A 70,403-nucleotide genomic window follows, 5' to 3' on the forward strand; every position below is an offset into this window, starting at 1 on the left:
TCTTAATTCCTTACCTGTGTGCTAATTAGATATCACCTTGTTTTCACATTAAACAGACTTCCACATGAGAAAGCAGCAAGGATGCAGTGGCGTTAATGTTTCCTGGTGTCAACCTGTATTATTTCAGTAGACATTGAAATGAGGATACATCTTGCTGCCTTTCCAATGAAGCAAGTTTAATTTAGTAATAGGTGAAAAACCATCCCTACAAAGGTGTTAATCAGAGACTTGGCTTTGTGGACACTTTTCAGAGAACAAATTTGTTAGCATAAAAATAAAGCCAGAAAATGAAGAGCTGTTGAATCACGCAATTTGATTTTTTTGCCAGCATATTTCTTTTTCTCTGCAACCCACTGCTAAATTGTGCTTCCTAGCTGTTTTTATAAAATCACTGAATCAAATCTAACTCTGATTACATCAGAGAAGGCCAGGTACCCTACACCATAACAGGGGGTATGAAATTTGACTTGTCTACTTAAAGATCACCAAAATCTGATAACAAGGTCAATTACGTCCCTGGGTGGGATTGAACCACCAACCTTTTGGTTAATAGCCGTACACACTAACTGATTGCGCCACAGAGACACTTTTCAAAAGTACATACTGACAAATGCTAATAAGCATTCATCTAAAACGTTTCCTAGAAAAACTTAAAAAAGTCAATAATCTGGAGCGTTTTTGTAAGATGTTTCTTCTATCAACCAACGAAGAAACACATTGGTACTTTCCCATGATGAATGAGTGATTCAGGATCTCTTGCACTTACATGTGCAGCAGAGTACAGCAATGGAAGCATGCTGGGCCCATAACCCAGAGGTAGGCAGATTGAAACTATCCTCTGCTATATGCATTTTTTTTTTGTTAATTAAAGTAATCCAAAACTGGGATTGATATTTTGGCTCTTTTATTTTTACTTAAAGTACAATAACTTTTACCATTTTAATTTGTTTTAATAGTATATTGACAGTATTGTTTTCTTTCAAAAATCCACTTCATTTTCTTTACCCTATTATTAAAATGGTAATTGACAAAAACAAACTACATTGTCACCAGAAGAGCAATACAAAATGTACAAGTGATATATTAAAATCATCTTTCCAGCTTGAATTTCAATGATGCATTGGGTCAACAAATTTGTGAGAAACATCTTCACCCTTAAATAAAGATTTTCTTAATTCCTTACCTGTGTGCTAATTAGATATCACCTTGTTTTCACATTAAACAGACTTCCACATGAGAAAGCAGCAAGGAAGCAGTGGCGTTAATGTTTCCTGGTATCAACTTGTATTATTTCAGTAGACATTGAAATGAGGATGCATCTTGCTGCCTTTCCAATGAAGCAAGTTTAATTTAGTAATAGGTGAAAAACCATCCTTACAAAGGTGTTAATCAGAGACTTGGCTTTGTGGACACTTTTCAGAGAACAAATTTGTTAGCATAAAAATAAAGCCAGAAAATGAAGAGCTGTTTAATCACTGGATTGGATTTTTCTGCCAGCATATTTTTTTTCTCTGCAACCCACTGCTAAATTGTGCTTCCTAGCTGTTTTTTTATAAAATCACTGAATAAAATCTAACTCTGATTACATCAGAGAAGGCCATGTACCCTACACCATAAGAGGGGGTTTGAAATTTTGACTTGTCTACTTAAATATCACCAAAATCTGATCACAAGTTTAATTACGTCCCTAGGTGGGATTGAACCACCAACCTTTCGGTTAATAGCCAAACACACTAACCGATTGCGCCACAGAGACACTTTGCAAAAAGTGCATACTGACAAAGGCTAATAAGCATACATCTAGAACGTTTCCTAGAAAAACATTAAAAAATCAATAATCTGGAGAGTTTTTGTAAGATGTTTCTTCTATCAACCAACGAAGAAACACATTGGTACTTTCCCATGATGAGTGAGTGCTTCAGGATCTCTTGCACTTACATGTGCAGCAGAGTACAGCAATGGAAGCATGCTGGGCCCATAACCCAGAGGTAGGCAGATTGAAACTATCCTCTGCTATATGCATTTTTTTTGTTAATTAAAGTAATCCAAAACTGGGATTGATATTTTGGCTCTTTTATTTTTACTTAAAGTACAATAACTTTTACCATTTTAATTTGTTTTAATAGTATATTGACAGTATTGTTTTCTTTCAAAAATCCACTTAATTTTCTTTACCCTATTATTAAAATGGTAATTGACAAAAACAAACTACATTGTCACCAGAAGAGCAATACAAAATGTACAAGTGATATATTAAAATCATCTTTCCAGCTTGAATTTCAATGATGCATTGGGGAAACGATTTTGTGAGAAACATCTTCACCCTTAAATAAAGATTTCTTAATTCCTTACCTGTGTGATAATTAGATATCACCTTGTTTTCGCATTAAACAGACTTCCACATGAGAAAGCAGCAAGGATGCAGTGGCGTTAATGTTTCCTGGTGTCAACTTGTATTATTTCAGTAGACATTGAAATGAGGATGCATCTTGCTGCCTTTCCAATGAAGCAAGTTTAATTTAGTAATAGGTGAAAAACCATCCTTACAAAGGTGTTAATCAGAGACTTGGCTTTGTGGACACTTTTCAGAGAACAAATTTGTTAGCATAAAAATAAAGCCAGAAAATGAAGAGCTGTTTAATCACTCAATTGAATTTTTCTGCCAGCATATTTTTTTTCTCTGCAAACCACTGCTAAATTGTGCTTCCTAGCTGTTTTTATAAAATCAATGAATCAAATCTAACTCTGATTACATCAGAGAAGGCCAGGTACCCTACACCATAAGAGGGGGTTTGAAATTTTGACTTGTCAATTTAAAGATCACCAAAATCTGATAACAAGATCAATTACATCCCTGGGTGGGATTTAACCACCAACCTTTTAGTTAATAGCCGTACACACTAACTGATTGTGCCACAGAGACACTTTGCGAAAGTGCATACTGACAAAGGCTAATAAGCATTCATCTAAAACGTTTCCTAGAAAAACTTTAAAAAGTCAATAATCTGGAGAGTTTTTGTAAGATGTTTCTTCCATCAACCAACGAAGAAACACATTGGTACTTTCCCATGATGAGTGAGTGCTTCAGGATCTCTTGCACTTACATGTGCAGCAGAGTACAGCAATGGAAGCATGCTGGGCTCATAACCCAGAGGTAGGCAGATTGAAACTATCCTCTGCTGTATGCTTTTTTTTTTAATTAAAGTAATCCAAAACTGGGATTGATATTTTGGCTCTTTTATTTTTACTTAAAGTACAATAACTTTTACCATTTTAATTTGTTTTAATAGTATATTGACAGTATTGTTTTCTTTCAAAAATACACTTAATTTTCTTTACCCTATTATTAAAATGGTAATTGACAAAAACAAACTACATTGTCACCAGAAGAGCAATACAAAATGTACAAGTGATATATTAAAATCATCTTTCCAGCTTGAATTTCAATGATGCATTGGGGCAACGATTTTGTGAGAAACATCTTCACCCTTAAATAAAGATTTTCTTAATTCCTTACCTGTGTGCTAATTAGATATCACCTTGTTTTCGCATTAAACAGACTTCCACATGAGAAAGCAGCAAGGATGCAGTGGCGTTAATGTTTCCTGGTGTCAACTTGTATTATTTCAGTAGACATTGAAATGAGGATGCATCTTGCTGCCTTTCCAATGAAGCAAGTTTAATTTAGTAATCGATGAAAAACCATCCCTACAAAGGTGTTAATCAGAGACTTGGCTTTGTGGACACTTTTCAGAGAACAAATTTGTTAGCATAAAAATAAAGCCAGAAAATGAAGAGCTGTTTAATCACTCAATTGGATTTGTTTTGCCAGCATATTTTTTTTCTCTGCAACCCACTGCTAAATTGTGCTTCCTAGCTGTTTTTTATAAAATCACTGAATCAAATCTAACTCTGATTACATCAAAGAAGGCCAGGTACCCTACACAATAAGAGGGGGTTTGAAATTTTGACTTGTCTACTTAAATATCACCAAAATCTGATCACAAGGTCAATTACGTTCCTGGGTGGGATTGAACCACCAACCTTTTGGTTATTAGCCTTACACACTAACCAATTGCACCACAGAGACACATTGCAAGAAGTACATACTGACAAAGGCTAATAAGCATTCATCAAGAACGTTTCCTAGAAAAACTTTAAAAAGTCAATAATCTGGAGAGTTTTTGTAAGATGTTTCTTCCATCAACCAACAAAGAAACACATTGGTACTTTCCCATGATAAGTGAGTGCTTCAGGATCTCTTGCACTTACATGTGCAGCAGAGTACTGCAATGGAAGCATGCTGGGCCCATAACCCAGAGATAGGCAGATTGAAACTATCCTCTGCTATATGCATTTTTTTTTTGTTAATTAAAGTAATCCAAAACTGGGATTGATATTTTGTCTCTTTTATTTTTACTTAAAGTACAATAACTTTTACCATTTTAATTTGTTTTAATAGTATATTGACAGTATTGTTTTCTTTCAAAAATCCACTTCATTTTCTTTACCCTATTATTAAAATGGTAATTGACAAAAACAAACTACATTGTCACCAGAAGAGCAATACAAAATGTACAAGTGATATATTAAATTCATCTTTCCAGCATGAATTTCAATGATGCATTGGGTCAACAATTTTGTGAGAAACATCTTCACCCTTAAATAAAGATTTTCTTAATTCCTTACCTGTGTGCTAATTAGATATCACCTTGTTTTCACATTAAACAGACTTCCACATGAGAAAGCAGCAAGGATGCAGTGGCGTTAATGTTTCCTGGTGTCAACTTGTATTATTTCAGTAGACATTGAAATGAGGATGCATCTTGCTGCCTTTCCAATGAAGCAAGTTTAATTTAGTAATAGGTGAAAAACCATCCTTACAAAGGTGTTAATCAGAGACTTGGCTTTGTGGACACTTTTCAGAGAACAAATTTGTTAGCATAAAAATAAAGCCAGAAAATGAAGAGCTGTTTAATCACTCAATTGGATTTTTCTGCCAGCATATTTTTTTTCTCTGCAACCCACTGCTAAATTGTGCTTCCTAGCTGTTTTTATAAAATCACTGAATCAAATCAAACTCTGATTACATCAGAGAAGGCCAGGTACCCTACACAATAAGAGGGGGTTTGAAATTTTGACTTGTCTACTTAAATATCACCAAAATCTGACCACAAGGTCAATTACGTCCCTGGGTGGGATTGAACCACCAACCTTTTGGTTAATAGCCGAACACACTAACCGATTGCGCCACAGAGACACTTTGTGAAAAGTTCATACTGACAAAGGCTAATAAGCATACATCTAGAACGTTTCCTAGAAAAACATTAAAAAATCAATAATCTGGAGAGTTTTTGTAAGATGTTTCTTCCATCAACCAACAAATAAACACATTGGTACTTTCCCATGATGAGTGAGTGCTTCAGGATCTCTTGCACTTACATGTGCAGCAGAGTACTGCAATGGAAGCATGCTGGACCCATAACCCAGAGGTAGGCAGATTGAAACTATTCTTTGCTATATGCATTTTTTTTTGTTAATTTAAGTAATCAAAACTGGGATTGATATTTTTGCTCTTTTATTTTTACTTAAAGTACAATAACTTTTACCATTTTAATTTGTTTTAATAGTATATTGACAGTATAGTTTTCTTTCAAAAATCCACTTAATTTTCTTTACCCTATTATTAAAATGGTAATTGACAAAAAAAACTACATTGTCACCAGAAGAGCAATACAAAATGTACAAGTGATATATTAAAATCATCTTTCCAGCTTGAATTTCAATGATGCATTGGGGCAACAATTTTGTGAGAAACATCTTCACCCTTAAATAAAGATTTTCGTAATTCCTTACCTGTGTGCTAATTAGATATCACCTTGTTTTCACATTAAACAGACTTCCACATGAGAAAGCAGCAAGGATGCAGTGGCGTTAATGTTTCCTGGTTTCAACCTGTATTATTTCAGTAGACATTGAAATGAGGATGCATCTTGCTGCCTTTCCAATGAAGCAAGTTTAATTTAGTAATAGGTGAAAAACCATCCCTACAAAGGTGTTAATCAGAGACTTGGCTTTGTGGACATTTTTCAGAGAACAAATTTGTTAGCATAAAAATAAAGCCAGAAAATGAAGAGCTGTTTAATCACGCAATTTGATTTTTTTGCCAGCATATTTCTTTTTCTCTGCAACCCACTGCTAAATTGTGCTTCCTAGATGTTTTTATAAAATCACTGAATCAAATCTAACTCTGATTACATCTGAGAAGGCCAGGTACCCTACACAATAACAGGGGGTATGAAATTTGACTTGTCTACTTAAAGATCACCAAAATCTGATAACAAGGTCAATTACGTCCCTGGGTGGGATTGAACCACCAACCTTTTGGTTAATAGCCGTACACACTAACTGATTGCGCCACAGATACACTTTGCAAAAGTACATACTGACAAATGCTAATAAGCATTCATCTAAAACGTTTCCTAGAAAAACTTAAAAAAGTCAATAATCTGGAGAGTTTTTGTAAGATGTTTCTTCTATCAACCAACGAAGAAACACATTGGTACTTTCCCATGATGAGTGAGTGCTTCAGGATCTCTTGCACTTACATGTGCAGCAGAGTACAGCAATGGAAGCATGCTGGGCCCATAACCCAGAGGTAGGCAGATTGAAACTATCCTCTGCTATATGCATTTTTTTTTGTTAATTAAAGTAATCCAAAACTGGGATTGATATTTTGGCTCTTTTATTTTTACTTAAAGTACAATAACTTTTACCATTTTAATTTGTTTTAATAGTATATTGACAGTATTGTTTTCTTTCAAAAATCCACTTCATTTTCTTTACCCTATTATTAAAATGGTAATTGACAAAAACAAACTACATTGTCACCAGAAGAGCAATACAAAATGTACAAGTGATATATTAAATTCATCTTTCCAGCATGAATTTCAATGATGCATTGGGTCAACAATTTTGTGAGAAACATCTTCACCCTTAAATAAAGATTTTCTTAATTCCTTACCCGTGTGCTAATTAGATATCACCTTGTTTTCACATTAAACAGACTTCCACATGAGAAAGCAGCAAGGATGCAGTGGCGTTAATGTTTCCTGGTGTCAACTTGTATTATTTCAGTAGACATTGAAATGAGGATGCATCTTGCTGCCTTTCCAATGAAGCAAGTTTAATTTAGTAATAGGTGAAAAACCATCCTTACAAAGGTGTTAATCAGAGACTTGGCTTTGTGCACACTTTTCAGAGAACAAATTTGTTAGCATAAAAATAAAGCCAGAAAATGAAGAGCTGTTTAATCACTCAATTGGATTTTTCTGCCAGCATATTTTTTTTCTCTGCAACCCACTGCTAAATTGTGCTTCCTAGCTGTTTTTTATAAAATCACTGAATCAAATCTAACTCTGATTACATCAGAGAAGGCCAGGTACCCTACACAATAAGAGGGGGTTTGAAATTTGACTTGTCTACTTAAATATCACCAAAATCTGACCACAAGGTCAATTACGTCCCTTGGTGGGATTGAACCACCAACCTTTTGGTTAATAGCCGAACACACTAACCGATTGCGCCACAGAGACACTTTGCGAAAAGTACATACTGACAAAGGCTAATAAGCATACATCTAGAACGTTTCCTAGAAAAACATTAAAAAATCAATAATCTGGAGAGTTTTTGTAAGATGTTTCTTCCATCAACCAACAAATAAACACATTGGTACTTTCCCATGATGAGTGAGTGCTTCAGGATCTCTTGCACTTACATGTGCAGCAGAGTACTGCAATGGAAGCATGCTGGACCCATAACCCAGAGGTAGGCAGATTGAAACTATTCTTTGCTATATGCATTTTTTTTTGTTAATTTAAGTAATCAAAACTGGGATTGATATTTTTGCTCTTTTATTTTTACTTAAAGTACAATAACTTTTACCATTTTAATTTGTTTTAATAGTATATTGACAGTATTGTTTTCTTTCAAAAATCCACTTCATTTTCTTTACCCTATTATTAAAATGGTAATTGACAAAAAAAACTACATTGTCACCAGAAGAGCAATACAAAATGTACAAGTGATATATTAAAATCATCTTTCCAGCTTGAATTTCAATGATGCATTGGGGCAACAATTTTGTGAGAAACATCTTCACCCTTAAATAAAGATTTTCGTAATTCCTTACCTGTGTGCTAATTAGATATCACCTTGTTTTCACATTAAACAGACTTCCACATGAGAAAGCAGCAAGGATGCAGTGGCGTTAATGTTTCCTGGTTTCAACCTGTATTATTTCAGTAGACATTGAAATGAGGATGCATCTTGCTGCCTTTCCAATGAAGCAAGTTTAATTTAGTAATAGGTGAAAAACCATCCATACAAAGGTGTTAATCAGAGACTTGGCTTTGTGGACACTTTTCAGAGAACAAATTTGTTAGCATAAAAATAAAGCCAGAAAATGAAGAGCTGTTTAATCACGCAATTTGATTTTTTTGCCAGCATATTTCTTTTTCTCTGCAACCCACTGCTAAATTGTGCTTCCTAGCTGTTTTTATAAAATCAATGAATCAAATCTAACTCTGATTACATCAGAGAAGGCCAGGTACCCTACACCATAAGAGGGGGTTTGAAATTTTGACTTGTCTACTGAAAGATCACCAAAATCTGATAACAAGATCAATTACATCTCTGGGTGGGATTGAACCACCAACCTTTTAGTTAATAGCCGTACACACTAACTGATTGCGCCACAGAGACACTTTGCGAAAGTGCGTACTGACAAAGGCTAATAAACATTCATCTAAAACGTTTCCTAGAAAAACTTTAAAAAGTCAATAATCTGGAGAGTTTTTGTAAGATGTTTCTTCCATCAACCAACGAAGAAACACATTGGTACTTTCCCATGATGAGTGAGTGCTTCAGGATCTCTTGCACTTACATGTGCAGCAGAGTACAGCAATGGAAGCATGCTGGGCTCATAACCCAGAGGTAGGCAGATTGAAACTATCCTCTGCTGTATGCTTTTTTTTTTTAATTTAAGTAATCCAAAACTGGGATTGATATTTTGGCTCTTTTATTTTTACTTAAAGTACAATAACTTTTACCATTTTAATTTGTTTTAATAGTATATTGACAGTATTGTTTTCTTTCAAAAATCCACTTAATTTTCTTTACCCTATTATTAAAATGGTAATTGACAAAAACAAACTACATTGTCACCAGAAGAGCAATACAAAATGTACAAGTGATATATTAAAATCATCTTTCCAGCTTGAATTTCAATGATGCATTGGGGCAACGATTTTGTGAGAAACATCTTCACCCTTAAATAAAGATTTTCTTAATTCCTTACCTGTGTGCTAATTAGATATCACCTTGTTTTCGCATTAAACAGACTTCCACATGAGAAAGCAGTAAGGATGCAGTGGCGTTAATGTTTCCTGGTGTCAACCTGTATTATTTCAGTAGACATTGAAATGAGGATGCATCTTGCTGCCTTTCCAATGAAGCAAGTTTAATTTAGTAATAGGTGAAAAACCATCCCTACAAAGGTGTTAATCAGAGACTTGGCTTTGTGGACACTTTTCAGAGAACAAATTTGTTAGCATAAAAATAAACCAGAAAATGAAGAGCTGTTTAATCACTCAATTGGATTTTTTTGCCAGCATATTTTTTTCTCTGCAACCCACTGCTAAATTGTGCTTCCTAGCTGTTTTTTATAAAATCACTGAATCAAATCTAACTCTGATAACATCAGAGAAGGCCAGGTACCCTACACAATAAGAGGGGGTTTGAAATTTTGACTTGTCTACTTAAAGATCACCAAAATCTGAACACAAGGTCAATTACGTCCCTGGGTGGGATTGAACCACCAACCTTTTGGTTAATAGCCTTACACACTAACCAATTGCGCCACAGAGACACTTTGCAAAAGTACATACTGACAAAATCTAATAAGCATTCATCTAGAACGTTTCCTAGAAAAACTTTAAAAAGTCAATAATCTGGAGAGTTTTTGTAAGATGTTTCTTCCATCAACCAATGAAGAAACACATTGGTACTTTCCCATGATGAGTGAGTGCTTCAGGATCTTTTGCACTTACATGTGCAGCAGAGTACTGCAATGGAAGCATGCTGGGCCCATAACCCAGAGGTAGGCAGATTGAAACTATCCTTTGCTTAATGCATTTTTTTTGTTAATTAAAGTAATCCAAAACTGGGATTGATATTTTGGCTCTTTTATTTTTACTTAAAGTACAATAACTTTTACCATTTTAATTTGTTTTGATAGTATATTGACAGTATTGTTTTCTTTCAAAAATCCACTTAATTTTCTTTACCCTATTATTAAAATGGTAATTGACAAAAACAAACTACATTGTCACCAGAAGAGCAATACAAAATGTACAAGTGATATATTAAAATCATCTTTCCAGCTTGAATTTCAATGATGCATTAGGGCAACGATTTTGTGAGAAACATCTTCACCCTTAAATAAAGATTTTCTTAATTCCTTACCTGTGTGATAATTAGATATCACCTTGTTTTCGCATTAAACAGACTTCCACATGAGAAAGCAGCAAGGATGCAGTGGCGTTAATGTTTCCTGGTGTCAACTTGTATTATTTCAGTAGACATTGAAATGAGGATGCATCTTGCTGCCTTTCCAATGAAGCAAGTTTAATTTAGTAATAGGTGAAAAACCATCCTTACAAAGGTGTTAATCAGAGACTTGGCTTTGTGGACACTTTTCAGAGAACAAATTTGTTAGCATAAAAATAAAGCCAGAAAATGAAGAGCTGTTTAATCACTCAATTGGATTTTTCTGCCAGCATATTTTTTTTCTCTGCAAACCACTGCTAAATTGTGCTTCCTAGCTGTTTTTATAAAATCAATGAATCAAATCTAACTCTGATTACATCAGAGAAGGCCAGGTACCCTACACAATAAGATGGGGTTTGAAATTTTGACTTGTCTACTTAAATATCACCAAAATCTGATCACAAGGTCAATTACGTCCCTGGGTGGGATTGAACCACCAACCTTTTGGTTAATAGCCTTACACACTAACCAATTGCGCCACAGAGACACTTTGCAAAAGTACATACTGACAAAGGCTAATAAGCAATCATCTAGAACGTTTCCTAGAAAAACTTTAAAAAGTCAATAATCTGGAGAGTTTTTGTAAGATGTTTCTTCCATCAACCAATGAAGAAACACATTGGTACTTTCCCATGATGAGTGAGTGCTTCAGGATCTCTTGCACTTACATGTGCAGCAGAGTACTGCAATGGAAGCATGCTGGGCTCATAACCCAGAGGTAGGCAGATTGAAATTATCCTTTGCTATATGCATTTTTTTTGTTAATTAAAGTAATCCAAAACTGGGATTGATATTTTTGCTCTTTTATTTTTACTTAAAGTACAATAACTTTTACCATTTTAATTTGTTTTAATAGTATATTGACAGTATTGTTTTCTTTCAAAAATCCACTTAATTTTCTTTACCCTATTATTAAAATGGTAATTGACAAAAACAAACTACATTGTCACCAGAAGAGCAATACAAAATGTACAAGTGATATATTAAAATCATCTTTCCAGGTTGAATTTCAATGATGCATTGGGGCAACGATTTTGTGAGAAACATCTTCACCCTTAAATAAAGATTTTCTTAATTCCTTACCTGTGTGCTAATTAGATATCACCTTGTTTTCACATTAAACAGACTTCCACATGAGAAAGCAGCAAGGATGCAGTGGCGTTAATGTTTCCTGGTGTCAACCTGTATTATTTCAGTAGACATTGAAATGAGGATGCATCTTGCTGCCTTTCCAATGAAGCAAGTTTAATTTAGTAATAGGTGAAAAACCATCCTTACAAAGGTGTTAATCAGAGACTTGGCTTTGTGGACACTTTTCAGAGAACAAATTTGTTAGCATAAAAATAAAGCCAGAAAATGAAGATCTGTTTAATCACTCAATTGGATTTTTCTGCCAGCATATTTTTTTTCTCTGCAAACCACTGCTAAATTGTGCTTCCTAGCTGTTTTTATAAAATCAATGAATCAAATCTAACTCTGATTACATCAGAGAAGGCCAGGTACCCTACACAATAAGATGGGGTTTGAAATTTTGACTTGTCTACTTAAATATCACCAAAATCTGATCACAAGGTCAATTACGTCCCTGGGTGGGATTGAAACACCAACCTTTTGGTTAATAGCCTTACACACTAACCAATTGCGCCACAGAGACACTTTGCAAAAGTACATACTGACAAAGGCTAATAAGCATTCATCTAGAACGTTTCCTAGAAAAACTTTAAAAAGTCAATAATCTGGAGAGTTTTTGTAAGATGTTTCTTCCATCAACCAATGAAGAAACACATTGGTACTTTCCCATGATGAGTGAGTGCTTCAGGATCTCTTGCACTTACATGTGCAGCAGAGTACTGCAATAGAAGCATGCTGGGCCCATAACCCAGAGGTAGGCAGATTGAAACTATCCTTTGCTATATGCATTTTTTTTGTTAATTAAAGTAATCCAAAACTGGGATTGATATTTTGGCTCTTTTATTTTTACTTAAAGTACAATAACTTTTACCATTTTAATTTGTTTTGATAGTATATTGACAGTATTGTTTTCTTTCAAAAATCCACTTAATTTTCTTTACCCTATTATTAAAATGGTAATTGACAAAAACAAACTACATTGTCACCAGAAGAGCAATACAAAATGTACAAGTGATATATTAAAATCATCTTTCCAGCTTGAATTTCAATGATGCATTGGGGCAACGATTTTGTGAGAAACATCTTCACCCTTAAATAAAGATTTTCTTAATTCCTTACCTGTGTGCTAATTAGATATCACCTTGTTTTCACATTAAACAGACTTCCACATGAGAAAGCAGCAAGGATGCAGTGGCGTTAATGTTTCCTGGTGTCAACCTGTATTATATCAGTAGACATTGAAATGAGGATGCATCTTGCTGCCTTTCCAATGAAGCAAGTTTAATTTAGTAATAGGTGAAAAACCATCCCTACAAAGGTGTTAATCAGAGACTTGGCTTTGTGGACACTTTTCAGAGAACAAATTTGTTAGCATAAAAATAAAGCCAGAAAATGAAGAGCTGTTTAATCACTCAATTGTATTTTTTTGCCAGCATATTTTTTTTATCTGCAACCCACTGCTAAATTGTGCTTCCTAGCTGTTTTTTATAAAATCACTGAATCAAATCTAACTCTGATTACATCAGAGAAGGCCAGGTACCCTACACAATAAGAGGGGGTTTGAAATTTTGACTTGTCTACTTAAATATCACCAAAATCTGATCACAAGGTCAATTACATTCCTGGGTGGGATTGAACCACCAACCTTTTGTTAATAGCCTTACACACTAACCAATTGCGCCACAGAGACACTTTGCAAAAGTACATACTGACAAAGGCTAATAAGCATTCATCTAGAACGTTTCCTAGAAAAACTTTAAAAAGTCAATAATCTGGAGAGTTTTTTAAGATGTTTCTTCCATCAACCAACGAAGAAACACATTGGTACTTTCCCATGATGAGTGAGTGCTTCAGGATCTCTTGCACTTACATGTGCAGCAGAGTACTGCAATGGAAGCATGCTGGGCTCATAACCCAGAGGTAGGCAGATTGAAATTATCCTTTGCTATATGCATTTTTTTTTGTTAATTAAAGTAATCCAAAACTGGGATTGATATTTTTGCTCTTTTATTTTTACTTAAAGTACAATAACTTTTACCATTTTAATTTGTTTTAATAGTATATTGACAGTATTGTTTTCTTTCAAAAATCCACTTAATTTTCTTTACCCTATTATTAAAATGGTAATTGACAAAAACAAACTACATTGTCACCAGAAGAGCAATACAAAATGTACAAGTGATATATTAAAATCATCTTTCCAGCTTGAATTTCAGTGATGCATTGGGGCAACGATTTTGTGAGAAACATCTTCACCCTTAAATAAAGATTTTCTTAATTCCTTACCTGTGTGCTAATTAGATATCACCTTGTTTTCACATTAAACAGACTTCCACATGAGAAAGCAGCAAGGATGCAGTGGCGTTAATGTTTCCTGGTGTCAACTTGTATTATTTCAGTAGACATTGAAATGAGGATGCATCTTGCTGCCTTTCCAATGAAGCAAGTTTAATTTAGTAATACGTGAAAAACCATCCCTACAAAGGTGTTAATCAGAGACTTGGCTTTGTGGACACTTTTCAGAGAACAAATTTGTTAGCATAAAAATAAAGCCAGAAATGAAGAGCTGTTTAATCACTCAATTGGATTTTTTTGCCAGCATATTTCTTTTTCTCTGCAACCCACTGCTAAATTGTGCTTCCTAGCTGTTTTTATAAAATCACTGAATCAAATCTAACTCTGATTACATCAGAGAAGGCTAGGTACCCTACACAATAAGAGGGGGTTTGAAATTTTGACTTGTCTACTTAAATATTACCAAAATCTGATCACAAGGTCAATTACGTCCCTGGGTAGGATTTAACCACCAACCTTTTGGTTAATAGCCGTACACACTAACCAATTGCGCCACAGAGACACTTTGCAAAAAGTACATACTGACAAAGGCTAATAAGCATTCATCTAGAACGTTTCCTAGAAAAACTTTGAAAAGTCAATAATCTGGAGAGTTTTTGTAAGATGTTTCTTCCATCAACCAACAAAGAAACACATTGGTACTTTCCCATGATGAGTGAGTGCTTCAGGATCTCTTGCACTTACATGTGCAGCAGAGTACTGCAATGGAAGCATGCTGGGCCCATAACCCAGAGGTAGGCAGATTGAAACTATCCTTTGCTATATGCATTTTTTTTGTTAATTAAAGTAATCCAAAACTGGGATGGATATTTTTGCTCTTTTATTTTTACTTAAAGTACAATAACTTTTACCATTTTAATTTGTTTTAATAGTATATTGACAGTATTGTTTTCTTTCAAAAATCCACTTAATTTTCTTTACCCTATTATTAAAATGGTAATTGACAAAAACAAACTACATTGTCACCAGAAGAGCAATACAAAATGTACAAGTGATATATTAAAATCATCTTTCCAGGTTGAATTTCAATGATGCATTGGGGCAACGATTTTGTGAGAAACATCTTCACCCTTAAATAAAGATTTTCTTAATTGCTTACCTGTGTGCTAATTAGATATCACCTTGTTTTCACATTAAACAGACTTCCACATGAGAAAGCAGCAAGGATGCAGTGCCGTTAATGTTTCCTGGTGTCAACCTGTATTATTTCAGTAGACATTGAAATGAGGATGCATCTTGCTGCCTTTCCAATGAAGCAAGTTTAATTTAGTAATAGGTGAAAAACCATCCTTACAAAGGTGTTAATCAGAGACTTGGCTTTGTGGACACTTTTCAGAGAACAAATTTGTTAGCATAAAAATAAAGCCAGAAATGAAGAGCTGTTTAATCACTCAATTGGATTTTTTTGCCAGCATATTTCTTTTTCTCTGCAACCCACTGCTAAATTGTGCTTCCTAGCTGTTTTTATAAAATCACTGAATCAAATCTAACTCTGATTACATCAGAGAAGGCTAGGTACCCTACACAATAAGAGGGGGTTTGAAATTTTGACTTGTCTACTTAAATATTACCAAAATCTGATCACAAGGTCAATTACGTCCCTGGGTAGGATTTAACCACCAACCTTTTGGTTAATAGCCGTACACACTAACCAATTGCGCCACAGAGACACTTTGCAAAAAGTACATACTGACAAAGGCTAATAAGCATTCATCTAGAACGTTTCCTAGAAAAACTTTGAAAAGTCAATAATCTGGAGAGTTTTTGTAAGATGTTTCTTCCATCAACCAACAAAGAAACACATTGGTACTTTCCCATGATGAGTGAGTGCTTCAGGATCTCTTGCACTTACATGTGCAGCAGAGTACTGCAATGGAAGCATGCTGGGCCCATAACCCAGAGGTAGGCAGATTGAAACTATCCTTTGCTATATGCATTTTTTTTGTTAATTAAAGTAATCCAAAACTGGGATGGATATTTTTGCTCTTTTATTTTTACTTAAAGTACAATAACTTTTACCATTTTAATTTGTTTTAATAGTATATTGACAGTATTGTTTTCTTTCAAAAATCCACTTAATTTTCTTTACCCTATTATTAAAATGGTAATTGACAAAAACAAACTACATTGTCACCAGAAGAGCAATACAAAATGTACAAGTGATATATTAAAATCATCTTTCCAGGTTGAATTTCAATGATGCATTGGGGCAACGATTTTGTGAGAAACATCTTCACCCTTAAATAAAGATTTTCTTAATTGCTTACCTGTGTGCTAATTAGATATCACCTTGTTTTCACATTAAACAGACTTCCACATGAGAAAGCAGCAAGGATGCAGTGCCGTTAATGTTTCCTGGTGTCAACCTGTATTATTTCAGTAGACATTGAAATGAGGATGCATCTTGCTGCCTTTCCAATGAAGCAAGTTTAATTTAGTAATAGGTGAAAAACCATCCTTACAAAGGTGTTAATCAGAGACTTGGCTTTGTGGACACTTTTCAGAGAACAAATTTGTTAGCATAAAAATAAAGCCAGAAAATGAAGAGCTGTTTATTCACTCAATTGGATTTTTCTGCCAGCATATTTTTTTTTTCTCTGCAACCTACTGCTAAATTGTGCTTCCTAGCTGTTTTTATAAAATCACTGAATCAAATCTAACTCTGATTACATCAGGGAAGGCCAGGTACCCACACCATAACAGGGGGTTTGAAATTTTGACTTGTCTACTTTAAGATCACCAAAATCTGATCACAAGGTAAATTACGTCCCTGGGTGGGATTGAACCACCAACCTTTTAGATAATAACCGAACACGCTAACTGATTGCGCCACAGAGACACTTTGCAAACTTACATTCTGACAAACGCTAATAAGCATTCATCTAGAACGTTTCCTAGAAAAACTTTAAAAAGTCAATAATCTGGAGAGTTTTTGTAAGATGTTTCTTCCATCAATCAACGAAGAACATTCATGCTGATTTCTTGCAGCAGCTGGGCACTGTAACAGCTCCAGAGCTGCTCTGTAAGGCAACTAAAAGGGTGTGGGCCCTGCAGCACTACCTGTAGTTCGCATTGTGCGCTGGAAGGCACAAAGTAAGCAGACGGGAGAAGTCAGGATAGTGCGCAAGGGCATAGAAGGGAGCGGCTCAAGAAAAGAGAAGTGGAAACTGACAGCAAACTAGGCTGGAGAGAGACCTGAGACAAAGAGATCTGAATTATACGAGAGCCGACCAGGGGAAACACAAATTATGCAGTCGAGTTTCCCACATTTGGGGAAATAGCTGGAGCAGCACACACAGAGTGCAATGGGTGAGCCTTGCCCTGGGAGAAGCACCTTCATGATCATAGTATCTCACCTGGCAGGTAAGTAGGAGTTGGGCAAGAGCTGAGGAGGGTCGCTGCTCGGGCACCCCCCTGTCAAGTGAAGGAGATCCAACTGAGGCAGCACAAGAGAACTCTCGAAAGAAGAACAAGGCTAGAGGAAGATCTGAGACACAGAAATCTGGCTTTTACCAGAGCTGACCAGAGGAAAGCACAAACACAGTCCCCCACTACCACAAATAATGCAGTCGAGTTTCCCACATTTGGGGAAATCACAGGGGTCAGCATACCCAGAATGCAATGAATGAACCTCACCCTGGGAGAACAATCTTCATGACCATGGTATCTCCTATGCAAAATAAGTATGATTTGGGATAGGGCTGGGGAGGGCCGCTGCTCAGGCACATCTCTGTCAAGTAAAGGAGATTCAACTGAGGCAGCACAAGGGAACTCTCATCTGGGGACAACAACTGCAGGGAGAACACATATTTTCAGATGAACATGGGAGGGCAGAAGGCTGCCTAATACTGAAGCACCCCCAAACAACAAACCAAATGCAACAACTAGTGCAAGCATTCCTGGGGGAAGGCCTGCAGCAGATGGATTTGCATATGGTGATGTCATCCAAGCAGTGGGTCAAAGTTGGCTTCAACCCTCGTCTGCATATGAAAAGAAAAAAGGGATGTGCAGGGCATGGCGGCCTTTTGCGGCGCTTGCATGACCCCTAATTCGCATTAAACACCTCCACCCTCCTTAGGTGTGGGGCTCATGTTGGCTATGCCCCAGCACCTGAAGCATTCAAGCTGATTTCTTGCAGCAGCTGGGCACTGTAACAGCTCCAGAGCTGCTCTGTAAGGCAAGTAAAAGGGTGTGGGCCCTGCAGCACTACCTGTAGTTCGCATTGTGCGTTGGAAGGCACAAAGTAAGCAGACGGGAGAAGTCAGGATAGTGCGCAAGGGCATAGAAGGGAGCGGCTCAAGAAAAGAGAAGTGGAAACAGACAGCAAACTAGGCTGGAGAGAGACCTGAGACAAAGAGATCTGAATTATACGAGAGCCGACCAGAGGAAACACAAATTATGCAGTCAAGTGTCCCACATTTGGGGAAATCGCAGGAGCAGCACACCCAGAGTGCAATGGGTGAGCCTTGCCCTGGGAGAAGCACCTTCCTGATCATAGTATCTCACCTGGCAGGTAAGTAGGAGTTGGGCTAGAGCTGGGGAGGGTCGCTGCTCGGGCACCCCCCTGTCAAGTGAAGGAGATCCAACTGAGGCAGCACAAGGGAACTCTCGAAAGAAGAACAAGGCTAGAGGAAGATCTGAGACAAAGAAATCTGACTTTTACCAGAGCTGACCAGAGGAAAGCACAAACACAGTCCCCCTCTACCACAAATAATGCAGTCGAGTTTCCCACATTTGGGGAAATCACAGGGGTCATCATACCCAGAATGCAATGAATGAACCTCACCCTGGGAGAACAATCTTCATGACCATGATATCTCCTATGCAAAATAAGTATGATTTGGGATAGGGCTGGGGAGGGCCGCTGCTCAGGCACATCTCTGTCAAGTAAAGGCGATTCAACTGAGGCAGCACAAGGGAACTCTCATCTGGGGACAACAACTGCAGGGAGAACACATATTTTCAGATGAACATGGGAGGGCAGAAGGCTGCCTAATACTGAAGCACCCCCAAACAACAAACCAAATGCAACAACTAGTGCAAGCATTCCTGGGGGAAGGCCTGCAGCAGATGGATTTGCATATGGTGATGTCATCCAAGCAGTGGGTCAAAGTTGGCTTCAACCCTCGTCTGCATATGAAAAGAAAAAAGGGATGTGCAGGGCATGGCGGCCTTTTGCGGCGCTTGCATGACCCCTAATTCGCATTAAACACCTCCACCCTCCTTAGGTGTGGGGCTCATGTTGGCTATGCCCCAGCACCTGAAGCATTCAAGCTGATTTCTTGCAGCAGCTGGGCACTGTAACAGCTCCAGAGCTGCTCTGTAAGGCAACTAAAAGGGTGTGGGCCCTGCAGCACTACCTGTAGTTCGCATTGTGCGTTGGAAGGCACAAAGTAAGCAGACAGGAGAAGTCAGGATAGTGCGCAAGGGCATAGAAGGGAGCGGCTCAAGAAAAGAGAAGTGGAAACAGACAGCAAACTAGGCTGGAGAGAGACCTGAGACAAAGAGATCTGAATTATACGAGAGCCGACCAGAGGAAACACAAATTATGCAGTCAAGTGTCCCACATTTGGGGAAATCGCAGGAGCAGCACACCCAGAGTGCAATGGGTGAGCCTTGCCCTGGGAGAAGCACCTTCCTGATCATAGTATCTCACCTGGCAGATAAGTAGGAGTTGGGCTAGAGCTGGGGAGGGTCGCTGCTCGGGCACCCCCCTGTCAAGTGAAGGAGATCCAACTGAGGCAGCACAAGGGAACTCTCGAAAGAAGAACAAGGCTAGAGGAAGATCTGAGACAAAGAAATCTGACTTTTACCAGAGTTGACCAGAAGAAAGCACAAACACAGTCCCCCACTACCACAAATAATGCAGTCGAGTTTCCCACATTTGGGGAAATCACAGGGGTCAGCATACCCAGAATGCAATGAATGAACCTCACCCTGGGAGAACAATCTTCATGACCATGGTATCTCCTATGCAAAATAAGTATGATTTGGGATAGGGCTGGGGAGGGCCGCTGCTCAGGCACATCTCTGTCAAGTAAAGGAGATTCAACTGAGGCAGCACAAGGGAACTCTCATCTGGGGACAACAACTGCAGGGAGAACACATATTTTCAGATGAACATGGGAGGGCAGAAGGCTGCCTAATACTGAAGCACCCCCAAACAACAAACCAAATGCAACAACTAGTGTAAGCATTCCTGGGGGAAGGCCTGCAGCAGATGGATTTGCATATGGTGATGTCATCCAAGCAATGGGTCAAAGTTGGCTTCAACCCTCGTCTGCATATGAAAAGAAAAAAGGGATGTGCAGGGCATGGCGTCCTTTTGTGGCGCTTGGATGACCCTTAATTCGCATTAAACATCTCCACCCTCCTTCGGTGTGGGGCTCATGTTGGCTATGCCCCAGCCCCTGAAGCATTCAAGATGATTTCTTGCAGCAGCTGGGCACTGTAACAGCTCCAGAGCTGTTCTTTAAAGCATGTAAAAGGGTGTGGGCCCTGCAGCACTACCTGTAGTATGCATTGTGCGTTGGAAGGCACAAAGTAAGCAGACGGGAGAGGTCAGGATAGTGCGCAAGGGCATAGAAGGGAGCGGCTCAAGAAAAGAGAAGTGGAAACAGACAGCAAACTAGGCTGGAGAAAGACCTGAGACAAAGAGATCTGAATTATACGAGAGCCGACCAGAGGAAACACAAATTATGCAGTCAAGTTTCCCACATTTGGGGAAATCGCAGTAGCAGCACACCCAGAGTGCAATGGGTGAGCCTTGCCCTGGGAGAAGCACCTTCCTGATCATAGTATCTCACCTGGCAGGTAAGTAGGAGTTGGGCTAGAGCTGGGGAGGGTCGCTGCTCGGGCACCCCCCTGTCAAGTGAAGGAGATCCAACTGAGGCAGCACAAGGGAACTCTCGAAAGAAGAACAAGGCTAGAGGAAGATCTGAGACAAAGAAATCTGACTTTTACCAGAGCTGAGCAGAGGAAAGCACAAACACAGTCCCCCACTACCACAAATAATGCAGTCGAGTTTCCCACATTTGGGGAAATCACAGGGGTCAGCATACCCAGAATGCAATGAATGAACCTCACCCTGGGAGAACAATCTTCATGACCATGGTATCTCCTATGCAAAATAAGTATGATTTGGGATAGGGCTGGGGAGGGCCGCTGCTCAGGCACATCTCTGTCAAGTAAAGGAGATTCAACTGAGGCAGCACAAGGGAACTCTCATCTGGGGACAACAACTGCAGGGAGAACACATATTTTCAGATGAACATGGGAGGGCAGAAGGCTGCCTAATACCGAAGCACCCCCAAACAACAAACCAAATGCAACAACTAGTGCAAGCATTCCTGGGGGAAGGCCTGCAGCAGATTGATTTGCATATGGTAATGCCATCCAAGCAGTGGGTCAAAGTTGGCTTCAACCCTCGTCTGCATATGAAAAGAGAAAAGGGGCGTGCAGGGCATGGCGGCCTTTTGCGGCGCTTGGGTGACCCTTAGTTCGCATTAAACACCTCCACCCTCCTTCGGTGTGGGGCTCATGTTGGCAATGCCCCAGCCCCTGAAGCATTCAAGCTGATTTCTTGCAGCAGCTGGGTACTGTAACAGCTCCAGAGCTGCTCTGTGAGGCAAGTAAAAGGGTGTGGGCCCTGCAGCACTACCTGTAGTTTGCATTGTGTGTTGGAAGGCACAAAGTAAGCAGACGGGAGAAGTCAGGATAGTGCGCAAGGGCATAGAAGGGAGCGGCTCAAGAAAAGAGAAGTGGAAACAGACAGCAAACTAGGCTGGAGAGAGACCTGAGACAAAGAGATCTGAATTATACGAGAGACGACCAGGGGAAACACAAATTATGCAGTCAAGTTTCCCACATTTGGGGAAATCACAGGGGCAGCACACCCAGAGTGCAATGGGTGAGCCTTGCCCTGGGAGAAGCACCTACATGATCATAGTATCTCACCTGGCAGGTAAGTAGGAGTTGGGCTAGAGCTGGGGAGGGTCGCTGCTCGGGTACCCCCCTGTCAAGTGAAGGAGATCCAACTGAGGCAGCACAAGGGAACTCTCGAAAGAGGAACAAGGCTAGAGGAAGATCTGAGACAAAGAAATCTGATTTTTACCAGAGTTGACCAGAAGAAAGCACAAACACAGTCCCCCACTACCACAAATAATGCAGTCGAGTTTCCCACATTTGGGGAAATCACAGGGGTCATCATACCCAGAATGCAATGAATGAACCTCACCCTGGGAGAACAATCTTCATGACCATGGTATCTCCTATGCAAAATAAGTATGATTTGGGATAGGGCTGGGGAGGGCCGCTGCTCAGGCACATCTCTGTCAAGTAAAGGAGATTCAACTGAGGCAGCACAAGGGAACTCTCATCTGGGGACAACAACTGCAGGGAGAACACATATTTTCAGATGAACATGGGAGGGCAGAAGGCTGCCTAATACTGAAGCACCCCCAAACAACAAACCAAATGCAACAACTAGTGCAAGCATTCCTGGGGGAAGGCCTGCAGCAGATGGATTTGCATATGGTGATGTCATCCAAGCAGTGGGTCAAAGTTGGCTTCAACCCTCGTCTGCATATGAAAAGAAAAAAGGGATGTGCAGGGCATGGCGGCCTTTTTCGGCGCTTGCATGACCCCTAATTCGCATTAAACACCTCCACCCTCCTTAGGTGTGGGGCTCATGTTGGCTATGCCCCAGCACCTGAAGCATTCAAGCTGATTTCTTGCAGCAGCTGGGCACTGTAACAGCTCCAGAGCTGCTCTGTAAGGCAACTAAAAGGGTGTGGGCCCTGCAGCACTACCTGTAGTTCGCATTGTGCGTTGGAAGGCACAAAGTAAGCAGACGGGAGAAGTCAGGATAGTGCGCAAGGGCATAGAAGGGAGCGGCTCAAGAAAAGAGAAGTGGAAACAGACAGCAAACTAGGCTGGAGAGAGACCTGAGACAAAGAGATCTGAATTATACGAGAGCCGACCAGAGGAAACACAAATTATGCAGTCAAGTGTCCCACATTTGGGGAAATCGCAGGAGCAGCACACCCAGAGTGCAATGGGTGAGCCTTGCCCTGGGAGAAGCACCTTCCTGATCATAGTATCTCACCTGGCAGGTAAGTAGGAGTTGGGCTAGAGCTGGGGAGGGTCGCTGCTCGGGCACCCCCCTGTCAAGTGAAGGAGATCCAACTGAGGCAGCACAAGGGAACTCTCGAAAGAAGAACAAGGCTAGAGGAAGATCTGAGACAAAGAAATCTGACTTTTACCAGAGTTGACCAGAAGAAAGCACAAACACAGTCCCCCACTACCACAAATAATGCAGTCGAGTTTCCCACATTTGGGGAAATCACAGGGGTCAGCATACCCAGAATGCAATGAATGAACCTCACCCTGGGAGAACAATCTTCATGACCATGGTATCTCCTATGCAAAATAAGTATGATTTGGGATAGGGCTGGGGAGGGCCGCTGCTCAGGCACAGCTCTGTCAAGTAAAGGAGATTCAACTGAGGAAGCACAAGGGAACTCTCATCTGGGGACAACAACTGCAGGGAGAACACATATTTTCAGATGAACATGGGAGGGCAGAAGGCTGCCTAATACTGAAGCACCCCCAAACAACAAACCAAATGCAACAACTAGTGTAAGCATTCCTGGGGGAAGGCCTGCAGCAGATGGATTTGCATATGGTGATGTCATCCAAGCAGTGGGTCAAAGTTGGCTTCAACCCTCGTCTGCATATGAAAACAAAAAAGGGATGTGCAGGGCATGGCGTCCTTTTGTGGCGCTTGGATGACCCTTAATTCGCATTAAACATCTCCACCCTCCTTCGGTGTGGGGCTCATGTTGGCTTTGCCCCAGCCCCTGAAGCATTCAAGATGATTTCTTGCAGCAGCTCGGCACTGTAACAGCTCCAGAGCTGTTCTGTAAAGCATGTGAAAGGGTGTGGGCCCTGCAGCACTACCTGTAGTATGCATTGTGCGTTGGAAGGCACAAAGTAAGCAGACGGGAGAGGTCAGGATAGTGCGCAAGGGCATAGAAGGGAGCGGCTCAAGAAAAGAGAAGTGGAAACAGACAGCAAACTAGGCTGGAGAAAGACCTGAGACAAAGAGATCTGAATTATACGAGAGCCGACCAGAGGAAACACAAATTATGCAGTCAAGTTTCCCACATTTGGGGAAATCACAGGAGCAGCACACCCAGAGTGCAATGGGTGAGCCTTGCCCTGGGAGAAGCACCTTCCTGATCATAGTATCTCACCTGGCAGGTAAGTAGGAGTTGGGCTAGAGCTGGGGTGGGTCGCTGCTCGGGCACCCCCCTGTCAAGTGAAGGAGATCCAACTGAGGCAGCACAAGGGAACTCTCGAAAGAAGAACAAGGCTAGAGGAAGATCTGAGACAAAGAAATCTGACTTTTACCAGAGCTGAGCAGAGGAAAGCCCAAACACAGTCCCCCACTACCACAAATAATGCAGTCGAGTTTCCCACATTTGGGGAAATCACAGGGGTCAGCATACCCAGAATGCAATGAATGAACCTCACCCTGGGAGAACAATCTTCATGACCATGGTATCTCCTATGCAAAATAAGTATGATTTGGGATAGGGCTGGGGAGGGCCGCTGCTCAGGCACATCTCTGTCAAGTAAAGGAGATTCAACTGAGGCAGCACAAGGGAACTCTCATCTGGGGACAACAACTGCAGGGAGAACACATATTTTCAGATGAACATGGGAGGGCAGAAGGCTGCCTAATACTGAAGCACCCCCAAACAACAAACCAAATGCAACAACTAGTGTAAGCATTCCTGGGGGAAGGCCTGCAGCAGATGGATTTGCATATGGTGATGTCATCCAAGCAGTGGGTCAAAGTTGGCTTCAACCCTCGTCTGCATATGAAAAGAAAAAAGGGATGTGCAGGGCATGGCGTCCTTTTGTGGCGCTTGGATGACCCTTAATTCGCATTAAACATCTCCACCCTCCTTCGGTGTGGGGCTCATGTTGGCTATGCCCCAGCCCCTGAAGCATTCAAGATGATTTCTTGCAGCAGCTGGGCACTGTAACAGCTCCAGAGCTGTTCTGTAAAGCATGTAAAAGGGTGTGGGCCCTGCAGCACTACCTGTAGTATGCATTGTGCGTTGGAAGGCACAAAGTAAGCAGATGGGAGAAGTCAGGATAGTGCGCAAGGGCATAGAAGGGAGCGGCTCAAGAAAAGAGAAGTGGAAACAGACAGCAAACTAGGCTGGAGAGAGACCTGAGACAAAGAGATCTGAATTATACGAGAGCCGACCAGAGGAATCACAAATTATGCAGTCAAGTGTCCCACATTTGGGGAAATTGCAGGAGCAGCACACCCAGAGTGCAATGGGTGAGCCTTGCCCTGGGAGAAGCACCTTCATGATCATAGTATCTCACCTGGCAGGTAAGTAGGAGTTGGGCTAGAGCTGGGGAGGGTCGCTGCTCGGGAACCCCCCTGTCAAGTGAAGGAGATCCAACTGAGGCAGCACAAGGGAACTCTCGAAAGAGGAACAAGGCTAGAGGAAGATCTGAGACAAAGAAATCTGACTTTTAACAGAGCTGACCAGAGGAAAGCACAAACATAGTCCCCCTCTACCACAAATAATGCAGTCGAGTTTCCCACATTTGGGGAAATCACAGGGGTCAGCATACTCAGAATGCAATGAATGAACCTCACCCTGGGAGAACAATCTTCATGACCATGGTATCTCCTATGCAAAATAAGTATGATTTGGGATAGGGCTGGGGAGGGCCGCTGCTCAGGCACATCTCTGTCAAGTAAAGGAGATTCAACTGAGGCAGCACAAGGGAACTCTCATCTGGGGACAACAACTGCAGGGAGAACACATATTTTCAGATGAACATGGGAGGGCAGAAGGCTGCCTAATACTGAAGCACCCCCAAACAACAAACCAAATGCAACTACTAGTACAAGCATTCCTGGGGGAAGGCCTGCAGCAGATGGATTTGCATATGGTGATGTCATCCAAGCAGTGGGTCAAAGTTGGCTTCAACCCTCATCTGCATATGAAAAGAGAAAAGGGGCGTGCAGGGCATGGCGGCCTTTTGCGGCGCTTGGATGACCCCTAGTTCGCATTAAACACCTCCACCCTCCTTCGGTGTGGGGCTCATGTTGGCTATGCCCCAGCCCCTGAAGCATTCAAGCTGATTTCTTGCAGCAGCTGGGCACTGTAACAGCTCCAGAGCTGCTCTGTAAGGCAAGTAAAAGGGTGTGGGCCCTGCAGCACTACCTGTAGTTCGCATTGTGCGTTGGAAGGCACAAAGTAAGCAGATGGGAGAAGTCAGGATAGTGCGCAAGGGCATAGAAGGGAGCGGCTCAAGAAAAGAGAAGTGGAAACAGACAGCAAACTAGGCTGAAGAGAGACCTGAGACAAAGAGATCTGAATTATATGAGAGCCGACCAGGGGAAACACAAATTATGCAGTCAAGTTTCCCACATTTGGGGAAATCAAAGGGGCAGCACACCCAGAGTGCAATGGGTGAGCCTTGCCCTGGGAGAAGCACCTACATCATCATAGTATCTCACCTGGCAGGTAAGTAGGAGTTGGGCTAGAGCTGGGGAGGGTCGCTGCTCGGGCACCCCCCTGTCAAGTGAAGGAGATCCAACTGAGGCAGCACAAGGGAACTCTCGAAAGAAGAACAAGGCTAGAGGAAGATCTGAGACAAAGAAATCTGACTTTTACCAGAGCTGACCAGAGGAAAGCACAAACACAGTCCCCCACTACCACAAATAATGCAGTCGAGTTTCCCACATTTGGGGAAATCACAGGGGTCATCATACCCAGAATGCAATGAATGAACCTCACCCTGGGAGAACAATCTTCATGACCATGATATCTCCTATGCAAAATAAGTATGATTTGGTATAGGGCTGGGGAGGGCCGCTGCTCAGGCACATCTCTGTCAAGTAAAGGCGATTCAACTGAGGCAGCACAAGGGAACTCTCATCTGGGGACAACAACTGCAGGGAGAACACATATTTTCAGATGAACATGGGAGGGCAGAAGGCTGCCTAATACTGAAGCACCCAAAAAACAACAAACCAAATGCAACAACTAGTGCAAGCATTCCTGGGGGAAGGCCTGCAGCAGATGGATTTGCATATGGTGATGTCATCCAAGCAGTGGGTCAAAGTTGGCTTCAACCCTCGTCTGCATATGAAAAGAAAAAAGGGATGTGCAGGGCATGGCGGCCTTTTGCGGCGCTTGCATGACCCCTAATTCGCATTAAACACCTCCACCCTCCTTCGGTGTGGGGCTCATGTTGGCTATGCCCCAGCACCTGAAGCATTCAAGCTGATTTCTTGCAGCAGCTGGGCACTGTAACAGCTCCAGAGCTGCTCTGTAAGGCAAGTAAAAGGGTGTGGGCCCTGCAGCACTACCTGTAGTTCGCATTGTGCGTTGGAAGGCACAAAGTAAGCAGACGGGAGAAGTCAGGATAGTGCGCAAGGGCATAGAAGGGAGCGGCTCAAGAAAAGAGAAGTGGAAACAGACAGCAAACTAGGCTGGAGAGAGACCTGAGACAAAGAGATCTGAATTATACGAGAGCCGACCAGAGGAAACACAAATTATGCAGTCAAGTGCCCCACATTTGGGGAAATCGCAGGAGCAGCACACCCAGAGTGCAATGGGTGAGCCTTGCCCTGGGAGAAGCACCTTCCTGATCATAATATCTCACCAGGCAGGTAAGTAGGAGTTGGGCTAGAGCTGGGGAGGGTCGCTGCTAGGGCACCCCCCTGTCAAGTGAAGGAGATCCAACTGAGGCAGCACAAGGGAACTCTCGAAAGAAGAACAAGGCTAGAGGAAGATCTGAGACAAAGAAATCTGACTTTTACCAGAGCTGAGCAGAGGAAAGCACAAACACAGTCCCCCACTACCACAAATAATGCAGTCGAGTTTCCCACATTTGGGGAAATCACAGGGGTCAGCATACCCAGAATGCAATGAATGAACCTCACCCTGGGAGAACAATCTTCATGACCATGGTATCTCCTATGCAAAATAAGTATGATTTGGGATAGGGCTGGGGAGGGCCGCTGCTCAGGCATATATCTGTCAAGTAAAGGAGATTCATCTGAGGCAGCACAAGGGAACTCTCATCTGGGGACAACAACTGCAGGGAGAACACATATTTTCAAATGAACATGGGAGGGCAGAAGGCTGCCTAATACTGAAGCACCCCCAAACAACAAACCAAATGCAACAACTAGTACAAGCATTCCTGGGGGAAGGTCTGCAGAAGACGGATTTGCATACAGTGATGTCATCCAAGCAGTGGGCCAAAGTTGGCTGGAACCCTCATCTGCATATGAAAAGAGAAAAGGGGTATGCAGGGCATGGCGGCCTTTTGCGGCGCTTGGATGACCCTCAGTTCGCATTAAACACCCCCACCCTCCTTCGGTGTGGGGCTCATGTTGGCAATGCCCCAGCCCCTGAAGCATTCCAGCTGATTTCTTGCAGCAGCTGGGCACTGTAACAGCTCCAGAGCTGCTCTGTAAGGCAACTAAAAGGGTGTGGGCCCTGCAGCACTACCTGTAGTTCGCATTGTGCGTTGGAAGGCACAAAGTAAGCAGACGGGAGAAGTCAGGATAGTGCGCAAGGGCATAGAAGGGAGCGGCTCAAGAAAAGAGAAGTGGAAACAGACAGCAAACTAGGCTGGAGAGAGACCTGAGACAAAGAGATCTGAATTATACGAGAGCCGACCAGAGGAAACACAAATTATGCAGTCAAGTGTCCCACATTTGGGGAAATCGCAGGAGCAGCACACCCAGAGTGCAATGGGTGAGCCTTGCCCTGGGAGAAGCACCTTCCTGATCATAGTATCTCACCTGGCAGGTAAGTAGGAGTTGGGCTAGAGCTGGGGAGGGTCACTGCTCGGGCACCCCCCTGTCAAGTGAAGGAGATCCAACTGAGGCAGCACAAGGGAACTCTCGAAAGAAGAACAAGGCTAGAGGAAGATCTGAGACAAAGAAATCTGACTTTTACCAGAGCTGACCAGAGGAAAGCACAAACACAGTCCCCCACTACCACAAATAATGCAGTCGAGTTTCCCACATTTGGGGAAATCACAGGGGTCAGCATACCCAGAATGCAATGAATGAACCTCACCCTGGGAGAACAATCTTCATGACCATGGTATCTCCTATGCAAAATAAGTATGATTTGGGATAGGGCTGGGGAGGGCCGCTGCTCAGGCATATCTCTGTCAAGTAAAGGAGATTCAACTGAGGCAGCACAAGGGAACTCTCATCTGGGGACAACAACTGCAGGGAGAACACATATTTTCAAATGAACATGGGAGGGCAGAAGGCTGCCTAATACTGAAGCACCCCCAAACAACAAACCAAATGCAACAACTAGTACAAGCATTCCTGGGGGAAGGTCTGCAGAAGACGGATTTGCATACAGTGATGTCATCCAAGCAGTGGGCCAAAGTTGGCTGGAACCCTCATCTGCATATGAAAAGAGAAAAGGGGTATGCAGGGCATGGCGGCCTTTTGCGGCGCTTGGATGACCCTTAGTTCGCATTAAACACCCCCACCATCCTTCGGTGTGGGGCTCATATTGGCAATGCCCCAGCATTCAAGCTGATTTCTTGCAGCAGCTTGGCACTGTAACAGCTCCAGAGCTGCTCTGTAAGGCAAGTAAAAGGTTGTGGGCCCTGCAGCACTACCTGTAGTTTGCATTGTGCATTGGAAGGCACAAAGTAAGCAGACAGGAGTAGAAGTCAGGATAGTGCACAAGGGTATAGAAGGGAGGGGCTCAAAAAAAAAGAAGTGGAAACAGACAGCAAACTAGGCTGGAGAGAGACCTGAGACAAAGAGATCTGAATTATATGAAAGCCGACCAGTGGAAACACAAATTATGCAGTCAAGTTTCCCACATTTGGGGAAATCACAGGAGCAGCACACCCAGAGTGCAATGGATGAGCCTTGCCCTGGGAGAAGCACCTTCATGATCATAGTATCTCACCTGGCAGGTAAGTAGGAGTTGGGCTAGAGCTGGGGAGGGTCGCTGCTCGGGCACCCCCCTGTCAAGTGAAGGAGATCCAACTGAGGCAGCACAAGGGAACTCTCGAAAGAAGAACAAGGCTAGAGGAAGATCTGAGACAAAGAAATCTGACTTTTACCAGAGCTGACCAGAGGAAAGCACAAACACAGTCCCCCACTACCACAAATAATGCAGTCGAGTTTCCCACATTTGGGGAAATCACAGGGGTCAGCATACCCAGAATGCAATGAATGAACCTCACCCTGGGAGAACAATCTTCATGACCATGGTATCTCCTATGCAAAATAAGTATGATTTGGGATAGGGCTGGGGAGGGCCGCTGCTCAGGCACATCTCTGTCAAGTAAAGGAGATTCAACTGAGGCAGCACAAGGGAACTCTCATCTGGGGACAACAACTGCAGGGAGAACACATATTTTCAGATGAACATGGGAGGGCAGAAGGCTGCCTAATACTGAAGCACCCCCAAACAACAAACCAAATGCAACAACTAGTGCAAGCATTCCTGGGGGAAGGCCTGCAGCAGATGGATTTGCATATGGTGATGTCATCCAAGCAGTGGGTCAAAGTTGGCTTCAACCCTCGTCTGCATATGAAAAGAGAAAAGGGGCATGCAGGGCATGGCGGCCTTTTGCGGCGCTTGGATGACCCCTAGTTCGCATTAAACACCTCCACCCTCCTTCGGTGTGGGGCTCATGTTGGCTATGCCCCAGCCCCTGAAGCATTCAAGCTGATTTCTTGCAGCAGCTGGGCACTGTAACAGCTCCAGAGCTGCTCTGTAAGGCAAGTAAAAGGGTGTGGGCCCTGCAGCACTACCTGTAGTTCGCATTGTGCGTTGGAAGGCACAAAGTAAGCAGATGGGAGAAGTCAGGCTAGTGTGCAAGGGCATAGAAGGGAGCGGCTCAAGAAAAGAGAAGTGGAAACAGACAGCAAACTAGGCTGAAGAGAGACCTGAGACAAAGAGATCTGAATTATATGAGAGCCGACCAGGGGAAACACAAATTATGCAGTCAAGTGTCCCACATTTGGGGAAATCAAAGGGGCAGCACACCCAGAGTGCAATGGGTGAGCCTTGCCCTGGGAGAAGCACCTTCCTGATCATAGTATCTCACCTGGCAGGTAAGTAGGAGTTGGGCTAGAGCTGGGGAGGGTCGCTGCTCGGGCACCCCCCTGTCAAGTGAAGGAGATCCAACTGAGGCAGCACAAGGGAACTCTCGAAAGAAGAACAAGGCTAGAGGAAGATCTGAGACAAAGAAATCTGACTTTTACCAGAGCTGACCAGAGGAAAGCACAAACACAGTCCCCCACTACCACAAATAATGCAGTCGAGTTTCCCATATTTGGGGAAATCACAGGGGTCATCATACCCAGAATGCAATGAATGAACCTCACCCTGGGAGAACAATCTTCATGACCATGATATCTCCTATGCAAAATAAGTATGATTTGGGATAGGGCTGGGGAGGGCCGCTGCTCAGGCACATCTCTGTCAAGTAAAGGCGATTCAACTGAGGCAGCACAAGGGAACTCTCATCTGGGGACAACAACTGCAGGGAGAACACATATTTTCAAATGAACATGGGAGGGCAGAAGGCTGCCTAATACTGAAGCACCCCCAAACAACAAACCAAATGCAACAACTAGTACAAGCATTCCTGGGGGAAGGTCTGCAGAAGACGGATTTGCATACAGTGATGCTGGGCCCATAACCCAGAGGTAGGCAGATTGAAACTATCCTCTGCTATATGCATTTTTTTTGTGTTAATTAAAGTAATCCAAAACTGGGATTGATATTTTGTCTCTTTTATTTTTACTTAAAGTACAATAACTTTTACCATTTTAATTTGTTTTAATAGTATATTGACAGTATTGTTTTCTTTCAAAAATCCACTTCATTTTCTTTACCCTATTATTAAAATGGTAATTGACAAAAACAAACTACATTGTCACCAGAAGAGCAATACAAAATGTACAAGTGATATATTAAAATCATCTTTCCAGCTTGAATTTCAATGATGCATTGGGGCAACGATTTTGTGAGAAACATCTTCACCCTTAAATAAAGATTTTCTTAATTCCTTACCTGTGTGCTAATTAGATATCACCTTGTTTTCACATTAAACAGACTTCCACATGAGAAAGCAGCAAGGATGCAGTGGCGTTAATATTTCCTGGTGTCAACCTGTATTATTTCAGTAGACATTGAAATGAGGATGCATCTTGCTGCCTTTCCAATGAAGCAAGTTTAATTTAGTAATAGGTGAAAAACCATCCTTACAAAGGTGTTAATCAGAGACTTGGCTTTGTGGACACTTTTCAGAGAACAAATTTGTTAGCATAAAAATAAAGCCAGAAAATAAAGAGCTGTTTAATCACTCAATTGGATTTTTCTGCCAGCATATTTTTTTTCTCTGCAACCCACTGCTAAATTGTGCTTCCTAGCTGTTTTTATAAAATCACTGAATCAAATCTAACTCTGATTACATCAGAGAAGGCCAGGTACCCTACACCATAAAAGGGGGTATGAAATTTTGACTGTCTACTTAAAGATCACCAAAATCTGATAACAAGGTCAATTAGGTCCCTGGGTGGGATTGAACCACCAACCTTTTGGTTAATAGCCGTACATACTAACTGATTGCGCCACAGAGACACTTTGCAAAAGTCCATACTGACAAAGGCTAATAAGCATTCATCTAAAACGTTTCCTAGAAAAACTTTAAAAAGTCAATAATCTGGAAAGTTTTTGTAAGATGTTTCTTCCATCAACCAACGAAGAAACACATTGGTACTTTCCCATGATGAGTGAGTGCTTCAGGATCTCTTGAACTTACATGTGCAGCAGAGTACTGCAATGGAAGCATGCTGGGCCCATAACCCAGAGGTAGGCAGATTGAAACTATCCTCTGCTATATGCATTTTTTTGTTTGTTAATTAAAGTAATCCAAAACTGGGATTGATATTTTGTCTGTTTTATTTTTACTTAAAGTACAATAACTTTTACCATTTTAATTTGTTTTAATAGTATATTGACAGTATTGTTTTCTTTCAAAAATCCACTTCATTTTCTTTACCCTATTATTAAAATGGTAATTGACAAAAACAAACTACATTGTCACCAGAAGAGCAATACAAAATGTACAAGTGATATATTAAAATCATCTTTCCAGCTTGAATTTCAATGATGCATTGGGTCAACAATTTTGTGAGAAACATCTTCACCCTTAAATAAAGATTTTCTTAATTCCTTACCTGTGTGCTAATTAGATATCACCTTGTTTTCACATTAAACAGACTTCCACATGAGAAAGCAGCAAGGATGCAGTGGCGTTAATGTTTCCTGGTGTCAACCTGTATTATTTCAGTAGACATTGAAATGAGGATACATCTTGCTGCCTTTCCAATGAAGCAAGTTTAATTTAGTAATAGGTGAAAAACCATCCCTACAAAGGTGTTAATCAGAGACTTGGCTTTGTGGACACTTTTCAGAGAACAAATTTGTTAGCATAAAAATAAAGCCAGAAAATGAAGAGCTGTTTAATCACGCAATTTGATTTTTTTGCCAGCATATTTCTTTTTCTCTGCAACCCACTGCTAAATTGTGCTTCCTAGATGTTTTTATAAAATCACTGAATCAAATCTAACTCTGATTACATCAGAGAAGGCCAGGTACCCTACACCATAACAGGGGGTATGAAATTTGACTTGTCTACTTAAAGATCACCAAAATCTGATAACAAGGTCAATTACGTCCCTGGGTGGGATTGAACCACCAACCTTTTGGTTAATAGCCGTACACACTAACTGATTGCGCCACAGAGACACTTTGCAAAAGTACATACTGACAAATGCTAATAAGCATTCATCTAAAACGTTTCCTAGAAAAACTTAAAAAAGTCAATAATCTGGAGAGTTTTTGTAAGATGTTTCTTCTATCAACCAACGAAGAAACACATTGGTACTTTCCCATGATGAGTGAGTGCTTCAGGATCTCTTGCACTTACATGTGCAGCAGAGTACAGCAATGGAAGCATGCTGGGCCCATAACCCAGAGGTAGGCAGATTGAAACTATCCTCTGCTATATGCATTTTTTTGTTTGTTAATTAAAGTAATCCAAAACTGGGATTGATATTTTGGCTCTTTTATTTTTACTTAAAGTACAATAACTTTTACCATTTTAATTTGTTTTAATAGTATATTGACAGTATTGTTTTCTTTCAAAAATCCACTTAATTTTCTTTACCCTATTATTAAAATGGTAATTGACAAAAACAAACTACATTGTCACCAGAAGAGCAATACAAAATGTACAAGTGATATATTAAAATCATCTTTCCAGCTTGAATTTCAATGATGCATTGGGGCAACGATTTTGTGAGAAACATCTTCACCCTTAAATAAAGATTTTCTTAATTCCTTACCTGTGTGCTAATTAGATATCACCTTGTTTTCACATTAAACAGACTTACACAAGAGAAAGCAGCAAGGATGCAGTGGCGTTAATGTTTCCTGGTGTCAACCTGTATTAATTCAGTAGACATTGAAATGAGGATGCATCTTGCTGCCTTTCCAATGAAGCAAGTTTAATTTAGTAATAGGTGAAAAACCATCCTTACAAAGGTGTTAATCAGAGACTTGGCTTTGTGGACACTTTTCAGAGAACAAATTTGTTAGCATAAAAATAAAGCCAGAAAATAAAGAGCTGTTTAATCACTCAATTGGATTTTTCTGCCAGCATATTTTTTTTCTCTGCAACCCACTGCTAAATTGTGCTTCCTAGCTGTTTTTATAAAATCACTGAATCAAATCTAACTCTGATTACATCAGAGAAGGCCAGGTACCCTACACCATAACAGGGGGTTTGAAATTTTGACTTGTCTACTTAAAGATCACAAAAATCTGATAACAAGGTCAATTAGGTCCCTGGGTGGGATTGAACCACCAACCTTATGGTTAATAGCCGTACATACTAACTGATTGCGCCACAGAGACACTTTGCAAAAGTCCATACTGACAAAGGCTAATAAGCATTCATCTAAAACGTTTCCTAGAAAAATTTTCAAAAGTCAATAATCTGGAGAGTTTTTGTAAGATGTTTCTTCCATCAACCAACGAAGAAACACATTGGTACTTTCCCATGATGAGTGAGTGCTTCAGGATCTCTTGAACTTACATGTGCAGCAGAGTACTGCAATGGAAGCATGCTGGGCCCATAACCCAGAGGTAGGCAGATTGAAACTATCCTATGCTATATGCATTTTTTTTTTTGTTAATTAAAGTAATCCAAAACTGGGATTGATATTTTGTCTCTTTTATTTTTACTTAAAGTACAATAACTTTTACCATTTTAATTTGTTTTAATAGTATATTGACAGTATTGCTTTCTTTCAAAAATCCACTTCATTTTCTTTACCCTATTATTAAAATGGTAATTGACAAAAACAAACTACATTGTCACCAGAAGAGCAATACAAAATGTACAAGTGATATATTAAAATCATCTTTCCAGCTTGAATTTCAATGTTGCATTGGGTCAACAATTTTGTGAGAAACATCTTCACCCTTAAATAAAGATTTTCTTAATTCCTTACCTGTGTGCTAATTAGATATCACCTTGTTTTCACATTAAACAGACTTCCACATGAGAAAGCAGCAAGGATGCAGTGGCATTAATGTTTCCTGGTGTCAACTTGTATTATTTCAGTAGACATTGAAATGAGGATGCATCTTGCTGCCTTTCCAATGAAGCAAGTTTAATTTAGTAATAGGTGAAAAACCATCCTTACAAAGGTGTTAATCAGAGACTTGGCTTTGTGGACACTTTTCAGAGAACAAATTTGTTAGCATAAAAATAAAGCCAGAAAATGAAGAGCTGTTTAATCACTCGATTGGATTTTTCTGCCAGCATATTTTTTTTCTCTGCAACCCACTGCTAAATTGTGCTTCCTAGCTGTTTTTTATAAAATCACTGAATCAAATCTAACTCTGATTACATCAGAGAAGGCCATGTACCCTACACCATAAGAGGAGGTTTGAAATTTTGACTTGTCTACTTAAATATCACCAAAATCTGATCACAAGGTTAATTACGTCCCTGGGTGGGATTGAACCACCAACCTTTTGGTTAATAGCCAAACACACTAACCGATTGCGCCACAGATACACTTTGCAAAAGTCCATACTGACAAAGGCTAATAAGCATTCATCTAAAACGTTTCCTAGAAAAACTTTAAAAAGTCAATAATCTGGAGAGTTTTTGTAAGATGTTTCTTCCATCAACCAACGAAGAAACACATTGGTACTTTCCCATGATAAGTGAGTGCTTCAGGATCTCTTGCACTTACATGTGCAGCAGAGTACTGCAATGGAAGCATGCTGGGCCCATAACCCAGAGGTAGGCAGATTGAAACTATCCTCTGCTATATGCATTTTTTTGTTTGTTAATTAAAGTAATCCAAAACTGGGATTGATATTTTGGCTCTTTTATTTTTACTTAAAGTACAATAACTTTTACCATTTTAATTTGTTTTAATAGTATATTGACAGTATTGTTTTCTTTCAAAAATCCACTTAATTTTCTTTACCCTATAATAAAATGGTAATTGACAAAAACAAACTACATTGTCACCAGAAGAGCAATACAAAATGTACAAGTGATATATTAAAATCATCTTTCCAGCTTGAATTTCAATGATGCATGGGGGCAACGATTTTGTGAGAAACATCTTCACCCTTAAATAAAGATTTTCTTAATTCCTTACCTGTGTGCTAATTAGATATCACCTTGTTTTCACATTAAACAGACTTCCACATGAGAAAGCAGCAAGGATGCAGTGGCGTTAATGTTTCCTGGTGTCAACCTGTATTATTTCAGTAGACATTGAAATGAGGATGCATCTTGCTGCCTTTCCAATGAAGCAAGTTTTATTTAGTAATAGGTGAAAAACCATCCTTACAAAGGTGTTAATCAGAGACTTGGCTTTGTGGACACTTTTCAGAGAACAAATTTGTTAGCATAAAAATAAAGCCAGAAAATAAAGAGCTGTTTAATCACTCAATTGGATTTTTCTGCCAGCATATTTTTTTTCTCTGCAACCCACTGCTAAATTGTGCTTCCTAGCTGTTTTTATAAAATCACTGAATCAAATCTAACTCTGATTACATCAGAGAAGGCCAGGTACCCTACACCATAACAGGGGGTTTGAAATTTTGACTTGTCTACTTAAAGATCACCAAAATCTGATAACAAGGTCAATTAGGTCCCTGGGTGGGATTGAACCACCAACCTTTTGGTTAATAGCCGTACATACTAACTGATTGCGCCACAGAGACACTTTGCAAAAGTCCATACTGACAAAGGCTAATAAGCATTCATCTAAAACGTTTCCTAGAAAAACTTTAAAAAGTCAATAATCTGGAGAGTTTTTGTAAGATGTTTCTTCCATCAACCAACGAAGAAACACATTGGTACTTTCCCATGATGAGTGAGTGCTTCAGGATCTCTTGAACTTACATGTGCAGCAGAGTACTGCAATGGAAGCATGCTGGGCCCATAACCCAGAGGTAGGCAGATTGAAACTATCCTCTGCTATATGCATTTTTTTTTTGTTAATTAAAGTAATCCAAAACTGGGATTGATATTTTGTCTCTTTTATTTTTACTTAAAGTACAATAACTTTTACCATTTTAATTTGTTTTAATAGTATATTGACAGTATTGTTTTCTTTCAAAAATCCACTTCATTTTCTTTACCCTATTATTAAAATGGTAATTGACAAAAACAAACTACATTGTCACCAGAAGAGCAATACAAAATGTACAAGTGATATATTAAAATCACATTTCCAGCTTGAATTTCAATGATGCATTGGGGCAACGATTTTGTGAGAAACATCTTCACCCTTAAATAAAGATTTTCTTAATTCCTTACCTGTGTGCTAATTAGATATCACCTTGTTTTCATATTAAACAGACTTCCACATGAGAAAGCAGCAAGGATGCAGTGGCGTTAATGTTTCCTGGTGTCAACTTGTATTATTTTAGTAGACATTGAAATGAGGATGCATCTTGCTGCCTTTCCAATGAAGCAAGTTTAATTTAGTAATAGGTGAAAAACCATCCTTACAAAGGTGTTAATCAGAGACTTGGCTTTGTGGACACTTTTCAGAGAACAAATTTGTTAGCATAAAAATAAAGCCAGAAAATGAAGAGCTGTTTAATCACTCAATTGGATTTTTCTGCCAGCATATTTTTTTTCTCTGCAACCCACTGCTAAATTGTGCTTCCTAGCTGTTTTTATAAAATCACTGAATCAAATCTAACTCTGATTACATCAGAGAAGGCCAGGTACCCTACACCATAACAGGGGGTATGAAATTTGACTTGTCTACTTAAAGATCACCAAAATCTGATAACAAGGTCAATTAGGTCCCTGGGTGGGATTGAACCACCAACCTTTTGGTTAATAGCCGTACACACTAACTGATTGCGCCACAGAGACACTTTTTCAAAAGCACATACTGACAAAGGCTAATAAGCATTCATCTAAAACGTTTCCTAGAAAAACTTTCAAAAGTTAATAATCTGGAGAGTTTTTGTAAGATGTTTCTTCCATCAACCAACGAAGAAACACATTGGTACTTTCCCATGATGAGTGAGTGCTTCAGGATCTCTTGCACTTACATGTGCAGCAGAGTACAGCAATGGAAGCATGCTGGGCCCATAACCCAGAGGTAGGCAGATTGAAACTATCCTCTGCTATATGCATTTTTTTGTTTGTTAATTAAAGTAATCCAAAACTGGGATTGATATTTTGGCTCTTTTATTTTTACTTAAAGTACAATAACTTTTACCATTTTAATTTGTTTTAATAGTATATTGACAGTATTGTTTTCTTTCAAAAATCCACTTAATTTTCTTTACCCTATTATTAAAATGGTAATTGACAAAAACAAACTACATTGTCACCAGAAGAGCAATACAAAATGTACAAGTGATATATTAAAATCATCTTTCCAGCTTGAATTTCAATGATGCATTGGGGCAACGATTTTGTGAGAAACATCTTCACCCTTAAATAAAGATTTTCTTAATTCCTTACCTGTGTGCTAATTAGATATCACCTTGTTTTCACATTAAACAGACTTCCACAAGAGAAAGCAGCAAGGATGCAGTGGCGTTAATGTTTCCTGGTGTCAACCTGTATTAATTCAGTAGACATTGAAATGAGGATGCATCTTGCTGCCTTTCCAATGAAGCAAGTTTAATTTAGTAATAGGTGAAAAACCATCCTTACAAAGGTGTTAATCAGAGACTTGGCTTTGTGGACACTTTTCAGAGAACAAATTTGTTAGCATAAAAATAAAGCCAGAAAATAAAGAGCTGTTTAATCACTCAATTGGATTTTTCTGCCAGCATATTTTTTTTCTCTGCAACCCACTGCTAAATTGTGCTTCCTAGCTGTTTTTATAAAATCACTGAATCAAATCTAACTCTGATTACATCAGAGAAGGCCAGGTACCCTACACCATAACAGGGGGTTTGAAATTTTGACTTGTCTACTTAAAGATCACAAAAATCTGATAACAAGGTCAATTAGGTCCCTGGGTGGGATTGAACCACCAACCTTATGGTTAATAGCCGTACATACTAACTGATTGCGCCACAGAGACACTTTGCAAAAGTCCATACTGACAAAGGCTAATAAGCATTCATCTAAAACGTTTCCTAGAAAAACTTTCAAAAGTCAATAATCTGGAGAGTTTTTGTAAGATGTTTCTTCCATCAACCAACGAAGAAACACATTGGTACTTTCCCATGATGAGTGAGTGCTTCAGGATCTCTTGAACTTACATGTGCAGCAGAGTACTGCAATGGAAGCATGCTGGGCCCATAACCCAGAGGTAGGCAGATTGAAACTATCCTCTGCTATATGCATTTTTTTTTTGTTAATTAAAGTAATCCAAAACTGGGATTGATATTTTGTCTCTTTTATTTTTACTTAAAGTACAATAACTTTTACCATTTTAATTTGTTTTAATAGTATATTGACAGTATTGTTTTCTTTCAAAAATCCACTTCATTTTCTTTACCCTATTATTAAAATGGTAATTGACAAAAACAAACTACATTGTCACCAGAAGAGCAATACAAAATGTACAAGTGATATATTAAAATCACATTTCCAGCTTGAATTTCAATGATGCATTGGGGCAACGATTTTGTGAGAAACATCTTCACCCTTAAATAAAGATTTTCTTAATTCCTTACCTGTGTGCTAATTAGATATCACCTTGTTTTCATATTAAACAGACTTCCACATGAGAAAGCAGCAAGGATGCAGTGGCGTTAATGTTTCCTGGTGTCAACTTGTATTATTTTAGTAGACATTGAAATGAGGATGCATCTTGCTGCCTTTCCAATGAAGCAAGTTTAATTTAGTAATAGGTGAAAAACCATCCTTACAAAGGTGTTAATCAGAGACTTGGCTTTGTGGACACTTTTCAGAGAACAAATTTGTTAGCATAAAAATAAAGCCAGAAAATGAAGAGCTGTTTAATCACTCAATTGGATTTTTCTGCCAGCATATTTTTTTTCTCTGCAACCCACTGCTAAATTGTGCTTCCTAGCTGTTTTTATAAAATCACTGAATCAAATCTAACTCTGATTACATCAGAGAAGGCCAGGTACCCTACACCATAACAGGGGGTATGAAATTTGACTTGTCTACTTAAAGATCACCAAAATCTGATAACAAGGTCAATTAGGTCCCTGGGTGGGATTGAACCACCAACCTTTTGGTTAATAGCCGTACACACTAACTGATTGCGCCACAGAGACACTTTTTCAAAAGCACATACTGACAAAGGCTAATAAGCATTCATCTAAAACGTTTCCTAGAAAAACTTTCAAAAGTTAATAATCTGGAGAGTTTTTGTAAGATGTTTCTTCCATCAACCAACGAAGAAACACATTGGTACTTTCCCATGATGAGTGAGTGCTTCAGGATCTCTTGCACTTACATGTGCAGCAGAGTACAGCAATGGAAGCATGCTGGGCCCATAACCCAGAGGTAGGCAGATTGAAACTATCCTCTGCTATATGCATTTTTTTGTTTGTTAATTAAAGTAATCCAAAACTGGGATTGATATTTTGGCTCTTTTATTTTTACTTAAAGTACAATAACTTTTACCATTTTAATTTGTTTTAATAGTATATTGACAGTATTGTTTTCTTTCAAAAATCCACTTAATTTTCTTTACCCTATTATTAAAATGGTAATTGACAAAAACAAACTACATTGTCACCAGAAGAGCAATACAAAATGTACAAGTGATATATTAAAATCATCTTTCCAGCTTGAATTTCAATGATGCATTGGGGCAACGATTTTGTGAGAAACATCTTCACCCTTAAATAAAGATTTTCTTAATTCCTTACCTGTGTGCTAATTAGATATCACCTTGTTTTCACATTAAACAGACTTCCACAAGAGAAAGCAGCAAGGATGCAGTGGCGTTAATGTTTCCTGGTGTCAACCTGTATTAATTCAGTAGACATTGAAATGAGGATGCATCTTGCTGCCTTTCCAATGAAGCAAGTTTAATTTAGTAATAGGTGAAAAACCATCCTTACAAAGGTGTTAATCAGAGACTTGGCTTTGTGGACACTTTTCAGAGAACAAATTTGTTAGCATAAAAATAAAGCCAGAAAATAAAGAGCTGTTTAATCACTCAATTGGATTTTTCTGCCAGCATATTTTTTTTCTCTGCAACCCACTGCTAAATTGTGCTTCCTAGCTGTTTTTATAAAATCACTGAATCAAATCTAACTCTGATTACATCAGAGAAGGCCAGGTACCCTACACCATAACAGGGGGTTTGAAATTTTGACTTGTCTACTTAAAGATCACAAAAATCTGATAACAAGGTCAATTAGGTCCCTGGGTGGGATTGAACCACCAACCTTATGGTTAATAGCCGTACATACTAACTGATTGCGCCACAGAGACACTTTGCAAAAGTCCATACTGACAAAGGCTAATAAGCATTCATCTAAAACATTTCCTAGAAAAACTTTCAAAAGTCAATAATCTGGAGAGTTTTTGTAAGATGTTTCTTCCATCAACCAACGAAGAAACACATTGGTACTTTCCCATGATGAGTGAGTGCTTCAGGATCTCTTGAACTTACATGTGCAGCAGAGTACTGCAATGGAAGCATGCTGGGCCCATAACCCAGAGGTAGGCAGATTGAAACTATCCTCTGCTATATGCATTTTTTTTTTTGTTAATTAAAGTAATCCAAAACTGGGATTGATATTTTGTCTCTTTTATTTTTACTTAAAGTACAATAACTTTTACCATTTTAATTTGTTTTAATAGTATATTGACAGTATTGCTTTCTTTCAAAAATCCACTTCATTTTCTTTACCCTATTATTAAAATGGTAATTGACAAAAACAAACTACATTGTCACCAGAAGAGCAATACAAAATGTACAAGTGATATATTAAAATCATCTTTCCAGCTTGAATTTCAATGTTGCATTGGGTCAACAATTTTGTGAGAAACATCTTCACCCTTAAATAAAGATTTTCTTAATTCCTTACCTGTGTGCTAATTAGATATCACCTTGTTTTCACATTAAACAGACTTCCACATGAGAAAGCAGCAAGGATGCAGTGGCGTTAATGTTTCCTGGTGTCAACTTGTATTATTTCAGTAGACATTGAAATGAGGATGCATCTTGCTGCCTTTCCAATGAAGCAAGTTTAATTTAGTAATAGGTGAAAAACCATCCTTACAAAGGTGTTAATCAGAGACTTGGCTTTGTGGACACTTTTCAGAGAACAAATTTGTTAGCATAAAAATAAAGCCAGAAAATGAAGAGCTGTTTAATCACTCGATTGGATTTTTCTGCCAGCATATTTTTTTTCTCTGCAACCCACTGCTAAATTGTGCTTCCTAGCTGTTTTTTATAAAATCACTGAATCAAATCTAACTCTGATTACATCAGAGAAGGCCATGTACCCTACACCATAAGAGGAGGTTTGAAATTTTGACTTGTCTACTTAAATATCACCAAAATCTGATCACAAGGTTAACTACGTCCCCGGGTGGGATTGAACCACCAACCTTTTGGTTAATAGCCAAACACACTAACTGATTGCGCCACAGAGACACTTTGCAAAAGTCCATACTGACAAAGGCTAATAAGCATTCATCTAAAACGTTTCCTAGAAAAACTTTAAAAAGTCAATAATCTGGAGAGTTTTTGTAAGATGTTTCTTCCATCAACCAACGAAGAAACACATTGGTACTTTCCCATGATAAGTGAGTGCTTCAGGATCTCTTGCACTTACATGTGCAGCAGAGTACTGCAATGGAAGCATGCTGGGCCCATAACCCAGAGGTAGGCAGATTGAAACTATCCTCTGCTATATGCATTTTTTTGTTTGTTAATTAAAGTAATCCAAAACTGGGATTGATATTTTGGCTCTTTTATTTTTACTTAAAGTACAATAACTTTTACCATTTTAATTTGTTTTAATAGTATATTGACAGTATAGTTTTCTTTCAAAAATCCACTTAATTTTCTTTACCCTGTTATTAAAATGGTAATTGACAAAAAAACTACATTGTCACCAGAAGAGCAATACAAAATGTACAAGTGATATATTAAAATCATCTTTCCAGCTTGAATTTCAATGATGCATTGGGGCAACAATTTTGTGAGAAACATCTTCACCCTTAAATAAAGATTTTCGTAATTCCTTACCTGTGTGCTAATTAGATATCACCTTGTTTTCACATTAAACAGACTTCCACATGAGAAAGCAGCAAGGATGCAGTGGCTTTAATGTTTCCTGGTGTCAACCTGTATTATTTCAGTAGACATTGAAATGAGGATGCATCTTGCTGCCTTTCCAATGAAGCAAGTTTAATTTAGTAATAGGTGAAAAACCATCCTTACAAAGGTGTTAATCAGAGACTTGGCTTTGTGGACACTTTTCAGAGAACAAATTTGTTAGCATAAAAATAAATTCCAGAAAATGAAGAGCTGTTTAATCACTCAATTGGATTTTTCTGCCAGCATATTTTTTTTCTCTGCAACCCACTGCTAAATTGTGCTTCCTAGCTGTTTTTTTATAAAATCACTGAATCAAATCTAACTCTGATTACATCAGAGAAGGCCAGGTACCCTACACAATAAGAGGGGGTTTGAAATTTTGACTTGTCTACTTAAATATCACCAAAATCTGATCACAAGGTCAATTACGTCCCTGGGTGGGATTGAACCACCAACCTTTTGGTTAATAGCCAAACACACTAACCGATTGCGCCACCGAGACACTTTGCAAAAAGTACATACTGACAAAGGCTAATAAGCATACATCTAGAACGTTTCCTAGAAAAATATTAAAAAATCAATAATCTGGAGAGTTTTTGTAAGATGTTTCTTCCATCAACCAATGAATAAACACATTGGTACTTTCCCATGATGAGTGAGTGCTTCAGGATCTCTTGCACTTACATGTGCAGCAGAGTACTGCAATGGAAGCATGCTGGACCCATAACCCAGAGGTAGGCAGATTGAAACTATCCTTTGCTAAATGCATTTTTTTTTGTTAATTTAAGTAATCAAAACTGGGATTGATATTTTTGCTCTTTTATTTTTACTTAAAGTACAATAACTTTTACCATTTTAATTTGTTTTAATAGTATATTGACAGTATAGTTTTCATTCAAAAATCCACTTAATTTTCTTTACCCTATTATTAAAATGGTAATTGACAAAAAAAACTACATTGTCACCAGAAGAGCAATACAAAATGTACAAGTGATATATTAAAATCATCTTTCCAGCTTGAATTTCAATGATGCATTGGGGCAACAATTTTGTGAGAAACATCTTCACCCTTAAATAAAGATTTTCGTAATTTCTTACCTGTGTGCTAATTAGATATCACCTTGTTTTCACATTAAACAGACTTCCACATGAGAAAGCAGCAAGGATGCAGTGGCTTTAATGTTTCCTGGTGTCAACCTGTATTATTTCAGTAGACATTGAAATGAGGATGCATCTTGCTGCCTTTCCAATGAAGCAAGTTTAATTTAGTAATAGGTGAAAAACCATCCTTACAAAGGTGTTAATCAGAGACTTGGCTTTGTGGACACTTTTCAGAGAACAAATTTGTTAGCATAAAAATAAATTCCAGAAAATGAAGAGCTGTTTAATCACTCAATTGGATTTTTCTGCCAGCATATTTTTTTTCTCTGCAACCCACTGCTAAATTGTGCTTCCTAGCTGTTTTTTTATAAAATCACTGAATCAAATCTAACTCTGATTACATCAGAGAAGGCCAGGTACCCTACACAATAATAGGGGGTTTGAAATTTTGACTTGTCTACTTAAATATCACCAAAATCTGATCACAAGGTCAATTACGTCCCTGGGTGGGATTGAACCACCAACCTTTTGGTTAATAGCCAAACACACTAACCGATTGCGCCACCGAGACACTTTGCAAACAGTACTTACTGACAAAGGCTAATAAGCATACATCTAGAACGTTTCCTAGAAAAATATTAAAAAATCAATAATCTGGAGAGTTTTTGTAAGATGTTTCTTCCATCAACCAATGAATAAACACATTGGTACTTTCCCATGATGAGTGAGTGCTTCAGGATCTCTTGCACTTACATGTGCAGCAGAGTACTGCAATGGAAGCATGCTGGACCCATAACCCAGAGGTAGGCAGATTGAAACTATCCTTTGCTATATGCATTTTTTTTTGTTAATTTAAGTAATCAAAACTGGGATTGATATTTTTGCTCTTTTATTTTTACTTAAAGTACAATAACTTTTACCATTTTAATTTGTTTTAATAGTATATTGACAGTATAGTTTTCTTTCAAAAATCCACTTAATTTTCTTTACCCTATTATTAAAATGGTAATTGACAAAAAAAACTACATTGTCACCAGAAGAGCAATACAAAATGTACAAGTGATATATTAAAATCATCTTTCCAGCTTGAATTTCAATGATGCATTGGGGCAACAATTTTGTGAGAAACATCTTCACCCTTAAATAAAGATTTTCGTAATTTCTTACCTGTGTGCTAATTAGATATCACCTTGTTTTCACATTAAACAGACTTCCACATGAGAAAGCAGCAAGGATGCAGTGGCGTTAATGTTTCCTGGTGTCAACCTGTATTATTTCAGTAGACATTGAAATGAGGATGCATCTTGCTGCCTTTCCAATGAAGCAAGTTTAATTTAGTAATAGGTGAAAAACCATCCCTACAAAGGTGTTAATCAGAGACTTGGCTTTGTGGACACTTTTCAGAGAACAAATTTGTTAGCATAAAAATAAAGCCAGAAAATGAAGAGCTGTTTAATCACGCAATTTGATTTTTTTGCCAGCATATTTCTTTTTCTCTGCAACCCACTGCTAAATTGTGCTTCCTAGATGTTTTTATAAAATCACTGAATCAAATCTAACTCTGATTACATCAGAGAAGGCCAGGTACCCTACACCATAACAGGGGGATATGAAATTTGACTTGTCTACTTAAAGATCACCAAAATCTGATAACAAGGTCAATTAGGTCCCTGGGTGGGATTGAACCACCAACCTTTTGGTTAATAGCTGTACATACTAACTGATTGCGCCACAGAGACACTTTGCAAAAGTCCATACTGACAAAGGCTAATAAGCATTCATCTAAAACGTTTCCTAGAAAAACTTTAAAAAGTCAATAATCTGGAGAGTTTTTGTAAGATGTTTCTTCCATCAACCAACGAAGAAACACATTGGTACTTTCCCATGATGAGTGAGTGCTTCAGGATCTCTTGAACTTACATGTGCAGCAGAGTACTGCAATGGAAGCATGCTGGGCCCATAACCCAGAGGTAGGCAGATTGAAACTATCCTCTGCTATATGCATTTTTTTTTTTTGTTAATTAAAGTAATCCAAAACTGGGATTGATATTTTGTCTCTTTTATTTTTACTTAAAGTACAATAACTTTTACCATTTTAATTTGTTTTAATAGTATATTGACAGTATTGTTTTCTTTCAAAAATCCACTTCATTTTCTTTACCCTATTATTAAAATGGTAATTGACAAAAACAAACTACATTGTCACCAGAAGAGCAATACAAAATGTACAAGTGATATATTAAAATCATCTTTCCAGCTTGAATTTCAATGTTGCATTGGGTCAACAATTTTGTGAGAAACATCTTCACCCTTAAATAAAGATTTTCTTAATTCCTTACCTGTGTGCTAATTAGATATCACCTTGTTTTCACATTAAACAGACTTCCACATGAGAAAGCAGCAAGGATGCAGTGGCGTTAATGTTTCCTGGTGTCAACTTGTATTATTTCAGTAGACATTGAAATGAGGATGCATCTTGCTGCCTTTCCAATGAAGCAAGTTTAATTTAGTAATAGGTGAAAAACCATCCTTACAAAGGTGTTAATCAGAGACTTGGCTTTGTGGACACTTTTCAGAGAACAAATTTGTTAGCATAAAAATAAAGCCAGAAAATGAAGAGCTGTTTAATCACTCGATTGGATTTTTCTGCCAGCATATTTTTTTTCTCTGCAACCCACTGCTAAATTGTGCTTCCTAGCTGTTTTTTATAAAATCACTGAATCAAATCTAACTCTGATTACATCAGAGAAGGCCATGTACCCTACACCATAAGATGAGGTTTGAAATTTTGACTTGTCTACTTAAATATCACCAAAATCTGATCACAAGGTTAATTATGTCCCTGGGTGGGATTGAACCACCAACCTTTTGGTTAATAGCCAAACACACTAACCGATTGCACCACAGAGACACTTTGCAAAAGTCCATACTGACAAAGGCTAATAAGCATTCATCTAAAACGTTTCCTAGAAAAACTTTAAAAAGTCAATAATCTGGAGAGTTTTTGTAAGATGTTTCTTCCATCAACCAACGAAGAAACACATTGGTACTTTCCCATGATGAGTGAGTGCTTCAGGATCTCTTGCACTTACATGTGCAGCAGAGTACTGCAATGGAAGTATGCTGGGCCCATAACCCAGAGGTAGGCAGATTGAAACTATCCTCTGCTATATGCATTTTTTTGTTTGTTAATTAAAGTAATCCAAAACTGGGATTGATATTTTGGCTCTTTTATTTTTACTTAAAGTACAATAACTTTTACCATTTTAATTTGTTTTAATAGTATATTGACAGTATAGTTTTCTATCAAAAATCCACTTAATTTTCTTTACCCTGTTATTAAAATGGTAATTGACAAAAAAACTACATTGTCACCAGAAGAGCAATACAAAATGTACAAGTGATATATTAAAATCATCTTTCCAGCTTGAATTTCAATGATGCATTGGGGCAACAATTTTGTGAGAAACATCTTCACCCTTAAATAAAGATTTTCTTAATTCCTTACCTGTGTGCTAATTAGATATCACCTTGTTTTCACATTAAACAGACTTCCACATGAGAAAGCAGCAAGGATGCAGTGGCGTTAATGTTTCCTGGTGTCAACTTGTATTATTTCAGTAGACATTGAAATGAGGATGCATCTTGCTGCCTTTCCAATGAAGCAAGTTTAATTTAGTAATAGGTGAAAAACCATCCTTACAAAGGTGTTAATCAGAGACTTGGCTTTGTGGACACTTTTCAGAGAACAAATTTGTTAGCATAAAAATAAAGCCAGAAAATGAAGAGCTGTTTAATCACTCGATTGGATTTTTCTGCCAGCATATTTTTTTTCTCTGCAACCCACTGCTAAATTGTGCTTCCTAGCTGTTTTTTATAAAATCACTGAATCAAATCTAACTCTGATTACATCAGAGAAGGCCATGTACCCTACACCATAAGATGAGGTTTGAAATTTTGACTTGTCTACTTAAATATCACCAAAATCTGATCACAAGGTTAATTATGTCCCTGGGTGGGATTGAACCACCAACCTTTTGGTTAATAGCCAAACACACTAACCGATTGCACCACAGAGACACTTTGCAAAAGTCCATACTGACAAAGGCTAATAAGCATTCATCTAAAACGTTTCCTAGAAAAACTTTAAAAAGTCAATAATCTGGAGAGTTTTTGTAAGATGTTTCTTCCATCAACCAACGAAGAAACACATTGGTACTTTCCCATGATGAGTGAGTGCTTCAGGATCTCTTGCACTTACATGTGCAGCAGAGTACTGCAATGGAAGTATGCTGGGCCCATAACCCAGAGGTAGGCAGATTGAAACTATCCTCTGCTATATGCATTTTTTTGTTTGTTAATTAAAGTAATCCAAAACTGGGATTGATATTTTGGCTCTTTTATTTTTACTTAAAGTACAATAACTTTTACCATTTTAATTTGTTTTAATAGTATATTGACAGTATAGTTTTCTATCAAAAATCCACTTAATTTTCTTTACCCTGTTATTAAAATGGTAATTGACAAAAAAACTACATTGTCACCAGAAGAGCAATACAAAATGTACAAGTGATATATTAAAATCATCTTTCCAGCTTGAATTTCAATGATGCATTGGGGCAACAATTTTGTGAGAAACATCTTCACCCTTAAATAAAGATTTTCGTAATTCCTTACCTGTGTGCTAATTAGATACCACCTTGTTTTCACATTAAACAGACTTCCACATGAGAAAGCAGCAAGAATGCAGTGGCGTTAATGTTTCCTGGTGTCAACCTGTATTATTTCAGTAGACATTGAAATGAGGATACATCTTGCTGCCTTTCCAATGAAGCAAGTTTAATTTAGTAATAGGTGAAAAACCATCCCTACAAAGGTGTTAATCAGAGACTTGGCTTTGTGGACACTTTTCAGAGAACAAATTTGTTAGCATAAAAATAAAGCCAGAAAATAAAGAGCTGTTTAATCACTCAATTGGATTTTTCTGCCAGCATATTTTTTTTCTCTGCAACCCACTGCTAAATTGTGCTTCCTAGCTGTTTTTATAAAATCACTGAATCAAATCTAACTCTGATTACATCAGAGAAGGCCAGGTACCCTACACCATAACAGGGGGTTTGAAATTTTGACTTGTCTACTTAAAGATCACCAAAATCTGATAACAAGGTCAATTAGGTCCCTGGGTGGGATTGAACCACCAACCTTTTGGTTAATAGCCGTACATACTAACTGATTGCGCCACAGAGACACTTTGCAAAAGTCCATACTGACAAAGGCTAATAAGCATTCATCTAAAACGTTTCCTAGAAAAACTTTAAAAAGTCAATAATCTGGAGAGTTTTTGTAAGATGTTTCTTCCATCAACCAACGAAGAAACACATTGGTACTTTCCCATGATGAGTGAGTGCTTCAGGATCTCTTGAACTTACATGTGCAGCAGAGTACTGCAATGGAAGCATGCTGGGCCCATAACCCAGAGGTAGGCAGATTGAAACTATCCTCTGCTATATGCATTTTTTTGTTTGTTAATTAAAGTAATCCAAAACTGGGATTGATATTTTGTCTCTTTTATTTTTACTTAAAGTACAATAACTTTTACCATTTTAATTTGTTTTAATAGTATATTGACAGTATTGTTTTCTTTCAAAAATCCACTTCATTTTCTTTACCCTATTATTAAAATGGTAATTGACAAAAACAAACTACATTGTCACCAGAAGAGCAATACAAAATGTACAAGTGATATATTAAAATCATCTTTCCAGCTTGAATTTCAATGTTGCATTGGGTCAACAATTTTGTGAGAAACATCTTCACCCTTAAATAAAGATTTTCTTAATTCCTTACCTGTGTGCTAATTAGATATCACCTTGTTTTCACATTAAACAGACTTCCACATGAGAAAGCAGCAAGGATGCAGTGGCGTTAATGTTTCCTGGTGTCAACTTGTATTATTTCAGTAGACATTGAAATGAGGATGCATCTTGCTGCCTTTCCAATGAAGCAAGTTTAATTTAGTAATAGGTGAAAAACCATCCTTACAAAGGTGTTAATCAGAGACTTGGCTTTGTGGACACTTTTCAGAGAACAAATTTGTTAGCATAAAAATAAAGCCAGAAAATGAAGAGCTGTTTAATCACTCGATTGGATTTTTCTGCCAGCATATTTTTTTTCTCTGCAACCCACTGCTAAATTGTGCTTCCTAGCTGTTTTTTATAAAATCACTGAATCAAATCTAACTCTGATTACATCAGAGAAGGCCATGTACCCTACACCATAAGAGGAGGTTTGAAATTTTGACTTGTCTACTTAAATATCACCAAAATCTGATCACAAGGTTAATTACGTCCCTGGGTGGGATTGAATCACCAACCTTTTGGTTAACAGCCAAACACACTAACCGATTGCGCCACAGAGACACTTTGCAAAAAGTACATACTGACAAAGGCTAATAAGCATACATCTAGAACGTTTCCTAGAAAAACATTAAAAAATCAATAATCTGGAGAGTTTTTGTAAGATGTTTCTTCCATCAACCAACGAATAAACACATTGGTACTTTCCCATGATGAGTGAGTGCTTCAGGATCTCTTGCACTTACATGGGCAGCAGAGTACTGCAATGGAAGCATGCTGGACCCATAACCCAGAGGTAGGCAGATTGAAACTATCCTTTGCTATATGCATTTTTTTTGTTAATTTAAGTAATCAAAACTGGGATTGATATTTTTGCTCTTTTATTTTTACTTAAAGTACAATAACTTTTACCATTTTAATTTGTTTTAATAGTATATTGACAGTATAGTTTTCTTTCAAAAATCCACTTAATTTTCTTTACCCTGTTATTAAAATGGTAATTGACAAAAAAACTACATTGTCACCAGAAGAGCAATACAAAATGTACAAGTGATATATTAAAATCATCTTTCCAGCTTGAATTTCAATGATGCATTGGGGCAACAATTTTGTGAGAAACATCTTCACCCTTAAATAAAGATTTTCGTAATTCCTTACCTGTGTGCTAATTAGATATCACCTTGTTTTCACATTAAACAGACTTCCATGTGAGAAAGCAGCAAAGATGCAGTGGCGTTAATGTTTCCTGGTGTCAACCTGTATTATTTCAGTAGACATTGAAATGAGGATGCATCTTGCTGCCTTTCCAATGAAGCAAGTTTAATTTAGTAATAGGTGAAAAACCATCCTTACAAAGGTGTTAATCAGAGACTTGGCTTTGTGGACACTTTTCAGAGAACAAATTTGTTAGCATAAAAATAAATTCCAGAAAATGAAGAGCTGTTTAATCACTCAATTGGATTTTTCTGCCAGCATATTTTTTTTCTCTGCAACCCACTGCTAAATTGTGCTTCCTAGCTGTTTTTTATAAAATCACTGAATCAAATCTAACTCTGATTACATCAGAGAAGGCCAGGTACCCTACACAATAAGAGGGGGTTTGAAATTTTGACTTGTCTACTTAAATATCACCAAAATCTGATCACAAGGTCAATTACGTCCCTGGGTGGGATTGAACCACCGACCTTTTGGTTAATAGCCGAACACACTAACCGATTGCGCCACCGAGACACTTTGCAAACAGTACATACTGACAAAGGCTAATAAGCATACATCTAGAACGTTTCCTAGAAAAATATTAAAAAATCAATAATCTGGAGAGTTTTTGTAAGATGTTTCTTCCATCAACCAATGAATAAACACATTGGTACTTTCCCATGATGAGGGAGTGCTTCAGGATCTCTTGCACTTACATGTGCAGCAGAGTACTGCAATGGAAGCATGCTGGACCCATAACCCAGAGGTAGGCAGATTGAAACTATCCTTTGCTATATGCATTTTTTTTGGTTAATTTAAGTAATCAAAACTGGGATTGATATTTTTGCTCTTTTATTTTTACTTAAAGTACAATAACTTTTACCATTTTAATTTGTTTTAATAGTATATTGACAGTATAGTTTTCTTTCAAAAATCCACTTAATTTTCTTTACCCTATTATTAAAATGGTAATTGACAAAAAAAACTACATTGTCACCAGAAGAGCAATACAAAATGTACAAGTGATATATTAAAATCATCTTTCCAGCTTGAATTTCAATGATGCATTGGGGCAACAATTTTGTGAGAAACATCTTCACCCTTAAATAAAGATTTTCGTAATTTCTTACCTGTGTGCTAATTAGATATCACCTTGTTTTCACATTAAACAGACTTCCACATGAGAAAGCAGCAAGGATGCAGTGGCGTTAATGTTTCCTGGTGTCAACCTGTATTATTTCAGTAGACATTGAAATGAGGATGCATCTTGCTGCCTTTCCAATGAAGCAAGTTTAATTTAGTAATAGGTGAAAAACCATCCCTACAAAGGTGTTAATCAGAGACTTGGCTTTGTGGACACTTTTCAGAGAACAAATTTGTTAGCATAAAAATAAAGCCAGAAAATGAAGAGCTGTTTAATCACGCAATTTGATTTTTTTGCCAGCATATTTCTTTTTCTCTGCAACCCACTGCTAAATTGTGCTTCCTAGATGTTTTTATAAAATCACTGAATCAAATCTAACTCTGATTACATCAGAGAAGGCCAGGTACCCTACACCATAACAGGGGGTATGAAATTTGACTTGTCTACTTAAAGATCACCAAAATCTGATAACAAGGTCAATTAGGTCCCTGGGTGGGATTGAACCAACAACCTTTTGGTTAATAGCCGTACATACTAACTGATTGCGCCACAGAGACACTTTGCAAAAGTTCATACTGACAAAGGCTAATAAGCATTCATCTAAAACGTTTCCTAGAAAAACTTTAAAAAGTCAATAATCTGGAGAGTTTTTGTAAGATGTTTCTTCCATCAACCAACGAAGAAACACATTGGTACTTTCCCATGATGAGTGAGTGCTTCAGGATCTCTTGCACTTACATGTGCAGCAGAGTACTGCAATGGAAGCATGCTGGGCCCATAACCCAGAGGTAGGCAGATTGAAACTATCCTCTGCTATATGCATTTTTTTGTTTGTTAATTAAAGTAATCCAAAACTGGGATTGATATTTTGTCTCTTTTATTTTTACTTAAAGTACAATAACTTTTACCATTTTAATTTGTTTTAATAGTATATTGACAGTATTGTTTTCTTTCAAAAATCCACTTCATTTTCTTTACCCTATTATTAAAATGGTAATTGACAAAAACAAACTACATTGTCACCAGAAGAGCAATACAAAATGTACAAGTGATATATTAAAATCATCTTTCCAGCTATAATTTCAATGATGCATTGGGGCAACGATTTTGTGAGAAACATCTTCACCCTTAAATAAAGATTTTCTTAATTCCTTACCTGTGTGCTAATTAGATATCACCTTGTTTTCACATTAAACAGACTTCCACATGAGAAAGCAGCAAGGATGCAGTGGCGTTAATGTTTCCTGGTGTCAACCTGTATTATTTCAGTAGACATTGAAATGAGGATGCATCTTGCTGCCTTTCCAATGAAGCAAGTTTAATTTAGTAATAGGTGAAAAACCATCCTTACAAAGGTGTTAATCAGAGACTTGGCTTTGTGGACACTTTTCAGAGAACAAATTTGTTAGCATAAAAATAAAGCCAGAAAATAAAAAACTGTTTAATCACTCAATTGGATTTTTCTGCCAGCATATTTTTTTTCTCTGCAACCCACTGCTAAATTGTGCTTCCAAGCTGTTTTTATAAAATCACTGAATCAAATCTAACTCTGATTACATCAGAGAAGGCCAAGTACCCTACACCATAACAGGGGGTTTGAAATTTTGACTTGTCTACTTAAAGATCACCAAAATCTGATAACAAGGTCAATTAGGTCCCTGGGTGGGATTGAACCACCAACCTTTTGGTTAATAGCCGTACATACTAACTGATTGCGCCACAGAGACACTTTGCAAAAGTCCATACTGACAAAGGCTAATAAGCATTCATCTAAAACGTTTCCTAGCAAAACTTTAAAAAGTCAATAATCTGGAGAGTTTTTGTAAGATGTTTCTTCCATCAACCAACGAAGAAACACATTGGTACTTTCCCATGATGAGTGAGTGCTTCAGGATCTCTTGCACTTACATGTGCAGCAGAGTACTGCAATGGAAGCATGCTGGACCCATAACCCAGAGGTAGGCAGATTGAAACTATCCTCTGCTGTATGCTTTTTTTTTTTGTTAATTAAAGTAATCCAAAACTGGGATTGATATTTTGTCTCTTTTATTTTTACTTAAAGTACAATAACTTTTACCATTTTAATTTGTTTTAATAGTATATTGACAGTATTGTTTTCTTTCAAAAATCCACTTCATTTTCTTTACCCTATTATTAAAATGGTAATTGACAAAAAAAACTACATTGTCACCAGAAGAGCAATACAAAATGTACAAGTGATATATTAAAATCATCTTTCCAGCTTGAATTTCAATGATGCATTGGGGCAACAATTTTGTGAGAAACATCTTCACCCTTAAATAAAGATTTTCGTAATTTCTTACCTGTGTGCTAATTAGATATCACCTTGTTTTCACATTAAACAGACTTCCACATGAGAAAGCAGCAAGGATGCAGTGGCGTTAATGTTTCCTGGTGTCAACCTGTATTATTTCAGTAGACATTGAAATGAGGATGCATCTTGCTGCCTTTCCAATGAAGCAAGTTTAATTTAGTAATAGGTGAAAAACCATCCTTACAAAGGTGTTAATCAGAGACTTGGCTTTGTGGACACTTTTCAGAGAACAAATTTGTTAGCATAAAAATAAAGCCAGAAAATGAAGAGCTGTTTAATCACGCAATTTGATTTTTTTGCCAGCATATTTCTTTTTCTCTGCAACCCACTGCTAAATTGTGCTTCCTAGATGTTTTTATAAAATCACTGAATCAAATCTAACTCTGATTACATCAGAGAAGGCCAGGTACCCTACACCATAACAGGGGGTATGAAATTTGACTTGTCTACTTAAAGATCACCAAAATCTGATAACAAGGTCAATTAGGTCCCTGGGTGGGATTGAACCACCAACCTTTTGGTTAATAGCCGTACATACTAACTGATTGCGCCACAGAGACACTTTGCAAAAGTTCATACTGACAAAGGCTAATAAGCATTCATCTAAAACGTTTCCTAGAAAAACTTTAAAAAGTCAATAATCAGGAGAGTTTTTGTAAGATGTTTCTTCCATCAACCAACGAAGAAACACATTGGTACTTTCCCATGATGAGTGAGTGCTTCAGGATCTCTTGCACTTACATGTGCAGCAGAGTACTGCAATGGAAGCATGCTGGGCCCATAACCCAGAGGTAGGCAGATTGAAACTATCCTCTGCTATATGCATTTTTTTGTTTGTTAATTAAAGTAATCCAAAACTGGGATTGATATTTTGTCTCTTTTATTTTTACTTAAAGTACAATAACTTTTACCATTTTAATTTGTTTTAATAGTATATTGACAGTATTGTTTTCTTTCAAAAATCCACTTCATTTTCTTTACCCTATTATTAAAATGGTAATTGACAAAAACAAACTACATTGTCACCAGAAGAGCAATACAAAATGTACAAGTGATATATTAAAATCATCTTTCCAGCTATAATTTCAATGATGCATTGGGGCAACGATTTTGTGAGAAACATCTTCACCCTTAAATAAAGATTTTCTTAATTCCTTACCTGTGTGCTAATTAGATATCACCTTGTTTTCACATTAAACAGACTTCCACATGAGAAAGCAGCAAGGATGCAGTGGCGTTAATGTTTCCTGGTGTCAACCTGTATTATTTCAGTAGACATTGAAATGAGGATGCATCTTGCTGCCTTTCCAATGAAGCAAGTTTAATTTAGTAATAGGTGAAAAACCATCCTTACAAAGGTGTTAATCAGAGACTTGGCTTTGTGGACACTTTTCAGAGAACAAATTTGTTAGCATAAAAATAAAGCCAGAAAATAAAAAACTGTTTAATCACTCAATTGGATTTTTCTGCCAGCATATTTTTTTTCTCTGCAACCCACTGCTAAATTGTGCTTCCTAGCTGTTTTTATAAAATCACTGAATCAAATCTAACTCTGATTACATCAGAGAAGGCCAAGTACCCTACACCATAACAGGGGGTTTGAAATTTTGACTAGTCTACTTAAAGATCACCAAAATCTGATAACAAGGTCAATTAGGTCCCTGGGTGGGATTGAACCACCAACCTTTTGGTTAATAGCCGTACATACTAACTGATTGCGCCACAGAGACACTTTGCAAAAGTCCATACTGACAAAGGCTAATAAGCATTCATCTAAAACGTTTCCTAGCAAAACTTTAAAAAGTCAATAATCTGGAGAGTTTTTGTAAGATGTTTCTTCCATCAACCAACGAAGAAACACATTGGTACTTTCCCATGATGAGTGAGTGCTTCAGGATCTCTTGCACTTACATGTGCAGCAGAGTACTGCAATGGAAGCATGCTGGACCCATAACCCAGAGGTAGGCAGATTGAAACTATCCTCTGCTGTATGCTTTTTTTTTTGTTAATTAAAGTAATCCAAAACTGGGATTGATATTTTGGCTCTTTTATTTTTACTTAAAGTACAATAACTTTTACCATTTTAATTTGTTTTAATAGTATATTGACAGTATTGTTTTCTTTCAAAAATCCACTTAATTTTATTTACCCTATTATTAAAATGGTAATTGACAAAAACAAACTACATTGTCACCAGAAGAGCAATACAAAATGTACAAGTGATATATTAAAATCATCTTTCCAGCTTGAATTTCAATGATGCATTGGGGCAACGATTTTGTGAGAAACATCTTCACCCTTAAATAAAGATTTTCTTAATTCCTTACCTGTGTGCTAATTAGATAATTAGATATCACCTTGTTTTCACATTAAACAGACTTCCACATGAGAAAGCAGCAAGGATGCAGTGGCGTTAATGTTTCCTGGTGTCAACCTGAATTATTTCAGTAGACATTGAAATGAGGATGCATCTTGCTGACAGCCAACATCCCGAAGGCGAGTATTGGAGGGAGGGTTAGGACCGGGGGAGGGGGTGTTAGGGAAGGCACTAGGGGGGGGGGGGGTTAGTCCTAGCTGCCACCCCCTGAGGGTTAGCCCTATCCGCCACCCCCCCAGAGGGTTAGGATTAGGTATCATATGACTGCTGGAATCCCGAGCGCCGGATGCCATACCCAACCCCCTTTACTTTTTCAGGCATTTCTATCTCTCCTCTCTCTATGGTGTTCCGATTGCCCACTTTCCCTTGTGCTTTTCTCTCTCTCTCTCTCTCCTTTGTTTAGAGCATCAGTTTCTGTAGTCCACTTTATCCTTATTTTTTCCAGTGTTTCACTATCTCTCTGATTTAATGAGGATGTATGGTCTAGAGGGATCAGTAATGCATTGTACTGTATAGAGGCGTCAGGGATGTAGCGTAGGGTATAGAGGCGTCAGGGATGTAGCGTAGGTTATAGAGGCATCAGGAATGTAGCGTAGGGAATAGAGGCATCAGGGATGTAGCGTAGGGTATAGAGGCGTCAGGGATGTAGCATAGGGAATAGAGGCGTCAGGGATGTAGCGTAGGGAATAGAGGCGTCAGGGATTTAGCTTAGGAAATATAGGCATCAGGGATGTACTAGCAGGTATATAGAGGTCAGTGTACTGTATAGAGGGTAGAGATGAGCGGGTTCGGTTCCTCGGAATCCGAACCCGCCCGAACTTCAGGTTTTTTTACACGGGGCCGAGCGACTCGGATCTTCCCGCCTTGCTCGGTTAACCCGAGCGCGCCCGAACGTCATCATCCCGCTGTCGGATTCTCGCGAGGCTCGTATTCTATCGCGAGACTCGGATTCTATATAAGGAGCCGCGCGTCGCCGCCATTTTCACACGTGCATTGAGATTGATAGGGAGAGGACGTGGCTGGCGTCCTCTCCGTTTAGACTAGAGTACTAGAGAGAGACACAAATTTTGGGGAGCATATTATTAGGAGGAGTACTACTTGCTGCTGATAGTGTGACCAGTGACCACCAGTTTAATTAATCCGTTCTCTGCCTGAAAAAAAACGATACACAGTGTGACACAGTCACATACCATATCTGTGCTCAGCCCAGTGTGCTGCATTATATGTAATACTGTATATCATTATCTGACTGTGCTGAGTGCTCACTGCTCACACAGCTTAATTGTGGGGGAGACTGGGGAGCAGTTATAGCAGGAGTACATATTTTAAGTACAGTGCACACTTTTGCTGCCAGAGTGCCACTGCCAGTGTGACTGACCAGTGACCACTGACCACCAGTATTGTGATTGTCTGCTGACCACCAGTATATTGTGATTGTCTGCCTGAAAAAGTTAAACACTCGTCGTGTGGTGTTTTTATAAACGCATTCTGCAGACAGTGTCCAGCAGGTCCGTCATTACATAATATATACCTGTCCGGCTGCAGTACTAGTGTGATATATATATATATTTTAATTTTATCTCACTATCATCCAGTCTATATTAGCAGCAGACACAGTACGGTAGTCCACGGCTGTAGCTACCTCTGTGTCGGCAGTCGCTCGTCCATCCATAATTGTATACCACCTACCCGTGGTTTTTTTTTTCTATCTTCTTGATACTAGTAGCTTACTTTAGGAGTCTGCAGTGCTGAGTCTGACAGACAGTGTCCAGCAGGTCCGTCATTACATAATATATACCTGTCCGGCTGCAGTACTAGTGTGATATATAATATATATATATTTTAATTTTATCTCATTATCATCCAGTCTATATTAGCAGCAGACACAGTACGGTAGTCCACGGCTGTAGCTACCTCTGTGTCGGCAGTCGCTCGTCCATCCATAATTGTATACCACCTACCCGTGTTTTTTCTTTTCTTCTATCTTCTTGATACTAGTAGCTTACTTTAGGAGTCTGCAGTGCTGACAGACAGTGTCCAGCAGGTCCGTCATTACATAATATATACCTGTCCGGCGCCAGTACTAGTGTGATATATATATATATATATATATATTTTAATTTTATCTCATTATCATCCAGTCTATATTAGCAGCAGACACAGTCAGTACGGTAGTCCACGGCTGTAGTAGCTACCTCTGTGTCGGCAGTCGCTCGTCCATCCATAATTGTATACCACCTACCCGTGTTTTTTTTTTTTTCTATCTTCTTGATACTAGTAGCTTACTTTAGGAGTCTGCAGTGCTGACAGACAGTGTCCAGCAGGTCCGTCATTACATAATATATACCTGTCCGGCTGCAGTACTAGTGTGATATATATATATATTTTAATTTTATCTCATTATCATCCAGTCTATATTAGCAGCAGACACAGTACGGTAGTCCACGGCTGTAGCTACCTCTGTGTCGGCAGTCGCTCGTCCATCCATAATTGTATACCACCTACCCGTGTTTTTTTTTTTTCTATCTTCTTGATACTAGTAGCTTACTTTAGGAGTCTGCAGTGCTGACAGACAGTGTCCAGCAGGTCCGTCATTACATAATATATACCTGTCCGGCTGCAGTACTAGTGTGATATATATATATATTTTAATTTTATCTCATTATCATCCAGTCTATATTAGCAGCAGACACAGTACGGTAGTCCACGGCTGTAGTTACCTCTGTGTCGGCAGTCGCTCGTCCATCCATAATTGTATACCACCTACCCGTGGTTTTTTTTTTTCTATCTTCTTGATACTAGTAGCTTACTTTAGGAGTCTGCAGTGCTGACAGACAGTGTCCAGAAGGTCCGTCATTACATAATATATACCTGTCCGGCTGCAGTACTAGTGTGATATATATATATATATTTTAATTTTATCTCATTATCATCCAGTCTATATTAGCAGCAGACACAGTACGGTAGTCCACGGCTGTAGCTACCTCTGTGTCGGCAGTCGCTCGTCATCCATAAGTATACTAGTATCCATCCATCTCCATTGTTTACCTGAGGTGCCTTTTAGTTGTGCCTATTAAAATATGGAGAACAAAAATGTTGAGGTTCCAAAAATAGGGAAAGATCAAGATCGACTTCCACCTCGTGCTGAAGCTGCTGCCACTAGTCATGGCCGAGACGATGAAATGCCAGCAACGTTGTCTGCCAAGGCCGATGCCCAATGTCATAGTACAGAGCATGTAAAATCCAAAACACCAAATATCAGTAAAAAAAGGACTCAAAAATCTAAAATAAAATTGTCGGAGGAGAAGCGTAAACTTGCCAATATGCCATTTACCACACGGAGTGGCAAGGAACGGCTGAGGCCCTGGCCTATGTTCATGGCTAGTGGTTCAGCTTCACATGAGGATGGAAGCACTCAGCCTCTCGCTAGAAAAATGAAAAGACTCAAGCTGGCAAAAGCACAGCAAAGAACTGTGCGTTCTTTGAAATCCCAAATCCACAAGGAGAGTCCAATTGTGTCGGTTGCGATGCCTGACCTTCCCAACACTGGACGTGAAGAGCATGCGCCTTCCACCATTTGCACGCCCCCTGCAAGTGCTGGAAGGAGCACCCGCAGTCCAGTTCCTGATAGTCAGATTGAAGATGTCAGTGTTGAAGTACACCAGGATGAGGAGGATATGGGTGTTGCTGGCGCTGGGGAGGAAATTGACCAGGAGGATTCTGATGGTGAGGTGGTTTGTTTAAGTCAGGCACCCGGGGAGACACCTGTTGTCCGTGGGAGGAATATGGCCATTGACATGCCTGGTGAAAATACCCCAAAAATCAGCTCTTCGGTGTGGAAGTATTTCAACAGAAATGCGGACAACAGGTGTCAAGCCGTGTGTTGCCTTTGTCAAGCTGTAATAAGTAGGGGTAAGGACGTTAACCACCTCGGAACATCCTCCCTTATACGTCACCTGCAGCGCATTCATAATAAGTCAGTGACAAGTTCAAAAACTTTGGGCGACAGCGGAAGCAGTCCACTGACCAGTAAATCCCTTCCTCTTGTAACCAAGCTCACGCAAACCACCCCACCAACTCCCTCAGTGTCAATTTCCTCCTTCCCCAGGAATGCCAATAGTCCTGCAGGCCATGTCACTGGCAATTCTGACGAGTCCTCTCCTGCCTGGGATTCCTCCGATGCATCCTTGCGTGTAACGCCTACTGCTGCTGGCGCTGCTGTTGTTGCTGCTGGGAGTCGATGGTCATCCCAGAGGGGAAGTCGTAAGCCCACTTTTACTACTTCCACCAAGCAATTGACTGTCCAACAGTCCTTTGCGAGGAAGATGAAATATCACAGCAGTCATCCTGTTGCAAAGCGGATAACTGAGGCCTTGACAACTATGTTGGTGTTAGACGTGCGTCCGGTATCCGCCGTTAGTTCACAGGGAACTAGACAATTTCTTGAGGTAGTGTGCCCCCGTTACCAAATACCATCTAGGTTCCACTTCTCTAGGCAGGCGATACCGAGAATGTACACGGACGTCAGAAAAAGACTCACCAGTGTCCTAAAAAATGCAGTTGTACCCAATGTCCATTTAACCACGGACATGTGGACAAGTGGAGCAGGGCAGGGTCAGGACTATATGACTGTGACAGCCCACTGGGTAGATGTATGGACTCCCGCCGCAAGAACAGCAGCGGCGGCACCAGTAGCAGCATCTCGCAAACGCCAACTCTTTCCTAGGCAGGCTACGCTTTGTATCACCGGTTTCCAGAATACGCACACAGCTGAAAACCTCTTACGGCAACTGAGGAAGATCATCGCGGAATGGCTTACCCCAATTGGACTCTCCTGTGGATTTGTGGCATCGGACAACGCCAGCAATATTGTGTGTGCATTAAATATGGGCAAATTCCAGCACGTCCAATGTTTTGCACATACCTTGAATTAGAGATGAGCGGGTTCGGTTCCTCGGAATCCGAACCCGCCCGAACTTCAGCTTTTTTTACACGGATCCGAGCGACTCGGATCTTCCCGCCTTGCTCGGTTAACCCGAGCGCGCCCGAACGTCATCATGACGCTGTCGGATTCTCGCGAGGCTCGGATTCTATCGCGAGACTCGGATTCTATATAAGGAGCCGCGCGTCGCCGCCATTTTCACACGTGCATTGAGATTGATAGGGAGAGGACGTGGCTGGCGTCCTCTCCATTTAGATTAGGGTTGAGAGAGAGAGAGAGAGATTGACCTGAGGCTGTGATACTGTAGAAGAGAGTGCAGAGTTTAGTGACTGACGACCACAGTGACCACCAGACAGTGCAGTTGTTTGTTTTATTTAATATATCCGTTCTCTGCCTGAAAAAAACGATACACACAGTGACTCAGTCACATACCATATCTGTGTGCACTGCTCAGCCCAGTGTGCTGCATCAATGTATATATATATCTGACTGTGCTCAGCTCACACAGCTTATAATTGTGGGGGAGACTGGGGAGCACTGCAGTGCCAGTTATAGGTTATAGCAGGAGCCAGGAGTACATAATATTATATTAAAATTAAACAGTGCACACTTTTGCTGCAGGAGTGCCACTGCCAGTGTGACTAGTGACCAGTGACCTGACCACCAGTATATATAATATTAGTAGTATACTATCTCTTTATCAACCAGTCTATATTAGCAGCAGACACAGTACAGTGCGGTAGTTCACGGCTGTGGCTACCTCTGTGTCGGCACTCGGCAGCCCGTCCATAATTGTATATACCACCTAACCGTGGTTTTTTTTTCTTTCTTTATAGTCATACTAGTTACGAGTATACTATCTCTTTATCAACCAGTCTATATTAGCAGCAGACACAGTACAGTGCGGTAGTTCACGGCTGTGGCTACCACTGTGTCGGCACTCGGCAGCCCGTCCATAATTGTATATACCACCTAACCGTGGTTTTTTTTTCTTTCTTTATACATACATACTAGTTACGAGTATACTATCTCTTTATCAACCAGTCTATATTAGCAGCAGACACAGTACAGTGCGGTAGTTCACGGCTGTGGCTACCTCTGTGTCGGCACTCGGCAGCCCGTCCATAATTGTATATACCACCTAACCGTGGTTTTTTTTTCTTTCTTTATACATACATACTAGTTACGAGTATACTATCTCTTTATCAACCAGTCTATATATTAGCAGCAGACACAGTACAGTGCGGTAGTTCACGGCTGTGGCTACCTCTGTGTCAGCTCAGCCAATTGCTGCGCGAACTACAGGTCATGCTGGAGGTATTCAGCGTGCCTATCGCACCAGAAAAACTGAGGGCCCAAGACAGTTTTAGCATCCAAGGGTTCAAAGCATCGATGTTGGTATACAATAGGAGGCTAGGAAGGTTTTTCCTAACTAACTGCTTTGAAGCGTTGGGCCACGGTCTGCCGGCAGCGGAGATGCATAGAGGCAGCTGGTTCCCGAGGGTTCGTAACCATTGAGGTTCGCATTTAGCGTGCTACTGGTTTTGTTAGCAGAAGTCAATGGAAATGCAGCAGGATCCAATGGGGGGCAACCATTGATGTTAGCATCAGATGTTAGGAGGATAGAACCGTTTGCCTCTTCTAGCTATTTCTCGTGAGTTAGGCCCGGGCGGGGGCAGGGAGATAAGCTGCGACAGCATGAAATTTATCACTGCGGTTTCTTAGTCAGGAACAGTGCAAGGCACATTCAGAAACAGCCAGGGCACCTGGTCAGGTTTGGCAGTTTGGTGACATTTGAAGCACAGGCAGCTGGCAGAGATGCAGGAATCAGGGAGTGTCCAGCAGGGGACAAAGCAGTTTATCTGGCCAAGAAGCTGGCCGGGAGAAGGCGGCATGATGGTGGCCGTCAACAGGCGGGCTGGCGGCATAAGGGGCCACAGGCTGGCCAGCTTGTATGGCGAAGCCAGACAGAGGAACAAGGGAGCCAAGTGCCAGCAAGCGAGGAGGGGGCTGGCGGCAGGGCGCCTGCGCAGCAGCATCAAGTTCAGTGTGAATCAAATACTTGAACTGGCAGGTTGGGAACCAGGGCAGTCGGAGTGTGTCCCCTTCCCCCCCCCCCCCATCCCGGGTAAGGAAACTGGACTCCCGCAGGAGAGAGCGCGGCGGTGCCAAGTAATGGGAATCCCACCCACCCCTTTTTTGAATGTATAATTTCTACATTATGCCAATCAATGAGCTAACCAAGGATGTGGCGATAGTAGATGTGTTCTCAGTAGCAGAGGCCATGGGAATATGGGCCCACAGGATGGCCAACAGGAATATCCAATTATGCTACAGGAGTGTGAGGGGAGTGCAGGTGGTAAACAAGCAGCGTGCATCACCCCGCCGGTAGGCAAACTGCTTAGAAGGCTAGCGTTGGTGCCACAGTATCACGATCAGGACAAAGTCCATTCAAGAGGACAGTAGGATACGGAAAAAGTATGCGACTCTGGAAAAGGCACCAGTTCCAATCTACGGGGAGGGTAAGCCCTGACCCCTCCCCTCCCAAAAAACAGCAGAGTACAGTCGAGCAACACGTGACTGCAGCAGCCATGTTGGTAGCTGGACACATCCAGCTGCCCAGGGACAATTGTCAGGTCATAATATGGTGCTCGATCGCTTGGGACTGAGGCTGCAATATCAGCAGCTAGAAAGGGATGCTAGGTAGAGGATTACAGCATTCGGGCGGAGTGCAATATTTACATAGCAGGCGACAGGTCCGCACCAAAGGTCCTGTGGCATGATTGCAAGGGGCTTTAGCGGTAGCGGTACAGGCAGAAAAAGGAGGTTATTGCTATACCTACGGGAGGCGACCTTAGGAGAGTCCCTGGACCTAATCGGTTATAAGGGGGGACCAGGATCGTGGGAAAAGAGTAAGGGCATGCTGCAAAATGGTTTACGGTGCACCATGACTCCAGGTTGCCTTGGCAGGGAGCCTGGAGAGGAGCGGGCTGAGAGGGAGCCCAGAAAAAAATAGGGGGTGCAGCCGTAAAATGAGGTGCAGCGCTGCCAGGAATGCAAAGGGGCGTACCGCACAAAGACATCAGAAATAAAACATAGGGCAGGTACAGGGGGGTCAGGGGGCATTTGTCAGATACTGGCACTGACAAGTAAAATAACCCGAGGCAGGAAGTGCAAGAAGGCAGAGGGGTAGGGCGGGTTGCAGGGTGGGGGCTTCGGTGCTCAGGCATGTCTGAGAACCTTGTGTGGCGGGAAAAAGCGGTGCGCAAGGCATGGTGAAGGGGGGAGCCAGCTGAGGTATGCAGATTCACCCTCGGTGAATGGACGCACGCCCGGCTCCAGCCGTGGACGGTTGGGCCCGTGGGCTGCACGCCAGGCGAGCGTGATATGCACCACAGGGGCTGGTTCCCAAGGGGGGCGTTGCCGCGGTGCCTACTGGGTAGGCAGGGCACGCCCCAGGAAAAATGGAATGAGTGGGTAACACATTCCACCTTGCCCACCACTTTCTGTCCATGCCCTGCAACCTAGTAAGGTGGTATATTAATAAACTGTGGCCAGTGATTTTACCCAAAGCTGGCACTGCAGTAGTGCTCCCCAGTCTCCCCCACAATTATAAGCTGTGTGAGCTGAGCAGTCAGACAGATATATATAATATTATATATAGATAATAGATGATGCAGCACACTGGCCTGAGCCTGAGCAGTGCACACAGATATGGTATGTGACTGACTGAGTCACTGTGTGTATCTCTTTTTTCAGGCAGAGAACGGATATATTAAATAAACTGCACTGTGTGTCTGGTGGTCACTCACTATATAATATATTATGTACTCCTGGCTCCTGCTATAACCTATAACTGGCACTGCAGTAGTGCTCCCCAGTCTCCCCCACAATTATAAGCTGTGTGAGCTGAGCAGTCAGACAGATATATATAATATTATATATAGATAATAGATGATGCAGCACACTGGCCTGAGCCTGAGCAGTGCACACAGATATGGTATGTGACTGACTGAGTCACTGTGTGTATCGCTTTTTTCAGGCAGAGAACGGATATATTAAATAAACTGCACTGTGTGTCTGGTGGTCACTCACTATATAATATATTATGTACTCCTGGCTCCTGCTATAACCTATAACTGGCACTGCAGTAGTGCTCCCCAGTCTCCCCCACAATTATAAGCTGTGTGAGCTGAGCAGTCAGACAGATATATATAATATTATATATAGATAATAGATGATGCAGCACACTGGCCTGAGCCTGAGCAGTGCACACAGATATGGTATGTGACTGAGTCACTGTGTGCTGTGTATCGCTTTTTTCAGGCAGAGAACGGATTATAAAGTAAACTGCACTGTCCTCACTAGTAAACTCTCTCCACTCAGTCTCTACACTTCTACAGTAACAGTACTCCTCCTAGTCAGCTCCAGTAAATCTCTCTCAGTCTCTTATAATCTAAATGGAGAGGACGCCAGCCACGTCCTCTCCCTATCAATCTCAATGCACGTGTGAAAATGGCGGCGACGCGCGGCTCCTTATATAGAATCCGAGTCTCGCGATAGAATCCGAGCCTCGCGAGAATCCGACAGCGTCATGATGACGTTCGGGCGCGCTCGGGTTAACCGAGCAAGGCGGGAAGATCCGAGTCTGCTCGGACCCGTGAAAAAAACCATGAAGTTCTGGCGGGTTCGGATTCAGAGAAACCGAACCCGCTCATCTCTAATACTAACACCGTTCTCTTGATGCATTCCATTTTGAAACATTGGGGCAGATCTATTAAGCCTGGTGAACTGATAAAGTGCAAGGTGATAAAGTACCAGCCAGTCAGCTCCTAACTGTCATTTTTCAAACCCAGCCTGTGACATGGCAATTAGGAGCTGATTGGCTGGTACTTTATCACCATGCAAATTATCATTTCACCAGGTTTAATAAATCGGCTGCTTACTCATTTATGTACGAGTAGTTAGAAGTAGAAGAACTCTAACAGAAACCACTAAGCTCATCTACAGCCACACCACACTGTATATGCCCAATATCACCTGATTTTAGGCCTGGTTTGTTCTTGGATGTGAGACCACCTGGGAATACCAGGTGCTGTAGGTAGTTTTATACTACCAACACCGTTCTCTTGATGCATTATATTTTGAAACTTATTCATTGATGTACCAGTAGTTAGAAGTAGAAGTTAGAAACAGCAAAAATCATCTACAGCCGCATCACACTGGATATGTCCAATCTCATCTGATGTTGGAAGCTAAGCAGTGTTGTGCCTGGTTAGTTTTTGGATTTCAGGTCCTGCCTTCTGGTTTGGCCATGGCACCTCGGAAATTCACCAAGGTCATGGCCGTGATGACGACCCTTCACCATCGGTGGACCAGGGAGGAATCTCTCCTCCCGATAAACATTCTGGAATTGCGGGCAGTGTTCAATTCATTGACACTGGCCCTGCCTCTAGTACAGAACAGGCCTGTTCAAGTACAATCGGACAACGACACCACGGTAGTGTACACAAATCATCAAGGCGGCACTCGAAATTGCATGGCAAAGCTGGAAGTATCAAAAATCCTCAGTTGGGTAGAACGTCATCTGCCAGCAATATCGGCAGTGTTCATTCCCGGAGTCCTCAACTGGGAAGCGGATTTCCTCAGTCGTCAGTACGTTCACGCTGGAGAGTGGAGAGGCCGCAGCAGAAATGTCTGCACTGGTGTCAGTAGGTGACTGAGGCAGGGATGACTGGGAGATAGTGGGTGACTGAAGCATGTATGACTGGGAGATAGTGGGTGACTGAGGCCGGGGTGACTGGGAGATAGTCAGTGACTAAGGCAGGGGTGATAGGGATATAGTGGATGACTGTGGCAGGGGTGACAGGGACAGTAGGAGACTGAGGCAGGGGTGACAGGGATAGTGGGTGACTGAGGCAGGGGTGATAGAGTGACAGTGGGTGACTGAGGCAGAGGTGACAGGGATAGTGGGTGACTGAGGTAGGGGTGATATGGAGATAGTGGTTGACTGAGGCAGGGGTGACAGAGATAGTGGGTGACTAAAGCAGGGGTGACTGGTATAGTGGGTGACTGAGGCAGGGGTCGCAGGTATAGTGGTTAACTGAGGCAGCGGTGACTGGGAGATAGTGGGTAACTGGGGCAGGGGTGACAGGGAAAGTGTGTGACTCAGGCAGGGGTGATAGGGAGATAGTGGGCAGCAGATCACTGCCTCGCTGACAGCAGCACATCCCTGCTTCACTGACAGCAGCACATCCCTGCCTCATTGACAGCAGCACATACCTGCCTCACTTATAGCAGCACATCCCTGCCTCACTGGCAGCAGCAGATCCCTGCCTCACTGGCAGCAGCAGATCACTGCTTCACTGACATCAGCACATCCCTGCCTCACTGGCAGCAGCAGATCCCTGCCTTACTGACAGCTGTATTCAGACCTGATCTCTGCTGTGCATATTCACACAACAGGAGATCAGGTCTGAAGTGTGTGTGTGTGTGTGCTGGTGCCGCAGTGCACCTGCACATGCCAGAGATGCGATCAGCATCTCTGCCCAGTGAGCGCCTCTGCCAACACATACTTATCTTGCATATGAGATCTCTTGATCATGAAGATAGTTCTCACAGGGTGAGGTTCATCCATTACATTTTAAAGTAGGAAGGTACAAATTACATATTCAAATTACATATATGTGCTGGATTCAAATGTTTTCCCCCCTTCCTTTCTCAATTGTGCCCATCAGCAGCTATTCTAATGTTGCTGCCAATGGGTGTGACACATTCATTTCTTCTGTGGGGTACACTGGACTCCGCAAGGATTCACATTGTGGTGTAGAGTAGGATCTTGATCTGAGGCACCAACAGGCTCAAAGCTTTTGACTGTTCCCAAGATGCTCAGCGCCCCCTGCTCTATAACCTCGCTTCCATGAACAGGGAGCTCAGTTTGTAGTTGGTGCCTTCAGTAGCAGGACACTTAACAGGGGGCTGCCTCAGGCAGCCTATACTTAGCTATTAATTTTGACAAGAAAAGAAGAACTTTTTTTATAAGAATGTACAAGGGCTGCAGCAGGCTAGGTCTAATAGACATCTTTACTGCAGCTCCGTCACTCCCAGCGGCGCAGTATACTCCCGTGCCCTGGTTGCTGGGTCACTGCAGCGGAGGCTCCGGTTTCTTCCTAAGGTCAGTCACACACACACCGCCCTCCGGGATCACGAGGCCGCTGATGAAAGGGAGGTAAGGGGCTTCTGTGCCCACACTATACCGTGATCCAGCATGGCTGTAGGGGGCGGGCCGTGTGCGCACTGGCGTGGACACTGATTACTGGGCAGCCGCTCCACTAGCCACCAGGGACAGTTAAGGAGCACAGCTCTGGGGGGTTTTCTCCTATATTAACCCCATTTTGTACTACCTGCAGTGCATTGTGATAGGTAATAGAGCCTGATTCAGGTTGGATTGCAATCACAATAAGCAATT

At 40.3% G+C, this 70,403-nt stretch overlaps 26 non-coding genes and 2 pseudogenes across 26 annotated transcripts; all 28 read right to left on the reverse strand.

Annotated features, from left to right (window-relative positions):
• Window positions 1–17,302: 17,302 nt before the first annotated feature.
• LOC135003592 (U1 spliceosomal RNA) lies at window positions 17,303–17,465 on the reverse strand. The gene has a single exon (XR_010204596.1). It is a non-coding gene; the product is annotated as a U1 spliceosomal RNA (small nuclear RNA).
• A 152-nt stretch (window positions 17,466–17,617) lies between these two features.
• On the reverse strand, window positions 17,618–17,781 carry LOC135003594 (U1 spliceosomal RNA). The gene has a single exon (XR_010204597.1). It is a non-coding gene; the product is annotated as a U1 spliceosomal RNA (small nuclear RNA).
• Window positions 17,782–18,452: 671 nt separating this feature from the next.
• On the reverse strand, window positions 18,453–18,615 carry LOC135003582 (U1 spliceosomal RNA). Its single transcript, XR_010204587.1, has one exon. It is a non-coding gene; the product is annotated as a U1 spliceosomal RNA (small nuclear RNA).
• A 152-nt stretch (window positions 18,616–18,767) lies between these two features.
• On the reverse strand, window positions 18,768–18,931 carry LOC135003577 (U1 spliceosomal RNA). Its single transcript, XR_010204583.1, has one exon. It is a non-coding gene; the product is annotated as a U1 spliceosomal RNA (small nuclear RNA).
• A 671-nt stretch (window positions 18,932–19,602) lies between these two features.
• LOC135003587 (U1 spliceosomal RNA) lies at window positions 19,603–19,765 on the reverse strand. Its single transcript, XR_010204592.1, has one exon. It is a non-coding gene; the product is annotated as a U1 spliceosomal RNA (small nuclear RNA).
• Window positions 19,766–19,917: 152 nt separating this feature from the next.
• LOC135003572 (U1 spliceosomal RNA) lies at window positions 19,918–20,081 on the reverse strand. Its single transcript, XR_010204577.1, has one exon. It is a non-coding gene; the product is annotated as a U1 spliceosomal RNA (small nuclear RNA).
• Window positions 20,082–20,752: 671 nt separating this feature from the next.
• LOC135003586 (U1 spliceosomal RNA) lies at window positions 20,753–20,915 on the reverse strand. Its single transcript, XR_010204591.1, has one exon. It is a non-coding gene; the product is annotated as a U1 spliceosomal RNA (small nuclear RNA).
• A 152-nt stretch (window positions 20,916–21,067) lies between these two features.
• Window positions 21,068–21,231, reverse strand: LOC135003596 (U1 spliceosomal RNA). Its single transcript, XR_010204598.1, has one exon. It is a non-coding gene; the product is annotated as a U1 spliceosomal RNA (small nuclear RNA).
• Window positions 21,232–21,902: 671 nt separating this feature from the next.
• LOC135003590 (U1 spliceosomal RNA) lies at window positions 21,903–22,065 on the reverse strand. Its single transcript, XR_010204595.1, has one exon. It is a non-coding gene; the product is annotated as a U1 spliceosomal RNA (small nuclear RNA).
• A 152-nt stretch (window positions 22,066–22,217) lies between these two features.
• On the reverse strand, window positions 22,218–22,381 carry LOC135003578 (U1 spliceosomal RNA). Its single transcript, XR_010204584.1, has one exon. It is a non-coding gene; the product is annotated as a U1 spliceosomal RNA (small nuclear RNA).
• A 671-nt stretch (window positions 22,382–23,052) lies between these two features.
• Window positions 23,053–23,215, reverse strand: LOC135003583 (U1 spliceosomal RNA). Its single transcript, XR_010204588.1, has one exon. It is a non-coding gene; the product is annotated as a U1 spliceosomal RNA (small nuclear RNA).
• A 152-nt stretch (window positions 23,216–23,367) lies between these two features.
• LOC135003573 (U1 spliceosomal RNA) lies at window positions 23,368–23,531 on the reverse strand. Its single transcript, XR_010204578.1, has one exon. It is a non-coding gene; the product is annotated as a U1 spliceosomal RNA (small nuclear RNA).
• A 671-nt stretch (window positions 23,532–24,202) lies between these two features.
• LOC135003585 (U1 spliceosomal RNA) lies at window positions 24,203–24,365 on the reverse strand. Its single transcript, XR_010204590.1, has one exon. It is a non-coding gene; the product is annotated as a U1 spliceosomal RNA (small nuclear RNA).
• A 152-nt stretch (window positions 24,366–24,517) lies between these two features.
• On the reverse strand, window positions 24,518–24,681 carry LOC135003574 (U1 spliceosomal RNA). The gene has a single exon (XR_010204580.1). It is a non-coding gene; the product is annotated as a U1 spliceosomal RNA (small nuclear RNA).
• Window positions 24,682–25,352: 671 nt separating this feature from the next.
• Window positions 25,353–25,515, reverse strand: LOC135003581 (U1 spliceosomal RNA). Its single transcript, XR_010204586.1, has one exon. It is a non-coding gene; the product is annotated as a U1 spliceosomal RNA (small nuclear RNA).
• A 152-nt stretch (window positions 25,516–25,667) lies between these two features.
• Window positions 25,668–25,831, reverse strand: LOC135003575 (U1 spliceosomal RNA). The gene has a single exon (XR_010204581.1). It is a non-coding gene; the product is annotated as a U1 spliceosomal RNA (small nuclear RNA).
• Window positions 25,832–26,523: 692 nt separating this feature from the next.
• LOC135003593 (U1 spliceosomal RNA) lies at window positions 26,524–26,665 on the reverse strand (annotated as a pseudogene).
• Window positions 26,666–26,817: 152 nt separating this feature from the next.
• Window positions 26,818–26,981, reverse strand: LOC135003576 (U1 spliceosomal RNA). Its single transcript, XR_010204582.1, has one exon. It is a non-coding gene; the product is annotated as a U1 spliceosomal RNA (small nuclear RNA).
• Window positions 26,982–27,653: 672 nt separating this feature from the next.
• Window positions 27,654–27,816, reverse strand: LOC135003589 (U1 spliceosomal RNA). Its single transcript, XR_010204594.1, has one exon. It is a non-coding gene; the product is annotated as a U1 spliceosomal RNA (small nuclear RNA).
• Window positions 27,817–27,968: 152 nt separating this feature from the next.
• LOC135003569 (U1 spliceosomal RNA) lies at window positions 27,969–28,132 on the reverse strand. Its single transcript, XR_010204574.1, has one exon. It is a non-coding gene; the product is annotated as a U1 spliceosomal RNA (small nuclear RNA).
• Window positions 28,133–28,803: 671 nt separating this feature from the next.
• LOC135003584 (U1 spliceosomal RNA) lies at window positions 28,804–28,966 on the reverse strand. The gene has a single exon (XR_010204589.1). It is a non-coding gene; the product is annotated as a U1 spliceosomal RNA (small nuclear RNA).
• Window positions 28,967–29,118: 152 nt separating this feature from the next.
• On the reverse strand, window positions 29,119–29,282 carry LOC135003570 (U1 spliceosomal RNA). The gene has a single exon (XR_010204575.1). It is a non-coding gene; the product is annotated as a U1 spliceosomal RNA (small nuclear RNA).
• Window positions 29,283–29,947: 665 nt separating this feature from the next.
• On the reverse strand, window positions 29,948–30,110 carry LOC135003588 (U1 spliceosomal RNA). The gene has a single exon (XR_010204593.1). It is a non-coding gene; the product is annotated as a U1 spliceosomal RNA (small nuclear RNA).
• A 152-nt stretch (window positions 30,111–30,262) lies between these two features.
• On the reverse strand, window positions 30,263–30,426 carry LOC135003571 (U1 spliceosomal RNA). The gene has a single exon (XR_010204576.1). It is a non-coding gene; the product is annotated as a U1 spliceosomal RNA (small nuclear RNA).
• Window positions 30,427–31,118: 692 nt separating this feature from the next.
• On the reverse strand, window positions 31,119–31,260 carry LOC135003591 (U1 spliceosomal RNA; annotated as a pseudogene).
• Window positions 31,261–31,412: 152 nt separating this feature from the next.
• On the reverse strand, window positions 31,413–31,576 carry LOC135003580 (U1 spliceosomal RNA). The gene has a single exon (XR_010204585.1). It is a non-coding gene; the product is annotated as a U1 spliceosomal RNA (small nuclear RNA).
• Window positions 31,577–47,922: 16,346 nt separating this feature from the next.
• On the reverse strand, window positions 47,923–47,996 carry TRNAN-AUU (transfer RNA asparagine (anticodon AUU)). Its single transcript has one exon. It is a non-coding gene; the product is annotated as a tRNA-Asn (tRNA).
• A 1,095-nt stretch (window positions 47,997–49,091) lies between these two features.
• TRNAN-AUU (transfer RNA asparagine (anticodon AUU)) lies at window positions 49,092–49,165 on the reverse strand. Its single transcript has one exon. It is a non-coding gene; the product is annotated as a tRNA-Asn (tRNA).
• Between the last annotated feature and the right edge of the window lie 21,238 nt (window positions 49,166–70,403).

The sequence above is a fragment of the Pseudophryne corroboree genome, unplaced genomic scaffold (genome assembly GCF_028390025.1).
Source record: "Pseudophryne corroboree isolate aPseCor3 unplaced genomic scaffold, aPseCor3.hap2 scaffold_1880, whole genome shotgun sequence".
NCBI lineage: Eukaryota > Metazoa > Chordata > Amphibia > Anura > Myobatrachidae > Pseudophryne > Pseudophryne corroboree.